Source organism: Lepus europaeus, chromosome 4 (genome assembly GCF_033115175.1).
Source record: "Lepus europaeus isolate LE1 chromosome 4, mLepTim1.pri, whole genome shotgun sequence".
NCBI lineage: Eukaryota > Metazoa > Chordata > Mammalia > Lagomorpha > Leporidae > Lepus > Lepus europaeus.
In genome coordinates, this window is record NC_084830.1 from 64292346 (window position 1) to 64355709 (window position 63364).

Below are 63364 nucleotides of genomic sequence, written 5' to 3' on the forward strand. Positions count from 1 at the left end.
AAATTACTTCTGATTTCACAAAAGAAGTAGGATTCTTAGTGTCATCTTCTTGCAATAATACCCTAGTGCTTTCTTTTGTTGGGGTTTTTCATTCTTTCTCTATACAGATTTACTTCAAAACCCTTTTTACTACCTTTTGCATTTCCCTTATCATTCTCTCAACTGATTAATAACTTTCTTGAGAGAATATATAGTATATAGCAAAAGCAAAGACTGAAACCAGACTGCCTGGATTCAAACAGCAGTGCCACAATTTCATTAGTCCATGACCTTGAATAAGTTCCTTAGTTTCTCTTTTTACTAAGATCTGTTTTCAACTATCTTTATACACATACAATTATCTGCCCTCCTACCCCAACTCCCACCTCTCTTGCTCCTCTTTCTCCTATTTCCATTCTTACTTTTTACTAAGAACTTAGTTTCTCCTTATCTCAGTTTCTTCTAAAATGAGGATAACAATAATGCCTGTATATGGAGAAAACTAGAAAAACTGACCCCATGCTTTACTTCTGCACTACTCAATTTATATTGCAGCTTTTCCCATCATGAAGCAGAGTCTATTCCCCATCCCTGGAACTGGGCTAGTGCCCAGATTTGCTTTGTCTAGCAGAATATTGAGGAAGCGATAGTGGACAATGTGACCCTGGGCTTCACAAAGCTTTGTGTGTTTCCACTGTTCCTCCTGGCAACCCTGATGTAGGCAAAGGCATTAGCCTAGACTAGCCTTGTGTAAAAGAGTGACCACATGTAAAAGAGCAAAGAAGTCCTACCAGAGGCCATCCCACATCTATACCCATGTTTCCCATTAACGATGCAGTTGACAGCAGATAGGTGAGTAAGCCAAACTAATGTCTTTTGGACTCTGCCCACATCATCAGAAAAAAAAAGTCCAGAAAAAAAAAAAAGTGTGACTTGTGAAAAATAATAAATGGCTATTGCTATCACTTTTTAATGTTCCTAAGTTTTAGAGTGAAAAAAAATAAAGCTTTAGAGTGGTTTTTTATCAAACATTATTGTGGCATTAAATAACTACATGTTATTTCACAGAGTTGAGGCTTAGATGACTTAATATATGACAAATGTTTGGAGAAAAGGTTGGCATTTAGTAAATGCTTTTTAAATGTTTGCTTTCATTATTTTTAGTAGTAGTAATAATAGAATAGAAATGGGATTTAAATTTAAAATATGGCCCCAAATAGAAGCGTAAAAGTGACCACAGAAAATATGAAAATGGATGGGAGCCCTAAGAAAGTATTTAGGGTCTGGGATTGTGGCACAACAGGTTAAACTGCTCCTTGTAATGCCAGCATCCCATATCAGAGCACCTGCTCTGTCTCCAATCCAGCATCCTGCTAATGTGTCCAGGCAGGCAGCAGAAAGTGGCCAAGTACTTGGGAACTTGCCACCAATATGCACAGTTAGGATAGAGTTCCTGGCTCCTGCTTCAGCCTGTCCTACATTTGGCTGTTGTGGACATTTGAGGAGTGAACTAGCAGGAGACCTCTCTATCTCTATCTCTGTCTCTCTCTTCCTCTGTCACTCTGCCCTTCAAATAAATAAAATAAATTTTGAAGATAGATTTATTTATTTATTTATTTTAAAAGCAGAACTATACAGAGAGAGAATCTTTCATATGCTGATTCACCCCTTAAATGGCTGCAATGGCTGGGGCTAAGCCAAGCCAAAGCTAGAAGCCTGGAGCCTCCTTTGATCTTCTATGAAGTGCAGGATGACCTGGGTCATCCTCTGCTGTCTTTCCAGGTGCACTAGCAAGTAGCTGGATCAGAAGCCAAGGAGAAGGGCCTGGAACCAGTCTCCATATGGGGTCTCTCAACATAAAAGAAAATATTGCAGTCACAAAACAAGAGCAGGATGTGGTATAAAAACAGGAACAGAAAACAAAAGCTCTTGGAAATTAAAAACATAGATAAGAATTTTGAATTCAGAAAAAGAATTGGGAAAAAAGAGAATCATTCACATGTCATAACAGAAAAGAGAGGTATGGGTAATCAAAGGGAAAGCATGAGAAAGTTAGAAAATCATCTAGGAGGGAGGTCTATTATCCAATTAGTGGAAGATCCAGGGGAGGAGAGGAAGAAATTATCAAAGAAAGCTTGCCATAATTGCAGGACATAAATATCTAGATGAAACCACACTGAATGAAGTAAAACCCATAGGCTGGTTTATCACTGTGAATCACAGCCGCTGGGAACCACCACCCCAGGACCTCTGTTTATCTTTGTCATGGTTCTATCTATACTTACATTTCTCTGCTGACACAAGGCTGCTGGGGTCTGCAGGTGGGAATTTTTGCCGCAGAGAATACAAGGGCTATATGCAATTAAAAAAATGGGGGAGTAAAAGAAAAAAAAAGAATATTATAGATAGATGATCCTAATAGGTTTTGCTGAGAATGGTCACATTTAAGATATTGTAACTAAGACCAGAGTTAGACTTCACAACACCAATATCAGGATCAAGAAGACATGGAGAATGCCTTCAAAAAGCAATGTTATTTTCAACAGAGGATTCTATACTCAACCACAGTAGACATTAAGTATAAGACTAAAATCAGGATACTGGACAAGTTCTCCAAATACTAATCATTGTTCAACTTTGAGTAATGGAGAACTAGGAATCGTGGACAACTTTCCAAATGGACAACTGAAAAATTAAGTGAAACAAAAATAAAATCTGAACACTAGAAGTTAGCAAGAAAATGGGGAATTAACAGAACAAAACCAGAGAGAGACAAGAACCCAAAGACGGAAGCTTAACACTTCAATGACTCTGAGGTTGAGCTGAGCTTTTTGTGATTCATGGGTCTGTAATAGTGCAAAAGTCAAATCCTGGGCCCAGAGTGGTGTTTAGCCTAGCAGTTAAGAGGGTCACATCCCACTTCAGAGTATCTGGGTTCAATTCATGGCTCTGTTCCCAGGCTCCAGCATCCTACCGATGCAGACCCTGAGAGGCAGTGCTGATAGCCAGAGCAACTGAGTTCCTTTCACAGACATGGGAGATTTCAACTGCATCCCTAACTCCCACCTCCAGCCATTGCAGGCATTAGGGAAGTGATGCAGCAGATAGGAGCTTCTCTTTGTCAGTTTGTCTTTCTGTCTCTCTCCCCCTCTGTCCTATACCTCTCAAATAAATAATAATAATAAAATACTTATTTATTCCATCTACTTGAAATGCTGAGCAATAGAAAGAGAGAGAAAGAGAGAGAGAGAGAGAGATTTAATATCTGTTGATTCACTCCCCAAATGTCTGCAACAGGGCAGGGACCTCCATCCTGGTCTCCTATGTGAGTGGCAGGAGCCCAAGCACTTGAGCCATTACCCTCTGTCTATGGGGATGCATTAGCAGGAAACTGGATCAAAAGCAGAGTAGCTAGGACCTGAACTTGACACTCTGATATAGGATGCATACATCTCAAACAGCAGGTTACTCCACTATAACACTTGCCCCAAATACAATTGTTTTAAAAGCTTGAGTCCCACCAGAAATGAGCTCTAATTTATCACTCTGCTTAAAACTAAGACACCAAAAACTGTACTTAAATCCTAAGCAATAACTGGGAGTAAACTAATATTTACATCGATTTTAGCCTGGTTTTCATTATCTGGTTAGTCCAGAAAATCTGGGGCTTTAGCTCTGATTAAGATGGTCTCAGACTGGGACAATTTCTAGTTATCTGAACAAAAAATACAAAGTCCTGTCTGGAGGAAAACGTCTCTAATCCTTGACTTCCAATTATTCTTACAAATAAGGAATGGAAACAATTTCCAGTATGTATTGTAATATAACCTCTACCAGGTACACAGGAAATAAGAATTAAGGAGTGAAAGTGAGTATATTGAAAGTATGTCAGGGCCGGCTCCATGGCTCACTTGGTTAACCCTCCATCCTGCAGCGCCGGCATCCCATATGGGCACCGGGTTCTAGTCCCGGTTGCTCCTCTTCCAGTCCAGCTCTCTGCTGTGGCCCAGGAGGGCAGTGGAGGATGGCTCAAGTGCTTGGGCCCTGCACCTGCGTGGGAGACCAGGAAGAAGCACCTGGCTCCTGGCTTCAGATTGGCGCAGCGCTGGCCATAGCAGCCATTTGGGGAGTGACCAACAGAAAGAAGACCTTTCTCTCTGTCTCTCACTATCTATATCTCTACCTGTCAAATAAATTAAAAAAAAAAAAGTATGTCATTGCAAAAATTAAAAGAAAAATAAGAATGGAAGGAGGAGGGATGATGGGAGAGATGGAAGGTAGGGTGGGAAGTATCATTATGTTCTTCAAACTGTTTACATGAAATTCATGAAATTTGTCCCCGTTATGAAAATAAATTTAAAAGAAAAGCAAGCAGAAACAAATGTATTTAAAAATATACCCCAAAATATTTGATATATTATTTTTGTCATAAATAAAAGACTATAAAATATGTATGCTTAGCTTATTTAATAAAATGAAGACCAAGTATTATAAACTAAATAGTGACACAGCAGGTTTGAAGAAGAATCAATTATAAAAATCAAGAAGAGAGCCAGTGCCGTGGCTTGCTAGGCTAATCCTCCGCCTGCGGCGCCAGCACTTCAGGTTCTAGTCCTGGTTGGGGCGCCAGTTCTCTCCCGGTTGCTTCTCTTCCAGTCCAACTCTCTGCTGTGGCCCGGGAAGGCAGTGGAGGATGGCCCAAGTGCTTTGGCCCTGCACTCGCATGGGAGACCAGGAGAAGCACCTGGCTCCTGGCTTTGGATCGGAGCAGTGCGCCGGCCATAGCGGCCATTTGGGTGGTGAACCAACGGAAGGAAGACCTTTCTCTCTGCCTCTCTCTCACACTATAACACTGCCTGTCAAAAAAAAAAAAAAAAAAAGGAGAAGAAGAAGAAGAGAAAAAAATGACTAGGCAGATATGTGGGACAGGGAAAAAAGCCTTTTCTCCTTCCCGTGAAGAAATCAGACCGTCCTGTTGCCCATGGTAGCAGGACTCACTACCTTGCCAGTGAAAAGGAGGAAAGGGAAGATCTTTGCCTGGGGAGGTATGAAAAGTCCTTGTAATTTAGGAATTCAAAAGTGGAGGAACAAAAGGAGAAAGATGAGGGTCCAAACTGCAACTGGAGAATTAGTCTCCCCAAACAATCCCCCAGTAGATTTCAGTCTCAGATCCCATGCATCTTGTGTTATGATTTGGGAGACTCAGTCCAGTCTTTTTTTGAAGCACAAAATACCTGTCCGGTAGAAGAGCAATGGACATGAGATTTCACATATATAAAAGAAACAAAGTATCCAGTTTTTCTAATATAATAAACAGCCCCTTGTGTGGTCTTTCTTACTTTTATTCTAATTAATCACTCATACTAATTGAGTTTTATGAAGTTGCATCCAAGATAATTGTACTTTCAATTTAACCTCATCATATTGAGTCTTCTGAACCAATTTGCCTTAAAAAGTAATGGTGTCACCCAACCAAAATTATTCTGATTTGGGACTTGGCAATAGCGTCACCAGAATCAACCTCAAATTCTGAGTCACTGTTGAATCCTTTGCTTCCTCTCTCAGCCCAGTGTATTTCCCCTGATCTTGGGGCCAACGTCATAGATCAGCATTTTTACCTAAGTGTGAAGCAAGCTTGGGATTCTGTAGAAATGTCTTTGGAACTTCAGCTCCTCTTGTCACTGAGCTCAGAAGATAGTGGTTCAAAGCCTCTCCCTTTCTACCCCAAGCTGGGAGAGCCCAGGTGGGACAGCCTATGTTTCAATTGGGAATTGCTTTCTAGTTTACGTGGGCTGCTGAGATCAGCTTGCCCTCAAAACAGACACTCTCACAGAGCCAGTCCTGGACTTACCTGTCTGGGACCCTACACATATGACCTAGAAGAAATCAAAACCTCAGGAGAGAGAGGCACTGCAAAGTAACAAGACAGACACCTACCTGACAAACTCTCTAGGGCAGAGCCCTCTCGCCATGGAGACACAGGATTAGAGACTGAGACCTATGGTGGTGAGGACTTCCAGAATCCTGCTGCCTGCTCTTCCCCAGACACATGCTGATTGGAAGCCCTGGGCTGTGACCACCAGGTCATAGGAGGACTGAATTTTCACCCTGGTAATTTTTATTTGTTCTTCCTCTTTCAGAGAAATTTAAGACTTCCCCCTTATAAGTCTATTTACCTACTCACTAATGAGATAAACATATAAAAATATATTTTATAGGCTTTTGCAAAAATAAAAAAGAACAGAAAAAACATAAGCTCAAAAAATTTTCTGTGGAATTTCTCATTTTGTTAGACATAGTTAAAAATGAATTAATAGAGCAGAAGAAAGAAGAAAATAAACAGTAGGAACTAGTGAAAGAGAAATGGAAGGAAAATATGGAGACAGGGTAAGGCATAATGAAAAACAGATATCTCAGAAGGAGAAGATAGAGAGCATGGCAGAAACAATATTTTAAGAAATAATAGGGGCTGGCGCTGTGGCGTAGTGAGTAAAGCTACCGCCTGCTGTGCTGACATCCCATATAGGTGCTAGTTCCAGTCCTGGCTGCTCCACTTCTGATCCAGCTCTTTGCAATGGCCTGGGAATGCAGTAGAAGATGGGCCTTTGCACCTGAATGGGAGACCTGGAAGAAGCTCCAGGCTTCTGGCTACAGATTGGCCCAACTCCGGCTGTGGCAGCCAATTGGGGTGTCAACCCGTGGATGGAAGACCTCTTTCTCTCTCTCTCTCTCTCTCTCTCTGCCTCTACTTCTCTCTCTGTGTACTCTGACTTTCAAATAAATAAATCTTTAAAAAAAAGAGAGAGAGAATAGCTGAGATTTTTCTCAAACTGATACAAGACATCCAAATACAGGTTCAAAAAGCCCCATGATTTTAAAGTAGAATAAATAAAAATAAATTCACACCTAGACACACCATAGTAAAACTTTATAATAACCAATGACAATAGGAAATATCCAAATAGTAGCCATAGTAAAAATGACAGTTTTTAAAGCAGCAACATATTCCATGACCCAGCAATGCTACATATATTAATAAAAAGTTTTACAGTATATGGATAGGCTCAACAAGTGAATCTTTAATACAGAACTAAAACCCTTTGTGAGATAGACCATTGCACTGTTGGATAGTTCTAAATGATAGAAACTACTTCCTTTGGCTAACTTAAAATCTCACAACTCTTGTTTCCAATGGTGTGCTAGTAAATGATACATTTTATCACTTGCTGATTTCCGTGGTGAAATTAATCTCACCAGCGCTGGCTTCAAGCAACCAATGGGACATCACTTAATGCAGATTTCAGAAGAGATTCGCATAATCACTTCTCTCCAATCAATGAGAGCCATCTCAAACACATTATTGGTTGTATTCCTGATTATCTTGTCAAGCTCAGGTATCCATGATTCTTTACTCATTTTCCCCATGTGGCTGGTTATCTGTGAATATTCATTAATATATTAGATATTTACTAAGGGCCTATTAATTACCAATAAATTTCCTAGGTCCTAAGGATATCAAGAAACCTACCCCCAAAAAATCTGAAGCTTATGTTCTAGTGGGGAGAAAAACAATAAATAAAAAAGTAAATATGAAATTTATAAAACATTGATAAATGTTATGGAGAAAAAAATGAGGGATAAGGTATAGGGGGAGGTCATACGCCATCTTTCTACTTTGCTCTCGTTCTTTGCCAAATGCAATTGAGAAATTCAAGAAAATATCTTGTATAAAAAATTTTGACCTTATGCACTGATTACAAGCACCATGAAGAGGTATTATTATAAAGCACTGATTGTAAATTTCATGTTCAAAATAACTGAGCCCATTTTTAAAAATTGAGGAGGTCCATAAATATGAAAATTTTTAGCCTAGTTGCAAGACTGGAAACCAAACAATGTTGACTCTAGTGCTACAGACAAGGCCTGTGCTTCCAATCCCTGAAACCCCCATCACACCTTCTGCATTCACTGTCCATTGCCCGCTTGACCCCTGTATGCATCTGATTTGCAATCCTGCCCAAAATTAATTCATGGTTAGTTTTTTCACAATTCCAACTCTTTAAGTCCAAATTGTTTTATCAGCGTTTTTAAAAGTCAAACTCACCACAAAAAATTAAAAACAAAACTAAAACTCTAAGAGTAATTTCCAAGAAACATTTTGAGGAATGGCAGCATGAGTATAAAATAGGTATATAAACCCACAAAGTAATCAATTTCAAGGGAAACTACCCGCAGAAAGTAAAATTTTGAGTGCCTTATAACATTAATGATAGTTTATATTAGTAATTTATATATATTATACAAATATTATTCAAATTCACTATGTAGCCATCCCAACATAATATGAACTTTAGAGCACAATTTCTTCTTGTGATCACTCTACCCTTCCAGTTGGTATTACTGAAATGCAATGAAATGTGAGTAATACTGCCTAGTTTGAAAGTACTTAATACAAGTTAGGAATTATAAAGGAGTAAGAATAGACTAATACAAATCAATGCAAATATTTATTCATCAAGGAATATAGTGTGAAACTTACCATATTATTATTCATCCAATTCAGGTAAAACATTTTTAAATTCGTAATTCTGAAATACAAATAAACTGCAAAATCAACAGCAAAACCAACACTAGAATAGTTTGTAAAACACATTTTAAGGACTCAATTTTTGCAACATAATCTTCCATCTGCCAAGACATTTATAAATTCTACTCCTAATGCTGCCTAGAAAACACTATTAATCTTCATAAATACTACTATAAATAAATAACTCCTGTAAACCAAGTAAAGCAAATAAAAACAAGTGATTCTGGAATACTTTCTTGAACCTGTCTCCTTAACTTGAAATAGCTTGTCCATGAGAAAGAATACAAGAATAACATAAATAAAGCTATTGTTCCAGTAAATACAAAAATGTTTTTAACTTAATGGTAGTATTTAAAGGAAAATATTTAAATAAATGTTTATATAAGCAGTTATCATACTTAACTAAAGTATTTTCCTCTTCACAATCCTATTTCATTATAACAGTTTGATTGACATTAAATCCATCTGCAGGCCACCCATTTTTAAAAAGAAATTTTGTTTCATCTTTACAGTGTTGTCCTCTCTAGTCTGTATGAGATTTCTGTATTGAACACCCTAGGATAGGAACTGTCCTTAGAGTTAAAGCTACATTTTAAACATAGTCATATATGCTAGATAAAACTGCTAGATATCAGATATGCATGCTGTAATCTTAATAGCAAATGTGTTTAAATATATTCCTAAATTGAATGTGTGTAAAATTTCTGAGGAGTGAGGTATTTCACTGAATCTAAATTTAGTGAAATATTTCAATGAGTCTAAATTCTAGTTATAAGCTGATGATCATAGAATGAATAAAAACACCTATTATGTAAGGTAATATTGGTTATACCCCTACTGATGGCCATGATGTTCAGGGATGGAGCTAAACTTCAAGAAAAGAGCCACAAACAGTTCCTGTCCTCAAAAAACTGAAATTCAATCATGTGAGCTGTGCAAAGCAGAAGTATCCAACCATTCAGAGTACAGACTTACATCTGACACCTCAAGTGAGGCAGGTGTTGTGCTCGGCACAAAAGATTCCAGAAGAATAGAGAAGTCCATGTCTTCAAGGAACTCATCTTGTGGGAGTAAAATTTTCAAAGCAGTTACAATTTAGATGATAAGAACTGTGAGAATGAAGACTGACTCCTTACAAGTTACGTTAGACAGAAGTTACGTTAGAAGAAGGACCAGAAATCTGAGCTTATCCTGAAGGTTGCATTTGGAAAGGTCACTAAGCTGAAAGGACAGAACGTGAAGAGACTGCAAAGCTTGAAAATCTGAGAGAATGCCTAGTGGAACCCCTAGTGATCTAAGAGTGATGGGAGAGTATCTGTTAATCGCAAAGAACCCTGCATTTCAGGCAGAAGTATCCATGCCCTTAGGAAAGAGAAGACTATTGAAAAACTGCAAAAAGAGAGTGATCATTTTCTCAAAGGTACGTGTTAAGGAAGTTTTGTAATCAAGGAAAGACAGAAAAAGAAACTAAACAAAGGCAGCAGGAATGGATGATTGCGGGCAGTAAATAACAAGCTGTTGGTATCAATATGTTATAGTGATTCCCACCCCACCCCCAGGTTTATAGTCAAGGTGATAAGTGAGTAAAATACATTTTCAGAAAGAATATAATAAGGAGGAAGAATGGAGTAGAAAAATCAGAGTGTGCTTGTGTGTGTTGATTTTGATCTCCTCAAAAGATTCAGGTAGATGTGTGCCATAGTCTGTTAGATTTTAGGGTTACAAATTGAGGTCATGGATGACTAGACTGGAAATACAACATGCGGGCAATAGTTATAAAGCTGTGGTTAAAACCACTGGTGCGGATGAGAAGACCTAGGAAGTGCATCCTACGAAAATAGTGCTGAGAGTAGAAGCTGGAGAATAGAAATATTACCATAGACGGGCAGAGGAAGAGAATACAAAGAATGAGAGAGGAAAATTACATCTCTAAAGTGAGAATCAGTAAAATGATGTCGGGAAATACAGAAGGAGGAGATCGTAAGCAAGAGTGTCAAGTGCTTTGGAACTGTCATGTAGACTAAGTGTTGAAATGTGCCCAGGGTATTTTTGCAAGATTGAATCCAAACCAAGTGATGAATCATAGGGTATTGGTTAAAAAAAATTATAGGTCTTTATACGTAAGGTAGATGCTATAAGATAATAAAACTAGATTTCTATGTTTGGTATGGAGAAAATATTTACCTCTAGAGACACAAAATATAAAGCAAGTAGAATTTTTCATGCGAAATTTCTCTTGTATGCCTTTCTATACAACTAAATTTTCAAAAACTATCATTGAAAACAAATGAACCTACTCATATATTAAATTGGTAAAATAATCACTGAAGGAAAGATTGATTGTTAGTTCACTTTAGCATACAGCACTTTGAAGCTTTAAATATTCTCAGGATTCATGGAACAGAATAGCTATAGTAATCATTAAAGCTTCTCTTAAAAGTCATGTTGTTTGATGTTAGTATCTGTTGTGATGTTCTGTAACAACTTTATATATAAGTACCTATTGCTAAAAAATATGTCATTTAAGTTCATGATGTTAAGAGGCAATATTTCCAGTGAAAGAAAAAAGTGATAAAATTATAACTTTAAGGAAAATAACTGAAAATATATAAATTATTAAAATGCAATTGGAGGGGTTAGTGCTGTGGTGTAGCAGGTAAAGCTGCCGCCTGCAGTGCTAGTATCCCATATGGACACTGGTTCAAGTCACAGCTGCTCCACTTTTGATCCAGATCTCTGCTATGGCCTAGGAAATCAGTGGAAGATGACCCAAGTCCTTGGGCCCCTGCACCCATGTGGGATACCCAGAAGAAGCTCCTGACTCCTGGCTTCAGATTGGCCCAGCTTTGGTCATTGTGGCTATTTGGGGAATGAACCAGCGGATGAATGACCTCTCTCTCTCTCTCTCTCTCCCTCTCTCTCTCTCTCTGCCTCTCTTCTCTCTGTGTAACTCTGACTTTCAAATAAATAAAATAAATCTTTTTAAAAAATGTAATTGGAATGATCAATAAAAACTCATAATTTTTTCAATAATGACCACTGAAATGGCCTAGAAGCAATCAGCACACTGTGATCTTTAACATAATAACCCACTAACCAGAGCACCAATATAATGGAAATATGGGGGTCAATTTTGGAAATTTGAATATCTTGGTATTAAATAAAAACTTACTGAAATACAAATGGGGAGATTGTTAACTGAAAACAAAGCATGCTGAGGAACAATATGTTTATAAAGATCTCATTTGGGTTAAAATACATGTGTATCTACATACTTATGTGTGCAGAGAGAAATTTTGCAGTATCATACTAACAGCATGATTGTTATAGTGTCAAAATTAGATGAAGTTTTCCTTTAAAATTTTGCTTGTCTCCAATTATTAAAAGTTTCAATCTAACATGTTCTTTTAAAGATTATTTATTTGAAAGGCAGAGAGAGAGAGAGAATCTTCCAATCACTGGTTTGCTCCCCAAAGGGCTGCAACAGCCAGGGCTGGGCAAGGCCAAAACCAGGAGCCAGAAGCTCCATGCAGCCTCCCATGTGGGTATCAGGGGCCCACATACTTGGGCCATCTTCTGCTGCTTTTTCAAGCACAGTAGTAGGGAGCTGGAATGGAAGAGAAGCAGCCAGGACTCAAATTGGCACTTTAAAATGGGACGCCAGCATTGAAGGCAACAGCTTAATCTGTCTGCACCACAAAGGCAGCCCCAACACATGTTCTGTTTTGGTAACTTAAAAAGGACTATTTAATGGCCAGGTGCTGTGGCACACAGGTGAAAGCCGCCACCTGTGACGCTGGCATCCCGTATCAGAGTGCCGAGTCAAATTTGGTTGCTCTGCTTTCAATTTATTGTAGTAAGCAGGTAAAACCTGTTGAAGGAATCTTACAGACCAATGAAAAACTGAAGTTGTTTACCATTAGATGTCTTTGCCACTTGGCCTTTATTATTATTTATTTCTCATAGCATAAATGGCACTGCCAGGACAAAGCACCGAGGGTTAGGCTGCTGCTGGCACCCCATATAGGTGCCAATTGGAGTCTCAGCTGCTGCACTTCTTTTTTTTTAAGATTTATTTATTTTATTTGAAATTCAGAATTACACAGAGGAGGAGAGAGAGAGGGAGAGATCTTCCACCTATTGGTTCAGTCCCCAGATGGCCACAATGGCTGGGGCTGAGCCAGGAGCCTCTTCTGCATCTCACATGTGGGTGCAGGGTGCTTTCCCATTATCAGGGAGCTGGATTGGAAGTGCAACAGTCAGGTCTCAAACTGGTACCCATATGGGATGCCAGCATGCCAGGCGGGAGCCTTACCCACTGATCTGCAATGCCAGTCCTGTGCTACTTCTGATCCAGCTCCCTGCTAATGCACCTGGGAGGGCATCAAATCCTACACTCACGTAGGAGACTCAGATGGAGCTCCTGGCTTCTGCCCAGCCCAACCCTGGTCATTGTGGCCATTTGGCGAGTGGACAGAGAATGGAAAATCTCTGTCTCTCCCTCTCTCTCTCTCTCTGTAACTCTTCCTTTCAAATAAATAAATAAAGCTTTAAAAAAATTTTTTGTTTGGTGCTTTTGCAACAGAAAAAAAATCTCATTGTGATGACAATATTACATTTTAGAAATAACATTGTTTAGAAATAACATTATTTATATAACTTTGCTTATTATCATGAAAAGCAAAGTTCCAGTTAATAATATTTACTGGTATGATATATTGAGTTAACATATCTAACAATGGGAAAGAATATATTACAAGACAACTGTCAAAGAAGTCTGTTTGCAAGAACAGGTTTGTCATAAAGTATACTTATTTCCTTTTGCAGTTTAATAACCAATAAAGATTTTGCAAGAAGATGGACTAAGGGAATTGAATTAAGTCAGATTCAAGTCCACAAAACAAATACTTATTAAGGGCATCAGGGTCTAAAAGGCTCAAGGAAATTTAAAGTTTTAAAGAAAATAATAGTACAAATCAAGTTTAAAACAGCAACAGCAATAAAACTGAATTTGATAGCTTGATATCAACTGATATTTTCTAGATTCCACCTCTTGAGAAGTTGAGGTCCTTTATTTATTCACTTTTTCACACAAACACTTATGGCTCTTAGAAGTCAATTTTGGTGGCCAGCATTGTGGTATAGGGAATAAAGCTGCCACCTGAGATGCCAGCATGCATATGGATGCCAGTTCAAGTCCCAGCTGCTCCATTTCCTATCCAGCTCCCTGCTAATGCACCTGGGAAAGCAGCAGAGCATGGCCCTACATCCATGTGGGAGACCAGAATGAAGCTCCTGGCTCCTGGCTTCAGCCTGGCCCTGCCCTGGGTGTTGTGACCATTGGGGAGTGAATCAGCAGATGGACGATCCTTTTTTCCTTTTGTCTCTCCTTTTCTCTCTGTAATTCCATTTTTCAAATAAATAAATAAATCTTTTAAAAAAAATGTCAATTTTGTTGTTCTGGTTAGGTTTCGAATCATTGCTTTTGGAATTTACTTTGAAGTCACAGATTTGTGCCTGGTTATTGCTGGAAAACACATGCAAAAAACTCTAGTCTCAATCATCCATAAATAGTCAATACCTCATTACACATAGTAACATTTTTTTAGTTAGATATCAGTTTAGGCCACAAAACCATAAATAAATAAATAAATAATAAGTAAATAAAAGGTAAATATATATTCATACACTAAAAAGCTTTGAGAAACAAGATCATACAGTCTAATATTTATGTAGGGATATATTTGTAGTTGGTAAATGGTCCTAATTTCCCAAAATTTACTTTGAAAAAAATGTTAGAGTATGGATCAATTTCAAATTAAAGTGACCCCACTTTTCTAATCTAGACAAAAGTTTAAAGACCTTCAAGAACAAAAATGATACTGACTATCATTTTGAAAGCAGGCAATTAATAGGAAATATAAAATTTTACATTTCACTGGTAAAACTTTATCTTATTAAGGAAGATCAGAATAGCAAAACTAGTTGCTAAAAATAGAACTCCTACAAGAAATACATCATTAAAAACTTGTTAGCGAAACATGAGGGGAAATTGCTAACATGGAAAACAAAGCAAGGAAATCATAGCACATAGCTGCCATGCAATAGGGCATTTTACTCAAGAAACATGACACTCCACTCCATTATTTAAAGAAGTCATTCTCAGGCCTTCCAAACTCCATGGTTTGGTATTCTGGTCTCTTGAAAATTCCAACTTTTGTGCTCTTGTGTTAACAGTAGTTCCGGATTTTTAGAGTGTCAGTTGACTCATGATTAGCCAGAGCAATGACTGTTATACCCTAGGAACACAGGAAACTATAAGTTCTTTTTAGATTACTATTTATTAACTTTATTACTGTTGCAAATCACTGAATCATCCATGTCATATCTGAGTTAGTGGACACGCTGAGAGTTCAAGGTAATAACAAATATTCTGGGACAAACCTGGCTTCTCTGAAGGAGAGGCAGATGAACTGAATTTACTAATCTAACAATAAATAAGACAGTTCTCCAGATTAAGAAAATATGTCTAAATCTATATTAAATATTAGGATTTTTGACAAATTGACCAGAACCTTAAACATAGCAATGTTTCAGACCATGGATTCTCTGTAAGAAAGGCAAGTCAAGACCTGTGCAATCTGATGTCTCCCTTTTCATTAAGTTGTTCACAGATAGAATCTGCAACTTGAAAGGCATTCTGTTGACTGCAGAGAATTTCAGATTGAAAAAGACACAATCACTGCTATCCAAGAGCTCATAAAAACAACTCAACATCCTCACTTAGTATGTGGATAAGGTAAAGGGAATCTATGCAGAGTAAAATATTTTTTCTACTTTCTACAAATCGTTGCATGAACAAAATTGTTGTAGGTGCAATATTCTGTAAATGATCTTTGTGAAAGCAGTGGTTAAAACCGAATACCTCCAAAATATAGTCTGTAAAAGAAACCTCTGATTGCCAACAACACATGATTTTCTTTTTGTAACAGAAGTTACATTTTTCCTTTCTGAGGGGACCTGGAAAAATACTAAATTTTTCTCTTTGACAAGCCAACACTCACCCAGAAATGTACAAGTCATTGACATAAGAAAAATTGCATTAGAGAGCACACAGTTAGACACTAGATATAGAGCTGAGTATGACTACCTAGAAATATGGGATTTATTTACCTAATATATACTAAACTGGTCTTCTGTATACAAAGAGAATTGAAAATGAATCTTTACATGAATGGAAGGGGAAAGGGAGCGGGAAAGGGGAGGGTTGCGGGCGGGAGGGAAGTTATGGGAGGGGGGAAGCCATTGTAACCCATAAGCTATACTTTGGAAATTTATATTCATTAAATAAAAGTTTAATAAAAAAAAAGAAATATGGGATTTAAGGACTGAACTTAAAGAGAAGAAATGAAAAGAGCTTAAGGAAAAAAATGGTATCTTGGGTTGCTTGGATCCATCCTTTCCACTTTTTTAAAACCTAATTTTACAAAATAAATAAATATGCTCAAGTTTGTCTAATGCATGAAAAGGAAAACTTCTATCATGCTTTAGGACCTTCCAAGCCATTATCCTACTCCTTTTCATAAAGAGTATTGATTTTCATTTTATTTGAGAGAGAGAGAGATAGAGAGAAAACACTGATTCACTTCCAAAATGCTCACAATTGTCAGAATGGCTGAGCCAGGCCAAAGCCAGGAGCCCAGAACACTGAGTCTCCCGTGTTGGCAGTAGTGAACCAAGTACTTGAGCCATCATCTGCTCCGCCTCAGACTATGCATGAGCAGGAAGCTGGGCTGGAAGCGGAGGAACCAGGACTTGAAACTGGCACTCCGAAATGGGATAAAGGCACTCTAAATAGTATCTGAACTGCTACATCAAAAGACCTACCTTGTTGTTTTATCATTACTAAACATCTTTAGAAGGTTGTCTCCTCTTATTTTATTTTACTCTTTCATCCCCTACAAACTAGAATGTTGTTTCTATCTACACTACCCTTCTGTTGTTATAAGGGCTGTGGACAATCTCTAATCACTTTACCAAATGCAATGTACATATCTTTCAGTCCTCATCTTACTCAATATCTTTGTGTCTTCTGGAAATACTAATTAGTTAGTCAATTTGAAATGTAGTCTCCACTGACTTCTGGGACACTGATTTCTGACTCTCTGACTTTGCTTCCTACTCTTGGTTGGTTTTGTTGTCATCATCCTGTAGTTCTCCATCTGTTTTTTAGTGCTTGAATCTCAAGGTTCCTCTTGGCATTAGTTCTCTCTTCTGTCATGCCGATTGGATCATTCCACTCTTTTCCACAACCTGGGCATCACCAGTATGCTGGCATGCACATCCCCAGTAGAGTTCTTTCTGACTGACACTGCCATTTTAATTAGGCCTTTTTATTTACAGTCTTGTGGTGCTCAGAATTGACAGCCTTATCCTCTCTCTGGGCTTTATCACATGAAATTAAGTATATTGTATCTGTGCATTCTAGTAAGTCTTCCAGAAAAAAACAGCTCATATAATGCATAAACAGTCACAGTCTTAGAAAATAATAGAATTCCTAACTACTTTCATGAAGTTAGCAAAACCTGACAAGACCAGCCTACTCTCAGCTGATTGCAATATAAACAATCACTATATCCAGGTTATAAATACAGTTGCAAAACTCTGAGCTAAATATTGGCAACTTGAATTTAGCATTATGCTACATTTATGGTTTATGGTTTATTCAAGAACACAAGAAAAAAACATATGACCATGTAAACAGATGCTCAGTCGTCGTCGTTTGATAAAATTCAAATGTAATTCACAAGCTCAGGCTTGAAGATCAAACAGATCTGATTCCAAACTACAGGTCATCCCCTTATAGCTGTTTTTCACCGGAGAAGTGAAGTAATCTTTTTTGGACTCTTACTTCAGCATAAAATAAGTCTAGACTGCCTTAAATCTCTGGTTCAAATACCATGTCATTTTTTTTCTTCTCATAATATTTTTCATTCTTGAAATTACTCATTTAACATCTGTTTTCCCCATCAGGTTGAAGCCATCTTAAAGACATGCATTGCTATCCTCAATGTATAACTTAACATGTGAAAAGTTTATATGATGAGATGAAGAATTTACGCAGGCCAATGCAAAGTGAAAATAAGGTTCCTCTTGTCCAAAAGTAACTAAGATTTCAAGACTGTGACAGCAAGCATTAAATCAAGTATACACCCTTCTAAGAAAAGGTCCCCGTGCAACAATGCAAATAAAATTGGCTGTGTGTTTTTGAAATATACACCTGGAAAATTAGGTCATAGGAACTTCAGAAATACCCATGAAGTGAACAATAGAATTCAGATCACAGACTATGAAGAGTAGTTATATTGTGTAAAAGTTCAGATAAATAATGAAGAAAATATTCTCTAAGAATACAGTTCAAAATGAACAATTTGAAGATTGTAGAATACTAAAAAAAAAGACATGCTTAAATCAACAGTTTTAAGTTGTCATCATTTTGTTTTTTCCATTGCATCATATTAATCATTCTGAGAAGGCTGTCATCTTTTTAATATTTATTGATTTTAACATAAAATTTGCATACTCTTTTTCACCTTATTGGCTTTTATACATAATTATTGGGTCTATCAGCCAACATAATATTTATTGCTCCATTTGTTTAATCATAAAATACTATCATTAAAAATGTATAGAATGTTTTAACCTTGTCAACTTTATGAAAAATAATGCTGGGGCCAGTGCTGTGGCGCAGAGGGTTAACGCCCTGGCCTGAAATGCCAGCATCCTATATGGGTGCTGGTTCTAGTCCCGGCTGCTGCTCTTCCCATCCAGCTCTCTATGCTATGGCCTGGGATAGCAGTAGAAGATATCCAAGTCCTTGGGCCCCTGCACCCAAGTAGGAGACCCAGAAGAAGCTCCTGCCTCCTGGCTTTGGATCGGCACAGCTCCGGCCATTGCAGCCATCTTGGGAGTGAACCAGCAGATGGAAGACCTCTCTCTGTCTCTCCCTTTCTCTCTAACTCCATCTTTCAAATAAATAAAATAAATCTTTAAAAAAAAAAGAAAAAGAAAAAGAATGCTGAGTTTATTGATACAAGTTTATTTAAGACTTCATTTTGGAATTGTTTTCCAAATTGTACTAATCCTCTAATACACAGAAAAATAATAACTCAATGTTATTAGATTGTGTCCATTTTCCTAAAACCATAAAAAGTCAAAATGCTTTATATTCTCTTAAAAAATCCATCACACTTGGGAGCACAGTCCAGTGAGAACTTACGTCTCCTGGAGCTCTAAACAATTTCATTTACCCTGAAGTTCAGTTACGCACAAGCTCGTATTCTGCTGGGCTTTATGGTGATTGCATCAAAAAGGAAGACAGATTTGTCTTGTGTGAGTCATTGATGAATGCCTTTTTACTCTGTCCCTGAAAAGTTTTTTTTTTTTTTTTTTAAGTGCAGGCTTTGAGCAATTGCCTACCAATGTTGTTGTCAGGGACTTTCAATAAATAAGTCACCAGCTTATTTGGTTAAATATTCATATTTGGTTAAATAATTCATTTTTTAAAGTAACTCCAGCCCCATGTTTCCCTACTCCCTACTCCCCATGCTAAGTCCAGTTAAATAGAAATACTCAGCTTTCCCCTGTCCGTTCTGTCTGCTATTCACACTTGCCCCCTCAATCTCTTACTCTTTCCTCCTGTTTCCCACCTGCCTTCACACACTTTCCCCTTCACACCCAGTCACCCATGCATTCTCACACATACTCGATCTCTCTCAGTCTGTCACTCAGCAATAGTTACTGACTGCCCACCATGCCCTGGACACTGTTCTAAGTGGCAGCCAGCTGGGCTTGGCACAGGGAAGCAAAAGGCCAGGGTGATAGAACATAGCGCAGAAGTACCTGGAGGTGGGGCTTGTGGGGGGTGGGGGGTGTCAGAGCCCAGATCACCAGGACATGGAAGGCCCGGAATACAAAGGAACTGGGGTCAGGGAGTGTCTTCAGATATCTTGCTGCTGTGAAGGTAAGGAAGGGACTGTCAGCAAGAGGAAGAGCTGGAAGATCCCTCGGACAGATTATGTAGTTGCTGGCAGGGTTTATTTTAAAGGTAGTGCTGATTGCATTTGTCTGTGCATTGGATGTGGGAAGTGAGACTAGAAGAGGAATCAGAGACACAAGTGTTGAGCTTGAGGTATTTTATCTTACTCTCCAATCCATTCTAATTGTTTTCTTTCTCCCTCTTTCCTTTGTTCACACTACAAGAATCAGGAATGCTCTTCACCAGCCCCAAGTTCAATCCCTCTCAGGTGTCAATTTAGAAGTCACAAACCCCAAAAACTTTCCCCGTGGTCCCCACACTGGGGAAAAGGCCCACCCACTAGGTGTCTCTCCTCCTGGCATACATGACTGCATTATTCACAAGGGATTCTGACACAGGAATTCCAGTACAGACTCTAGAGCAAGAATTCAGATTTCTGTCCAAAAGGTTAGCTAAGTCAGCTACAGCATGTTTCTTAAGGAAGGCTCAGCCCCTATGTCTGCAAAGCACAGATAAGAAAATGGTCTCTTAGAAAGCTTTGCATGAGATGTGCATATAAAATGCTTAGCACAATTCTGAAACAGAGCAAATGCTGGATAAACGACGGTCATTATTATCATCATCACTGTTGTTACTGGTTTACATTATCCACCTTTAGCTAAACAGCATTTCTGTGGAATATTAGAAACCAAGCCAAAGTAGGAAATATTTAGATAGCTCAGACATAGGAAAAAATTAACATCCTAAGGACATACAGTCAAAACGGATAGTTTATTAGCCAATTCAGATAAACACACATGTGGGAGTCTTACTTATTACAGTTTCCACATATTCCACTTAATTGGGGTTTGATCTTTCAATGACATCACTTACCAGGTTATGTAGACCCACAATGTAATTTTTCCATGAGGTCCCACCTGAGCAGGTGCATGTACAAAAGACAGAACGGAAAGAAACTGATTAGAGAGGTTGGAGGGGTAGAGGGCGTGACCCTCTTAATCATTTTTCACTTCTTCACTTCCTTTTTTTTTTTAACAAGACGACTGCAACGTCCACCACATCCGCAGCAGAAGCTGCGACGCCTCCTCCGTAGCGTCCACTTGGACACTCTGCACATTCGTGACTTCCGTGGACATATTAGCAACTGATGATCTTAGCTCCCAGTCGCCCAGCGTTGCCAAGGCTGTTAGGAGTCAACTGGAAAGTCTTTCACCCCGGATCGCTTTGATTCAGAAGGCCAGCTGGTTTCTCCTGCAGTACTTTGGAAATTCGCGTTCTCTTCTGGTCCTAGCCCAGGTGCATAGGAAGCGCTGAAGGAGGACGCGGGTCCCCAGGAGAGAGAAAACTGTGACCGCTCCCTGGGAATGAACCCAAAGATTGAACCTGCATACCAAGCGCAAACTAGAAACTGAAAGTACACGGCCGGTTGATCCTACGGAAGTTATGGAAAAGGCAAAGCAGCGCAGAGCTGGGCTGTGGTGTGTGCCGCCCCCCCTGGGATGGATGAAACAGCAGGCGCGGCGAGGGTGAGCAACCAGCTGCAGACACTGCCCTACCCGGCACCGACTCGCGGGAACTCCGCGGAAGACCAGAGTCCTGAGAGTGATTATGGGCGGTGAGAGCGTGCTCCTGCTGCAGTTGCGGTCATCATGACTACGCCCGCCTCCCGCAGACCATGTTCCATGGTAAGCGCTCCTCTCCCGGGCGCACAAGTTCGCGCACCGGGCGCACCGGGGCACTCCGGGGCACTCCGGGCGGCGCTGCCTGCCCTCTGCGCCAGTGCACGTCCGGGAATAGCCCGGCCTTGCACTTTGGACAGCTGAGAGCACTGCCTCTCCCTCCGGCAGCCGGCAGCCGCTCCTGAGTATTTTCCTTGAGGTTCCAAACAGCTGGGGCTACCGCGTCTGGCAGGCTGTGAGAAGCAGTCCGGACACCTGCTTTCTGAACCCAGATCAAATATTGCAGGCTCCGCGCCACTCAGCGGTGGCGGCCTGCAGCCAGGTCTCAGAAGTAGTCAACGCTGTCTGTCTAGTTGTCTGTCAGTTCCCAGCCAGCGCTGTCTTCTGCGAACCCCACGCCCAGTCAGCCCTCCTTGAGCTCCTGGACGCGTCGAATTACTCACAGGTGGCCCAGGTTGAGCGAACAGCTGGGCTCTTGCAGCTATGAACCGCCTAGAGAACTGAAAGCAAAGCTCCCACGGGACACGCTTTTAAACCCTAAGGTGGCCGGAAAACCCCGTTTTTCCCCCTTAGCGGGGCTGGGAGTTTCCAACTGGGGCTGTACCTTGCTCTGTTTGCTGGGAACCCAAGTTCTGGAACTGGGCATTGAGAAAGACCAGCTTTTTGTTTTGTTTTTTTTTTTTTTTGTTTGTTTGTTTGTTTTTTTTTCAAGGAGCAAGATGCTTACTAAGATCTAATGTATTTTATGCGCGAATACTCATTTACAATGAATGAAGGTAGAATGCAGGTGGATTTGTTTCCATTTGCAGCTGTGTGTCAAAAAAAAATAATAATGCCAATAGCATTGCAAGAAAAAAAAAAAAAAGAGGGAAAGAGGATGCGAGGGGCGAGGATGTGTCGAGGGAAACCGGAATGTTTTACAGTAGCACTTCTTACGCAAAAGGAGTGGAATAGGGCGTGGGAATAGGGAACCCCCTGCGCTTCCCTTTGATGGTTTGTGCGCATTTCTGGAGTCTCTGTTAGCTTAAGAATCCTTTTCCCGCTCATTAGTTTTTAAGAATGAAAAATTGACATAAGCAGAGTAACAGCTCAGTAGAAAAACAAATGTGGGGAGGACGTGGGGAGGATGTGGCAGAATACACAAGGCAATCAGGGAAGATTTTAAGAGGCGTCCTCCAGGTGTTTAATATAGAATTGGAAATTGAGCAGATTCCTCTCCTAGTAACACCCTTGATACTCTTCCAACCACTGTTTCCTGGATGACTTCAGGTTTTAAGCATTGCATCACCACTTCTCTAGAGAGCTGAAATGAGGAAAGGAAGCTAGGAAGTGCGTTTTTTAACATGGAGCCATTCTTTCGTTAACTGTATCCGTATTAATCAAGCACCACAAGTTGTTATTGGCAAAGAAACACTGAAATTCTAAACTTCCAGTGACAATGATTATACTGAGTGACTTTCTGCATTTGTTCCATGAGATTTCACTAAGTGCTTAACTCCATCAGGAGCATGGGGAGGGATACCTTTTGCACTTTTTCTTTCCTGTTTGTTTTGGGAGTTGAAGTACTGAGAACCTCCTAGGGGGCCCTCAGCCCTACTATCTGCGTTGAGTCATTTCATCATACATGAGGACTGAAAAGCAGAATTGTGGTAAGAATAGAGAACTGAGAAAGATTAGAAAGCCTAAACAGATGTAAAGGACAATTATAAATAGCTTATACCACGGTATAAATTTCTTACAAATGGAAAAGGTTATTTCATGTCATGATCATACTCCTGTGAGATTTTTTTTTCTGATCTCACCATAACCAACTGTAATGAGCAAATATTTAGTGTTTTTTTCTCTAAAATAAAGGCATATGGTGCAGTTTCAGATCTTGACTAGAAAGCACCTTAATGAGATTCATGCAGAAGATTGTATTTTATGTATTCCCCTTGACCACCTGTAGTTATTTGGATAGGAAATGGTGTAGTTCACTGGCTAAACACTGTGCTTCTAGAATGAACCTGACAAACCTGGATTTGAAACCTGGCTCCTACTAGTCACATTCTACAAAGGAAAATATCTTCCTTGTACCTCAGATTCTCCATTTATAAAATGTGAATAACTTATAGTTCTAACTTTTTGAAGTATTTATGGAATTAAATTCCCAGTGCAAATTGGTCCACAAAATGTACATTCAGTAAGCATTTATAGTTCTTAAAGATAGATAAAAGACTGGATGTGATGTACTGCAGAAATCAATTTATTTATGTTCACTTTGACCCCATAACTTAAGCAGCTGAAGATGGATGTTTTATTTGGCTTAAATTAAAAACCAAGAAGAATTTTTAGACAGTGATCATTCTGGTTTAACCAAATTCCCTACTGAAAACAAATTCTCTAGTTTCAATCCCTTCAGGAGATTTAAAAGACAATTCCACAAGCCCATATTTGCTCTGTATTGTTCCTTATGGATCTTTTCTGTAACCTAGTGGTAAGCAGTGGATATTTTTGTATGTAGAATGACAGAAATGCAAACAATATAAAAGTCCTTTTCCCATTGTTAGACAAATGAGATAGTCTTGATATGTTAGTTTAAGAGCTATGGGAGAAAGGACTTCAATTACAGACAAAACTACACATCACTAATGAGGACCCAGATGTGCTTGCAGCATTGTGCCTGAGGCGATTTCAACTGTAAAGAAACCTGTATTTGGACGGCCAGACAGATTTTTAGAATTAAGGAGCCTGGGAGCGGAAAAGGATAATAAGAATTCAGTTAGTCTAAAGTTTCCATCTTAGAAATCAGGTAGATGAAACATAAAGGATGTTCTGTCATTCATGCAGTTGCATAGCTCATTATCATATCAAGATGCAAATTTCAAATCTTCATATTTCAATCCCTCAGCACTTGCCCACCCCTAGTCTGCCCAGGGCTACTTTATTCAACACAACAATGGCAATGGAAGATACTCTTTTCAGACAAGGCAAACTATGTTTTTGAATTGAGAAACTAGTTACAGTGCCCAAAAGGCTGGATTTTCCACCAAACCACCATTGGAAAACATTGACAAAATGACCATCCAATGACTAAGTAGAGTGCTGTGAATTTTGGAAGCACTTATTACCAAAAATTGTGGTGAAGAAGGCAGCTAGTATGCATAGGAAATAAAACAGCTTCACTTATTAAAAAATAAAAGTTGGACCTTTGAAATCAGGTTTATGTGGAATGGTAAACATATATCTTTCATCCTAGTATTTTTTTATTATAATCTCCTTAAAGTTCATTTCAAGTTATAGATCATGTAATTTTCTACTCTCAAAGTATATTTTGGGCCTCTGTAAGATGACAGAGAAAATAAAATGCTTGGTTCTATACAATCTATACAAATGTGATTACAAAGTCAGTACCTAGTAAATAATTAGCAATTGATTGTTGTGTGGGAATCTTTAGGATGATTGAAAATAGAAAAGACAAACCAAATTGAATATTCTAACACAGAAGTGGTTTTCATTCAAAAGACCAATATGATTGCCTGATTTCAAAATGTTACAAATCATTTCTGCTCAAATCTGGGTGCTGCAACAAATCAGGTTAGCATTCTGACCTGGCACCTACTATCTAACTATTAAAAGAGATTAAATTGCAGGGCTCTTTGTAGATATAAAATAAGTCACTATCTCCGTTTTTATGGTAGTCCGCATTTAACCACAGGGGATATGTTCCAAGACCTCCAAGGTCTGTCGCGTATACCTGAAGTCTTGACTACTACTGAACCCTATATACTCATGTACTGGGTTTCTTCTATGCATGTATACATGCATTTAACTTTTCCATCTTAAGTAAGTGCTTACAATGCACTGTGGCCATAACTTTTGTATGTTGAGGTATAAGAGCAAAACTAGAATGAATTTCCTTTTCCTCTTCACAATTTCACAGATAGAAAATTTGTTCCTGGTAAATCTTAGCAACCTTAGCATGTTTTTGTTGTTGTTGTTTGTTGTGTTTGTTTCTTATTAAATAGAGGACTTTTAGCTTTTCACTTAAAGGAAGCACTTATGGCTTCTCTTTGGCATTTGTGAACTGTCAGTATCACTACTTGTGAGCTTGGGGTGCCATTATTAAGTAAAATAAGGATTACATTAACACAAGCACTTCACCAGTGCTGAGGTGATAACTTAGATAGCTGCTAAGTGATTAACAAGCAAATAGTGTTTACAGTATATACAGTGGACCAAAAGGATGATTCACAAGCTGGGTGAGATGGAGTGGGACAGTGAAAATTCTTCATGTTCTTCAGAATGACTGCAATATAAAATTTATGAGTTGCTTATTTTTAGAATTTTCCATTTAATATTTTCAGGTCAGTAATATATAAACTAAAGTCACTGGCATATAGTAGGTACTCAGAAAGGTAAGTAACATAATTATTATTAATCTGAATTAATGCCTGCCTGTCATGCATGCAAGTACTCTATGACAGAGCTGTGAATAGACTCCATGTCTCACTCCTGCATTTTTGTTTCTCCAACAATGTCAAATGTCAGTCGTGTATGAAGGTAAGAACTAGGATTTATGTTTGTTCTCATAACTGCAACCCAGCCAACTTTCTCTATTTGTAAAAATACATGTCACTAACAATATCCAGTTTATTGGTGAGTGCTGCTGATTTTTATATCACAGATAAGTATGTTCTATATGATGTGTTATTGGGAACTTTCTGATATTCTTGTCACAATATTAGTTCCTTGCATCTTGCATTGTTGTTTGTAGTCTTATTAAAGAATGCAAACTTGTGAAATGTCTTTCAACTACAGTTGAAATTTGGGAAACTCACAGGGAATATACTGTCAAAATAAGTCAGAGTTTACAGAAAGATGCAAATAAGGTACAAGATCAGGCCTATGAAGAAATAGGTTCCCATATAACCAGATTTAATATTTCAGGCAATCACTGGTTTTCCATCCGGTGTACCTTTACTGCTTCAGTTAAGGCATTTATAATTTCATTCTTTTTGATTACACAAGTGCCCATAATTGGGAAGGCTTATCAAAAACGGATGTAAGCCATTAGTTAACAAGGGCATTGATTTGTTTACTGAGTTTTTGGAACATGAGAAGCTGGACAGGGCTGTTTTTGAAAGCAATGTCTCTGAACACATAGACAGAAAAGGATAGGAGAGAGGGGTCCCGAAACACTATTTTAAACTCTTAAGAGTTTTGGGATAAAGGTCCATCATTAAAAAAGAATATAATAGCACAATACTATGGAAACAAACCTCCCACACTGTTGCCTCCAGAAAGTAACTGGACATTTGGACTACCATCAGGCTTCACATAAATAGATAATCATGTTCTATACCAATACTTCATAAAATGTCATTAAGTTAAAAGACTTCAATAGTACTTCTACCTATGGATAGCTTTTCTTAGAGGGATGTTCAACATAAATCGAAATGGTATACGTTGTCATTATACCTTAGAGTGTTGACCAGAAGCAAAGTGTCTATGATTTGATCACACCTGTTCTGCAATTCTCAAAGACTAATTTCTAAATAAAAAGCCAAAGAAACCTAACCCCCTAAATGCTATCAACCTTGGTTGCTTATGTAACTCAGAGTTTTAGGATTCTTCTTGAACTACCCAAAAACCAAAATACATATTAAAACTAGAAAATAATGATAAAATCCTTTGAAAAACCACAATCAAAGGTAATACAGCATACCAATTAGCTCATTCTTATTTACTGTTGCATTCAGTTTCTTTTAGGTATATCTTTGGAATTCCTCCTTTGATCCTTGTTCTGTTGCCAGTGACATCATCTAATTGTGATATTGAGAAAATTAAACATGGCAAAGAATATGAGAATGTTCTAATGATCAGCATCAATGAATTGGTATGTGCTTATTTTGTTTTTCTCACATCTTCACTCATTGGGAAAGTTTGAAATATACTTTTGGTATCCAGTTTTATAATCCAATATAACTTTCTTGACAAAAGATGAACTACAGCATAACTTTTAATGATACTATTGTTATTTTAACATCAAATGTTCTTTAAAAGTAATTATTTTCTTCATTATCAAATTTCATATAAACATAATTCAGCATATTGCCTACATTTCCTCACCTTCCATGTAGCACATAAGTCCGTGAAGAAGTATGACTTTAGGAGATAAAAACATAATAACAGGTAACATTTTAAAATTATGGTGACAGACATGTGTTGTTATTGTATCTGAGTAAATATCTATGTGTGTTGTACATATATAATTTTATGTTAATTTTAATGCTATGGACAAAGTTTTTAATTAAAATATATGTTAGACTAGATTTTGATTATGAAAATTTGATCAGAGTCGCCCCTGTTATCATTTTGCATTAGTGTGGTACATTTATCAACAATTGATGAACTAACATTGTTACATTATTATTAAAGTCCATAGTTGACATTAAGGTTCAATATTTGTGCTATGCACAGTTCTGTCAGTTCAGGTAAATGTATAACACCATGCCTCAGTGAGTATGGTATACAAGATAGTTTCACTGCCCTAAAAATCAAAGTCTACTGATTCATCCTTCCATTCATCCCCTTGAACTGCCAGCTGCCACAAATCTGTTAACTGTCTCTGTAGTTCTGCCTTTTCTAGAATGTTTTAGAGTTGGAATAATGCAATATGTAAACTTTTTAGACTGGATTCTTTCACTTGGCAAAGTGTACCAAAGGTTCTTCCAGGACTCTTTGGTTTGACAACTCATTTTCTTATTGCGGAATAATATTCCATTGAATGCATATGCCACATTGTTATCTAATCACTGATTGAATAGTTTCTCTAATTTGCTAGCAATTTCTGTCAGTTATGAATAAAGTTTCTATTAATATTCACATGCAAGGTTTGTGTAGCAATTTCTGTCAATTATGAGTAAAGTTTCTATTAACATTCACATGCAAGGCTTGTGTGGATGTAAGTTTTCACTTCATTTGAGTAAATTCCTAGGAACATAATTGCTGGATCATTGGGTAAAAGTACATTTACCTTTATAAAAAAACTACCAAAGTGTCTCCTAAGTGGCTGGACAATTTTACATTCTTACCATTAATGAATAATATCCTAAAATGTTTTCAGTCTTTGCCAGCATTCGATATTGATATTGTTTTGGATTTGGGCTATTATAAAAGGTAACTTATGGAATCTTATTTTTGTTTTAATTTGTAATTACATAATAACATATGATGCTGAGCATCTTTTCAGATGCTTATTTACATCTGTATATCATCTTTGATGAGATCTATAAACTCACATCTTTACTGACACTTTAACAGTATTGAGGCTTCTATCCATGATCATGGACTATTACACAATTTAGGTCTTTTATTTATTTAATCAAAGCTTTGTGCTTTTCTTCATCTAGATCCTGTACATATTTTGTTAACCTTATTAATTATTTTCTATTCTAGTGCTATTATAAGTGATGTGTTTTTAACTTCAATTTCCAGCTGTTTACTGCTGGTGTACAGGAAAACAGTTGATTTTTACGTACTAATCATTCATTCTACAACTTTACCATAATCATTTATTAGTTCCAGCAGTTCATTGTTGTTGTTGAGTCTTTGGGATTTTCTATATAGATAATCATGTCATCCGCAGGAGTTAAATTTAATTATGGTTTTGTAGCTGCTTCAATACAATGTAACATATTGTTTTAACAGATTCTCCTTTTTGACCAGATTTAGGTCCTAAATAACAAAGGAAAGCCCTCTCAATTATTCATAAAATTGAAGACGTTATCTAATCTGTTCCATTATACCACTATACTGTCACTTCCTCATATTTATATGGAAATGGCATGGCATCTTGGGAAAGATAATGGAAACATAATATAAACAGAGTAGATTTCATAACCATACTTCCCTCCTCGCCTCTCTCCTTCAATCCCCTTCCTTCCTTCTTTTTTTTCCCCCTCAATTTCTGCAAAAACACAATTTCAATCCACTCTGTAGTCATAGGCTACTAAACATAAAATTCAACTAAACATAAAATTCAACAAGTAAAAAGTAGAAACACCAAAGTTGCAAAGGAGTATAACCAAGGGCAAAAATAACAATCAAATCACAAGATGTTCATTTTATTCCTATTTTTTGTATTCTATATTAAATGCTGAATATCAGAGAAAACATGATATTTGTCCTCTTGGGATTGACTTATTTCACTAGCATAAGTTTCTAGTTGCATCCATTTTGTTGCAAAAGATAGGATTTCATTATTTTTTATGGCTAAGTAGTACTCCATAATGTAAAAATACCACATTTTTTTTTATCCATCAATTGATAGATATCTGGGTTGATTCCATATCTTAGTTATCATAAACTGAGCTGCAATAAACAAGGGGGTACAAATAACTCTCTCATATGCTGATTTCATTTCATTTTGGTAAATTCCCAGTAGTGGGATGGCTGAGTCATAAGGAAGATCTATTTTCATATTTCTAATGATCTCCATACTGTCTTCATATGGTTATACTAGTTTATATTCCCATCAACAGTGTGTTAGAGTACCTTTTCTCCCACATCCTTGCCAGTATGTATGTATGTATGTATGTATGTATTGGATGATAGTTATTCTTTTTTTTTTTTTTTTTTTTTTTTTTACGGGCAGAGTTAGATAGTGAGAGAGAGAGAAACAGAGAAAGGTCTTCCTTTTTCCATTGATTCACCCCCCAGGGGGCTGCTATGGCCGGTGTGCTGCGCCGATCCGAAACCAGGAGCCAGGTGCCTCTTCCTGGTCTCCCATGCGGGTGCAGGGCCCAAGGACCTGGGCCATCCTCCACTGCACTCCTGGGCCACAGCAAAGAGCTGGATTGGAAGAGGAGCCACCAGTACTAGAACCTGGTGCCCCAACCAGGACTAGAACCCAGGGTGCCGGCACCTCAGGAGGAAGATTAGCCTAGTGAGCCGCGGCGCCAGCCAGGATGATAGTTATTCTAACTGAGGTGAAGTGAAACCTTGTTATAGTTTTTATTTGCATTTCCCTGATGGCTAGTGATCTTGAGCACTTTTTTCATGTGTCTGTTGGCCATTTGTGTTTCATACTTTGAAAAATGCTTGTTCATATCCTTTACCCATTTTTTAACTGAATTTTTGTTTGTTTTGTTGTTGTTGAGTTTCTTGAGCTCTTTATAGATCCTGGATATTAATACTTTAGCAATTGCATAGTTTGCAAGTATTTTCTCCCATTTTGTTGATTGTTTTTTCCCTTCTTTGAGAGTTTCCTATGCAGTGCAGAAGCATCTTAGCTTGATGTAATCCCCTTTGTCTATTTTGGCTTTGATTGCCTGTGCTTCTGAGGTCTTTTTCCAAGATGTCTTTGCCTATGCCAATGTCTCACAGAGTTTCCACACTGTTTTCCTCTAGTAGTTTGATGGTATTAAGTCATAGATTTAGATCCTTGGTCCATTGTGAGTTGATTATTATATCAAGTATAAGGTAGGAGTCTTGTTTCATAGTTCTGCACATGTAGATCCAATTTTTCCAACACAATTTGTTGAAGAGATTATCTTTTCTCCAAGGATTGATTTTAGTTCCTTTGTCAAAGACTAGTTGGTTGTAGTTTCATGGATTAATTTCTGGGGTTTTCATTGTGTTCCATTGATGTACATGTCTATTTTTGTGCCAGTACCAGGCTGTTTTAATTATAACTACCCTTTCTTGAAGTCTGGTATTGTGATGCCTCCAGCTTTGTTTTTGTTGTTTAAGATTGCTTTAACTATTCATGGTCTCTTGTGTTTCCACATAAGTTTTAGCATTGCTTTTTCTAGGTCTTCGAAGAATGTCCCTGGTATTGCAGTGAATCTGTAAAATGCTTTGGGTACAATGGAAATTCAGATGTTAATTCTTCCAACCCAAGATCATGGATGATTTCTATTTTTTGTGTTTTCTTGTATTTCTTTCTTTAATGCTTTCTAATTTTCATTGTAGAGATCTTCCACATCTTTGGTTAAATTTATTCCAAGGTATTTAAATTTGGGGGTAGCTATTAGAAATGGTATTGCTCTTTACAAGTTCTTTCTCAGTCATAGCATTGTTTGTTTTGCATTGTAGGATACAAGATAACAGTCAAGTCCTCACAGGAGGCCTATCTCATGAGTGCCATGCCTATCATTAAAAGAGTTTGGGTGTTTTCTTAGGCACTGGGAAATCACTGAAGAATTTAATGTTGTGTAGGCAGGAAGGGATAGCCATTGAATGATATTGCCATAAGAATACAAACCTCTGTCCTTTATATTCATGACTGTACCCTGATGGGTTAGAACTCTCAATAAGTCTTTGATGAATTGAAGAATGAAATGACACTATCACATTTTTAATCATCCACAATTTTCTGTAAACCATGTAGATAATTTGTGGAATACGTCTGAAAGCAAGGAAACATTTGAAAACAACTTCAGTAATTTAGGTGAAAATTGTTGCTAGGCATGGGCCCAGACTCATGAATTGAGAGTGCTTTGGAAGGCTTACTGAAACACAGATTGTGTGCCTCACCACCAGAGCTTCCTATTTTGAGGAATTTCAGTTACCTCACTGCATAACCCATGGATTTCCCCCTGCCTTAAATGGAAAGAATTCATAAAATATTAAAGTAGTATCCTGATTTTCACTTCATATCTGAATTCTATTACATCAGGTCTAAAAAGTCATATACTTCATTCTGGTTCTTTGCTACTTTGGGTTTCTTTGCTTTCCAGTATTTGTCTCAGTGATACTTACAAAACAGAGATAATGTAAAACAAAAAAAAAAATTGCCTGAACCATAAATTCAACTAATAATTTTTTGATGTTACAACTTTTATTTTAGAACTTATGGTTAAAAATTTATTATAAGGATAAAGAAATCTTCTGGAGTATGAAAGATATATTTTCAGCAATTCCCTTGAGATCAATTTTTAGTGAAACAGCACTGCAGCATAGTGTAAATGACACTAGTGAAAGTCGGCACTGTTAATTTTATTACTAGCAGGTGCTGTGATCTTGAAAATCTCATTTAATCTGTTTGAGACTATTCAATCCTGTATAAAAAGTATAAGTCAAATATTTTAATTTATAAATTTGAATGCTAAATGTTTTGAATCATAGTAGGAATATCTTTCCTTTTTCCTTTCCTTTTCCTTTCCCTTTCCATATTTCCTTTATTTCCTGCCTGCCTTAATTATTTCCTTCCTTTAACAAACATTTACTGATCTCTCAATACATGCAACACTCCATGTCAAGTGTTAAGTAGGAGGAGGAGAACAGGGAGAAGTCAAAGAATTCATAATCAAGACTGGTAAGAATTTATTCAAAAGTTGTTATCCTATATAGCTATAAGGAAGCTATATTTGGAAAAGAAACAATCCCTTTCCCCTTGAATATTGTTGCCACCGTCATCTAATATCATTTGGCCACAGTTGTATGGAATTTTTGGACTTTCTGATATAATTCCATTGAACTAAATGGAATCTATACTAAACTAAATTTTGGGCCAGTACCACACTGTCTTTATTATGCTTTGGAATAAGTTTTGAAATCAGGATGTTTGAATACTTCTATTTTGTCCTTTCATTTCAATATTGTTTTGGATATTTCAGGCATCTCGCAATTCCAAATGAATTTTAGAATCACCTTCCTATTTCTACAAAGAAGTCAGCAGGGATTCTGAAGGGGATTGTATTGTATCTATAAATCAATGGACAGAGTCTCATCTTATTAATAATGCTTAAAAATGTTTCTAATTCATGAGCATGATATTTTTCATTTATTCACACATTTTTAAAGTATTTAAACAATATTTTGTAGTTTTCAGGTCGTAAGTTCTACACTTATTTTGTTAAATTTATGCCTATTTCTCTTTGATAATACTGTAGATGGAATGGTTTCTTTAATTTAACTTTTAAATTACCCATAATCAATAACTGTATTCACTGTAAACTCCTCTAGGTTTATTTCCTATACTGGTGCAAAGGCTTCTAAAGTATATATTTTATGTTTGATTCATCTTTGTGTCTCAGCACAGTATCCCCACACACAGTGGTTTTTTCAAATATTTGATAAATAATGTGAATTATAAATCAACACCATAAGTTAATGAGAAACAAGAATTTGTTTAAAATACACTAGGAAAAGCTTATAATTTCTTTGGAAATTTGTTAGAAATCAAATTTCAGGTACTTTCTGATATCTAATATGAATGAGCTTCAAGTGTCATACATTATTTTAAACATTAAATATTATGGTACAAAAGATACATAAATTTTGCATAAATCTTAATTCATATGACTGAACTATATAGCTGTTAGTTAACAGAACAGAAGCTGTTTCAATATATTTGTACAAATGCTGCTACAAAGGGCTGCTTTCTAAGACTGACCCAATCCAATTACAAGCACATGAAGAGATTTCCTATTTAAGTTCTGAACATATAAGATCTAGTGACTAGGAGTTTATAATCTACTTTTACAACTTCAAATATCTTTAACTCTGACTCTACTGCATTCTAGGGGCCTTCAGATTCAATGTCTATCTTTGCACTGATGGCTCTCAAATGAAATCTAGAACAATTTACTACAATCATCAATTAGAAATATGTACCCAGATGTACTGTGGCTCATCATACATAGTAGTGAACTAATTAACATAACTGTTAGCCTGTTTTTGCTCCTATATTCTCTGTCTTAGGTAATGACATTGGCATTTATCTGCCTTTCTATCCTGCAATCTGGAATCATCCTTCATGAATTCACTTATTCACTTCATCCATCACCAAATTTAGTATATTCCCTTATCACTGTGTAAGCCATTCACTATTGTCTTCTACTACCAAGTGCTAACTCAAGTACTGACCAAATCTCACTGGGACCATTTCTATAGTCTTCAGTAGGCTCCTGGCTAATCTGTTTACCTCTTGTGTGTACCTCTCCTCTTGACCGTCACTAAGCTATCTTTCTCAATTCAAATTTGATACTTTTCTCTCCTTTTCAAAACTCTTTAATACTCTAAAAGTTCTCTCTCCAAATGCCTATCAGGCTTTGATCTTGCATTTGATTGGTTTACTAACAGAGGTTGTTGAAAAAGGATCAAATTCTAGTCAAATATTGCTTTAAGTATGTCAATGTTTAAATAATTATAATTATTAGAGATTTAATACTGACTTCAATAAAATTCAATTAGTTCTTTATTAAATCAAGATATACGAGAATGTAAAACACAGTACCTGTATATATAATATAGCAGCATGGCTGAACCAGTTACAATTTAACAAGATAATTTGCCTTTTAAGAAATGAGTCTTTCTGTTGTATGAATAACATTGTTAGTTGGGAAAATGTGCCTGTTTAAAGATAGAGATTATTTGAGTGGATTAAAAATAACCACAAGAGTATATCTAATTATATATTGTCTGTAAGAAACCCACAAATATAAAGATGAACATAGTTTAAAAACAGAGGAATCAAGATAGGTATTGTACCACAGACTAAGTTGCTTCTTGGGATGCCTATATGCTATATCAAAGTGTCTGAAATCAAGTCCTGCCTCTGCTCTGCTTCTAATCCAGCTTCTTGCTAATGCACCTGTAAAGCATCAAGTGGTGACTCAAGGACGGGGGAACCCAGATAGTGTTCCTGGCTCTGACTTTGTCCTGACTAACCCTGGCAGTTGCAGGCATCTGAGGAGTGAACAAGTGGATAAAAGATATCTCTCTCTCTCTCTCTCTCCCCTGTTCAAATAAAAACAAATAAATTCTATTTTAAAATTTAAAAAGGAATGTAAAATGATATACTATGTTAACACTAATCAAATTTGGAATACCAATATTTATTTTGGCCAAAGCTATCTTCAGGACAAGGAAGAATATCACAAACAAAGATGCCACTATATAATAATAAAAGGATGAATTCTACTGGAAGAAATAAGAATACTTAATGTGTACATGCCTAACAATAGCATCAAAATTTGTGAGGCAAAAGTGATAAATTGCAGGAAGAAACAAATAAATCCACTATTATATTTGAAAAATGTCAACATTCTTCCACTAGTAATTGACTGATTCAGCAGATAGAAAATCAGTAGCAATATCACTGAAATAAAAAGCACCATAAATCAACTATATCTAATTGACATTTATAAATTATTTCATCCAAACAACAGTACAATACATATTTCATAACCTCATATGGAGTATTCAACAAGATTGAGTACATTCTTGGCTATAAAACACATATTTAAATTTTTTTGAAAGTAGAAATACTACAAAGTATGCTCTCAATTCAAAACATGATTAAACTAGAAATCAATAAAATAAAGATAGGTGGAAAATCCCAAAGTATTTGGAGATTCTACATCACACTTTTAGATAATATGTGGTTCAAAACGAATTCTCAAAGGAATTTTTTAAATATTTTAAACCAAATAAGAATATATATCAGAATTTGTAGGAAAAAGTGACAGTAGAAATTAGGAAAATGAATGCATATGTTAAAAAAGGAAGAAGGATATAAAAGCAATACTCCAAGCTTTCCCCATAGGAAAATACAGAAAATCAACATCAAATTAATCAGAGTATAAGAAATACTGGAAATTAGAGATGAATTTGAAAACAAGAAATTAATTTAAAAATTGATAGAGAGAATGAATAAAACCAACAGCTTATTCTTTGAAAAGATCAACAAAATTAATAAACTTTTAGACATCAGAAATACTAATATCATTAATGAAAGAGGGCCATCATTACTAATTCTGTGGATATTAATGAAAGAGGCCATTGTACCAATTCCAAAGGAATAATGCTATGGTGGTTAATTTTATATTTTATTCCTGGTAGGTATGCTACCCATTTGTTGGGTCAAACATCAATCTAGATATTGCTGTGAAAGTATTCTTTAGATGTTATTAATATTTAAAACCACAGACTATCAGTCTAGTAAGTTATTCTCCATAGTGTAAGCATTTTTCATTTATTATGGATTAAATGTTTGTGTCACCTCAAAATCCATTAGGTGATGCCAACTCCCAATGTGATGGTTTTAGAAGACAAGCCTTTGGGAGATAAATAGGCTAAGATGAGGTCATGAGAGTAGATTAGCACTCTTACAAACGCAGGGAGAGACACAAGAGTTTCCTATCATGTGAGGACCCAGATAGAAGACAGCCAGGAGGAGTGCCCTCACCAGGAACCAAATCAGTCAGCACTTTGAGCTTAGATTTCCCAGCTCCAGAATTATAGTAAATAAATGCATCTTATTTCAGTCACTTAGTCTGTGGTATTTTGCTGTAGAAGCCTAAATAAATATTCATTCAGTTGAGGGCTCTTTCCTGCGGTTCTTCCAAGGAAGAAGGAATTCTGCCTCCAGACTGCCTTCAGACTCAAGATAATAAAATCAACTGGGTCTCCAGGGCACTGATCTTTCCTGTAAATTTTGAACCTGTCAGCCCTACAATTTCCTTAAGAATAATTCCTTAAAATAAATTTATACATACATTCTATTAGTTTTTCTTTATAGAACCTTGACTAATATAAATATGAAACACTCTCCACAAATTTGATAATATAGATAAATCTGACAAACCCTTTGAAAAACAAACTACAAAGTTTCACACAAAGAGAAAATGGTAATTTTGATAGGCATATTTCTATTAAAGAAATTAAATTAGGGGCAGTGTTCAGCCTAGCGGTTAAGACACCCATGTCCCACATCAGAATACTTGGGTTCAAGTTCTAGCTCTACTATAATTTCAGCTTCTTGGTAATGTGTATATGTGTGATAGAAGTGATGGCTCAAGTAGCTGTGTCCCTGCTACCAATGTGAGAGATCTGGATTAAGCTCTCAGCTCCAGCCCTAGCTGGGTTGTTGCAGGCATTTGAGGAGTGAATCAGTGGGTGGGAAATCTTTCTCTCTTTCTCTGTCTCCCTCTCTTTTGTCACTCCCTCTTCCCTTTTAAATAAATAATTATTTTAAAATAGAAAAAATAAGAAATTTAATGAAGAAATAACTTTCCAAAACCCAAAGTTATAGATCCAGATGGTGAGTTGCACCAAACATTTAACCAAGAAATAATACCAGGAAAGGAAATACTTTTTAATTCATTCTTTGAAACCAGCATTACTCTAATACCAAAATAAGACAAAAAGATTACAGGGAGGGCAAGCTCCAGGTGAATCTTACTATGAACATAAATTAAAAAAAAAAAAAAACTTCAACAAAATATTAGCAAATTGAATCTAAAATAATGAAAAGAATTATAGAGCCCAGCGCTGTGGCATAGCAGGTAAAAGCCACTGCCTACAGTGTCGGCATCCCATATGGGCGCTGATTCGAATGCTGGCTGCTCTACTTCCGATCCAGCTCTCCGCTATGGCCTAGGAAAGCAGTAAAAGATGGCTCAAATCCTTGGGCCCCTGCTCCCGTGTAAGAGACCTGGAAGAAGTTCCTGGCTCCTGCCTTCGGATTGGCTCAGCTCCAGCCATTGTGGCCCTCTGGGGAGTGAACCAGCAGATGGAAGACACCTCTCTCTGCCTCACCTCTCTCTCTGTAACTGTCAAATAAATTAAAAAAAATCTTGTTTTTAAAGGAAAGAGTTATACATCATTACCAAGTAGGATTAATTCTACGTATGCATGGTTGGTTTGATGTTTGGAAATCAATTAACAAAATTCATTACATTAATAGGCTAAAGAAATATGAGAACATCAATACATCCAGAAAAAGCACTTGACAAAATCCAACAGGTATTAATTACAAAGTATGAATAGAGTTCTCTCTGTCTCTCTCTTTCTCACTGTCTAACTCTGCCTGTCAAAAGAAAAAAAACACAAAAAGAAAACAAAGTATGAATAGAGAGGGAACTCACTCAAACTACAAATGTGCATTTACAAAAAGCCTACAGCTAATATCATACTGCATGGTGAGAAATGAGATGTTTGCCTTAAGACTGGGAAAAAGACTATGATGTACCCTCTCAACATTCCCATTCAACATCAATCTGGAAGTCCTAGCTAAGACAACAAGAAAAGAAAAAATAGAATAAATAAAATTGCCTCTGTTTGTACATGACATGATTGTCTTCACAGAAAATTTAAATGAATCAAAAACAGAATTCATGTAACTAATAAGCAATTATAGCAAAATTGAAGGATACGAAGTTAATATAGAAAAGCCAATTGCTTTCCTATACATCAATAATGAACAGTGGCATTTGGATTTAAAACCACACCATTTACATTAGCAGCAAAATATAAATAAATACTTAAATATGTCACTTCTAACGAAATCTATATAATACTTACATGAGAAAAATAACAAAACTGATAAAATAAAGAACAACTAGATAAGGGGAGAGATGTCTCATGTTTATGAATAGGATCACTCAATAGTGTTAAGATGTCTGTTCTTCCCACTCTGATTTGTAAATTCAGTGTTATTCTAATCAAAATACAGAATTATTTTATAATATCCACAATATGACTCTAAAGTTTATATGGAATTTCAAAAGAGAATGACTAACATAATATTAAAGGCAAAAAACAGAGAGAACTTGACAATATTCAAGTCTAATACTTATTATGATGGTAGAATAATCTAAATAATGTGATATTGGTGGAATAGAGCAACAAATAGAATAGAAAGTTCAAAATAGACCAAAGGCAATATACTGAATTCACTTCTGACAAAGGATCAAAGGCAATTCAATAGAGAAAGGATAGTCTTTTCAGTAAGTGGTGCTGGAACAATTGAACATCCACATACAAAACCACCCAAACAAAAACAGATTCACAAATTGACCCTAAATGGGTCATAGAGCTAAATGCACAATGTAAAACTACAAAGCCAGTAGAAGATAACATTTAAAAAAATCTAGATCATAGATTTGCTTTTTATATACATCAAATAATGTAAAAATTATGAAAGAAAAAAGTGATAAATTGGACCTCATTAAATTAAAACTGCCATCCATTTAGGAGACCTGAATTGAGTTCCCTGCTCCTAGCTTTGACCTGGCCTAGTCTCAGATATTGTGGACATTGGAAAATGAACCTACAGATGAAAGTGTTCTCTCCCAGTGCCCTTAAATCTGTATCTATATATCTCGGTCTCTACCTCTATGCCTTACACATAAAAATAAATAAGAAACATAAATATTAAGAAATGCTCAAGATCATATGCCACTAGGCAGCTGCAAATTAAAAATAATGAGTTAGCCCTACATAACTACCAGAATGGCTTTATTGCTTTTACTATTTTCTATGCTGTAACAGAAGGTAAAAATATAGGCCAAAAACTATGGCTATGTATGATAGTCCTACTTTCTCTACATGGTATGTGGAAAGAAACTCATTCTCTATAATCTGAATAAATATACCTTCTTTGACAACTTAGAAGACTGGAGATAGTTCTATTAATCTAGCAGTGGACTAGAGCTAGTTTAACTGGAAAAAAGTTAAATTGTATGATCTTTTGGATAGTCTTACCCTACTGAAGCATACTGTACTTTTTTTTTATCATACTTGTTTTTACAGTGAAGACTATTATGGTCTCATTGCAACAAAGAAATAACATGACATAGATTCTAATCTACAAAACAGGCTTTAACACAATTCATTAGGTAGTCAAACAATAGTACCTAATGATATATGTATTATTGTTACTCATGATTTAAAATGTTTTGCTGGGATTAGATGGCACATGGAAGCATTTTAAAATCAGCTAAAATTGGGACTGCAAACCTAACAAAAATACAAAATAGAGAATCAAATTAAAGATACTTCCATATGCAAAAAAAGTCATTGAAAAGTGGCAGTCAGAAAATGAGGAAAGCATTCCAAAACTTCACATGACCATCAGCATCCCCTAAAATTCAGTCCTCCAAAAGTCATATATGAGATAACACAGTGGCTTGAGTGGTGGTGTCCCAAAGTATATTTACACCTGGACCCTGGGACTCTCACCTCACTGGGATATAGCATCTTTGGAAATGTAACTAAGAACCTCCAAATGAGATCATATTAGAATACACGAGTCCTAAACCCAATACCAGGTCTCCTTAGAAATGAAGAACAGACAAGAGACACTGAAGAAAAGGCCATGTGAAGACAGAGGTAGAGGTTGGATTTATACAGTTAGAATCCAGGGGACACTAAGGTTTATCAGCAGCTACTAAAAGCTGGGAGAGATGCATGGAGCAGCTTCTCCCTCAGAGCCTTCAAAAGGAACCAATCAGTTAAATACTTGATTTCAGATTTATAGCCTTTAAAACTAAGAGAGAAAAAGTTTCTGTTGTTCTAAGCAATCTCACCTGTCAAAATTTGTTACATACGCTATAATACGTGCATGTAGATGATGAAAAAACTGAAAGGTCTCATGAATACTCCACTTTGGAGGGAGGCAGTAGAAATGTCCACTGAGCAAAGGACGGTGAAGTGGGGAAACGATGCCCTGAATGTGATAGTCTCTATCAAAACCAAAACACTTCACTTTCAATTGGGAAGAAATTCAAAAACAAAGTGACCACCCTTCTATGGGAGCCAGATCACCACACCTCATGATGTACTTTAACAAAAAAAGATATCATTAAAAAGAGAGCACAGTGCTGATAAGGAAGAAGATTATGCATATATAGGATCAGGGTGTATAAGGAAAATCTCTATATAAAATGGAATTAATAGAACAAAGGAGGTGTACTATAAGAATATACCAATGATTATCAATAAGTTAGATATTGGTAAAGTGATTTTTTTCTTTTTTTTTAAAGATTTATTTTTATTTATTTGAAAGACAGAGTTACAGAGAGAGATAGAGACAGAGAGAGAGGTCTTCCATCTGCTGGTTCACTCCCCAGATGGCTGCAATGGCCGGAGCTGCGCTGATCCAAAGCCAGGAGCCAGGAGCTTCTTCTGGGTCTCCCACATGGGTACAGGGGCCCATGGACTTGGGCCATCTTCTATTGCTATCTCGGGCCATAGCAGAGAGCTGGATCGGAGGAGGAGCAGCCGGGACTAGAACCGGTGCACATATAGGATGCTGGCACTTCAGGCCAGAGCATTAACTTGCTGCCCCACAGTGCCAGCCCCTAAAGTAATTGATTTTCAAGATTAAAAAAAAGTAATTCAGGATCTTTTTAAGTAAATCTTTATCTTTGTTCTATCTGTGACTACAACACTTGAGCTCACCAGAATCTTTCAATAAATTCATTCTAGTACTTGACTTCTCTTGTTGTCTCATTCGTAAAATACAAATGGGTCTTAGAGTTAAAATCAATATGTAAAGTTCAGGCAAGTAGTAAGGCAATCAGAGAGTAGAGCATATATGCATGGTAATGATGAAATTCACATTTGGCACACTTGTTAATTGCATGTTAGATTGCTACGTGTAAGATACTATATAACCATTACTGCATATTAACCTTAAGATTGATGACTGATTAAAATATACTAAAATGATCTATATGCAGAAGTTGGTAGGTTTGCAATCAGTTTTTCCTGATCTCTAAAATCTCAACTTCCGTTCCTTAATGGTTCAGTTATTAAACATCAGCTAATTATAATCTACCAAGTCAAAGACAGATTATATTCTCTGCTCTCAAAAAACTGAAGTGACTAAGGGGAGAGTTACAATTTTAACAGGATGTTGAATAATGGGTAGGTCTTAAGGAGGCAAAAATGGAAAGGAATACTACATCATTGGAAGAGGCTACTTGAGAATTGTGGCTTATGTACTTTTAGTTGTTGAATATTCTGATTAGTAGTGCATTAAGCCTGTAATTATAGAATGGGTTGAAATGAAAGTAGGAGGGGGGTTGAGGGAGGGCAAAGTGGAGAGAGGAAAGTATGGTTATATTCTTAGAATTGTACCTATGAAATCTGTTCTATTTATATTAATAAAAATTTTTCAAAAAGCTTTAGAATTCTAGATTTTCAAAGGAATTTTGCATGCATTTATGAAATGCCTGTTAGTGATTGTATGCAAGTTGTCAAATAATGAATATGAATAAAAAAAGAAAAAATCTGGGTCCCAGTCCTGTGATTTCAGTTTTGCAGGAGAGCTTTTGTTTTTGACTCTTTAATAAAGAATAATGCTGATAATTACAGGTAAAAAAAAGTTGGGGGAAAACAACTAATTTGACTCAGAGGCTTGGAAGCTACATATAAAAGTCAATGGTCTCCATGGATTGAGCTCAGGTAGAGATATGAGTGTAGAAAATTTAGGTATGATCAAATCTTGGAAGACTCTGCATGCTAACCTGAAGAATGGGAGTCACTGAAGGTTTTCTAGCTTCACAGTGATAGAACTGGGTTTTGGTGGATTGTATGAAATAAAGTGGAGATGATAAGTATTCAGAAAGTATTTCAACATTCATAGTTTAAAATAGGTGTTGCTGACTGTGGAATGTTACTTTTGAGAAAACACAGTAAACTTTACAGATGGCAACTGATGTCCTCTGAGAGTTTAGGAGTGTATGATTAGTGATACCATCATTTAATCAACAAATTTTTATTATGTGAAATAACAATGGAAAACTTGAAGACTGATAAAATATAGCCTTCTACCAGGAACAAGTAAATATAAAGCAGTTAATAGTAAGTAAATGGAGGAAGTTCTTCAAAAGTTTCCCAAAGGAGTGGTGAGAATCAAAGGCCCCAAGAGTCTAGGAAGGAAAAGGATTTCTAAGTTGGAGCAATGAGATGAACATTAATGCTTCAATATGATCACAAGGTCTGTCTTTGTGAAGAAAGAAGGCCTCTTCAGAATTCCCATTTTTATAGGTGACTACTATTGTCAAGACTTGTTTTTCCCCCCAAAAAACCTTTTACTTAATGAATACGAACTTCATACATTTCATAAGTACAACTTTAGGAATATAGTGACTCTTCCCATCATACCAGCCCTCCAACCCACACTCCCACCCACTCTCCTCCCTCTCCCATTCCCAGTCCCATTCTCTACTAAGATCCATTTTCAATTAACTTTATACACAGAAGACCAACTAACTCTATACTAAGAGTTCAACAATTTGTATGAAAAAAAAAAAAAAAAAAACTAGTCCTCAATAGTCAAGGGCTATTCAAAGTCATTGCATTTTGAAGTTCGTTTCTTCTTTTTTTATAAACTTAATTAAAGAAGCACCAAAGAATGATACATCTTTTGTGAGCACTTAGACATAATTATAATACAACTCTGAGGACAGAGGTCCTGCCTGGGAAGTTAGTACACAGTGATTCCTGTTGTTAATTTAAGAATTAACACTCTTATGTTACTTACTTTACTCATACCTGTCCAGTCTTCTATTAATTCAGCTCATTCATTTTGGAGGACTTAGAATAGTGAAATGTCTAGAACTTTCATGTTTTAATAACTATTTTGTGAAAGTAGATTGGTAATTTTTTTATTGGTTGCATCAGCGTTAGCTATGGTAATCCGATTTTCTTAGCTTGTGCATAAAAAAGTTGAATCTCAGATAACTAATCAAGGCAGCATAGACCACATAATAATATTTGTGTTTCAGTTGTTTTTCTATTAATGACAATTATTTAGTCAGGTTATTAATTCAAAAACTATTTTGTATTGAGGAGTTTAATGCTATTGATAGATAATAAAGGTTTTTTGTGAACTGTGCAAGACTACAGATGTTTTAATATGCAAATAAGTAATTTATTGTCTACCTGTTTATGTCATGAACCCGTGGAGCCTATGTCAACATTGAGCCTGTATTTGCCACTTGCAAATCACCCCGTGGAACCTAGGGACTACACTGAATATGATGTGTGAAAACCACTGCTCTGGGCCGACGCCACACCTCACTTGGCTAATCCTCCACCTGTGGTGCTGGCACCCTGGGTTCTAGTCCCGGTTGGGGTGCCGGATTCTGTCCCGGTTGCTCCTCTTCCAGTCCAGCTCTCTGCTGTGGCCCGGGAGGGCAGTGGAGGCCATTTGAAGGGTGAACCAATGGAAAAGGAAGACCTTTCTCTCTGTCTCTAACTCTGCCTGTCAAAACAAAACAAAACAAAACAAAACAAAACACTGCTCTGGCCCAATGTATTAATTTTACATATAAGGAAATTCAAGGAAAGGCTGCATCAAAGGCAGTACAATGTTATAGGAACAACACTGGGCTGAAAATGAAAATGTCTGGGTCAGAATCCCAGATGTGTCACTTTGCCTATGTAACTTTGGATAAGTCAATTAACTAATTTCAAACCTCACTTTTATAATTCATAAAAGCAGAATTCTGGCTTGCATAATCTCTGAGGTCAATTCTTGCCACAAACTTATTTAACGCCAGTAGTGAAAACCAAAATTCTAGTTCAGTGTTCTTTCCATTATACTGATGTAATATTGCAATGTATTTAAAGGCCCAGAAAATAGATGTCTGAATGAGTCTCATATTACTGCTACTCTACCAGAGAGGATTATGCATACTTTAGTGATCCTCAGCATTGTACCAAGTATAAGTGGATATGCTGCCAGCTTTTTAGTAATTACACAGTAGTTGCATTTGACATGAACATTATTATCTAGGGAAATCAGCCAATTGTTGAATCATGTGATTCCTGGCATACCATTTATCTTCATCCTTACATAACCACACCCTGATTAACACAAATTAATAAAATGTTAACATGGACAAGGTGTGTCAGAAAGGCATCTCATGAATAGAAAATACACATTCATCTCCAGAAAAAGAAATCTAATGTATAGACAACTTTATTCAAGATAAAGAACAAGTTTAACAATTAAGATTTATTCATTACCCTTTCATGAGAACCTCCATTATTCTGTATTCAACACTACTGGTATTCCTAATGAATTTATCAATTCTTTGATTTTTCTGAAGTTGAGCCTCATCAAAGAAATGTTATAATGGTATTTTCACAAATAGAAACTCACAATCCCAAGTTTTCTTTTCTAGCCCTTTTACATTTAAAAAAAAATGTTTAGAGGCATGTTCATAATGATATTTTGAAGCAGATATTTGGAATTATAGTCATTTAAGTATTATTTTCAGATTAGCATTTTTTCTTTTGTTCCTGGTGTTTTCTATGGTAGCTTATATCAACAATTTTTTCAAAGATTTATTTATTTAATTAAAAGTCAGAGTTACACAGAGAGAGAAGGAGATTCAGAGAGAGAGAGATATCTTCCATCCACTGGTTCACTTCCCAATTGGCCACAATGGCTGGAGCTGAGCCTAAGTGAAGCCGGGAGCCAGGATCTTCTTCCAGGTCTCCCACGTGGGTTCAGGGGCCCAAGCACTTGGGCCATCTTCTACTGCTTTCCCAGGTCACAGCAGAGAGCTGGATTGGAAGTAGAACAGCTGGGACATGGACCGGCACCCATATGGGATGCCAGCACTGCCAGTGGCAGCTTTACCCGCTATGCCAGAGCACCAGCCCCATCAACAAATTTTTAAGATTTTTAAAAAATTTATTTGAAAGGCAGAGAGGCAGAGAGGGAGAGAGAGAGAGAGATCACACTCCCATCTGTTGGTTCCTTCCCCACATGGCCTCAACAGCTAGGTCTGGGTCAGGACAAATCCAGAAATTATGAATTCCATCCTGGTCTCCCACATGGGTGGCAAGGATCCAAGTACTTGGGCTATCTTCCACTGCCTTCCCAGTCACATTAGCCTGAAGCCAGATCAGAAGCAGAGTAGCAGGGACTCAAACCAGAACTCTGATAGGAAATGCTGGTATTGTAATCAGTGGCTTAACCTGCTGGGCCAAAATGCTGGCCCTGCTTACCAATAATACTAATTATTAAAACATTGAACTTTGTATTCTGATTGTTTTATGTACTATGGAAACAGGCAATATAAAACATGTTATTTATGAGTTAAGTAAGCAGCACAATGACATTATATTAAAAAACTTCATTTGTTTTTGTTCTTTTTTTTTTTTTTAATTTTTATTTTTGACAGGCAGAGTGGACAGTGAGAGAGAGAGAGAGAGACAAAGAGAAAGGTCTTCCTTTGCCGTTGGTTCACCCTCCAATGGCTGCCACGGCCAGCGCATCGCGCTGATCCGAAGCCAGGAGCCAGGTGCTTCTCCTGGTCTCCCAAGCGGGTGCAGGGCCCAAGCACTTGGGCCATCCTCCACTGCCTTCCCGGGCCATAGCAGAGAGCTGGCCTGGAAGAGGGGCAACGGGGATAGAATCTGGCTCCCCAACCGGGACTAGAACTGGGTGTGCCGGCGCCGCAAGGCAGAGGATTAGCCTGTTAAGCCACGGTGCCGACCTAGATACAGGGTTTGATAAGGATCTGCTTAGTCTTTGCAAACACTTGATCTCTAGTACCCTTTCAAAAGATGTGCTTTGAGAATGACTTACTATAAGTAAAGAAATCCAAAATATTAGGCAGAATAAACACAGTTGAGCTCACAAATATCTGTATGTGTTTTTTTCTTATTTTCCCTACTCTCTGGTAGAAAATATAGAATGGTTTGTAAGTCAAGAGTTGATTATAGCTCATTTCATACTGGGTATTTCAAACTGAAGACTACCTGTTCACTATTGCCATTTGGAGCCAATACCTTCATTCATATGAACTTTCCCCAGTTGTATATTGCTAGTGAGGCAGAATTCTTACAAATAGCCTTTCCTTGGAGTCTTCTGTCTTTGCTTCCTGTTGTCACAAAATTCATAACTACCTGCCATTTAATTTGCTACCTAAGCAAAATGCATTTGCATCATACTCAGACATGCATTATGAGTGTGTCTCAATCATTTGCTAATCATCATAAAGCAGGGTTGAGATCATGCTATATCCCTACTGAACAACTGCATTAGTTATGACTTATTATCTGTTGCATGCAGAATTAATTTTTATATGTGTATTTGGGAAGCATAATCTGTTCTCTGTCTGCATTGCTAACCTAATTACTACTTTGAATTGTCCTTGCACTCCCAACACCACAACCAAACTGAATTACTTACTATTTCACAAACTCCATGTTTTGTACCAAGTACCTTTGCTCCATGTTTTCTCATTTCTGGAATTTCTTACTTCTATTTTCTTTCTCCTCAAATATTTGCATATCCAAATTTAGGTACCATTTCAGATCAAGTTCAGATTCTACTTTGTTCCAGTAAGACCAGCCAAAAGTAACAATTCTTTTTGTAGCAATTAACTATTCTAAGGTAGATGTTACTTTATATTTTATACATGAAATCTGAGTATGCATTTACAACCAACTAATGTTTCAAAGTAGACACATGAGTAATCAAAAAATTATTACAAGCTATATTATGTGAACAGGTTTCAAGGTTTAGAAAAGAATATGATGGCCTAGATTTTGGGGTAAAACTGACATTCTTCTATCAAACTCTGTTGATTGAAACTTTTGAATCAAGCTTATATTACTTACATGGTAAACTCAGTGTAGTAGAAAAGAATGGGCAATTTAATTGAGTAAGCCTTGAGGTTGGTAATGGTAATGGTTGTTAGGTATTGTTTGTTCTGTAAATCATTCTAGAAATGGGAGTTCCTGGGGTAGGAAATGTGACAGATTTTTGTTTTTAACAGGAGGCAGAATTTCTTCCTTTGGGGAGCTGCAAATAAATGCTCTAAATATCTCAGTTAAGACAGGATGAGAGCTGCTCTAAATGTTGTGGATGAACTCCTCCTGAATAATAAATAATAAAAAAATAAATCTTCAAACTAGAATAGTAAGATAGATATGATTATATATGACTTCCGAGACTTAGGTCATAAAAGGCACAAAGACTCCTTTCTCTTGTCTTGCATGCTTGGGAGAAAGCCATGTGCCACCTTGTAAAGACACTCTTTTATTTAATTTTCATTTATTTATGTGAAAGGCAGAGTTATAGAGAGAGGGGGAAAGGTAGAGAGAAAGAGAGAGATCAGGCCAGCGCCCTGGCTCAACAGGCTAATCCTCCGCCTGCGGCGCTGGCACACCGGGTTCTAGTCCCAGTCGGGGCGCCGGATTCTGTCCCCGTTGCCCCTCTTCCAGGCCAGCTCTCTGCTATGGCCAGGGAGTGCAGTGGAGGATGGCCCAAGTGCTTGGGCCCTGCACCCGCTTGGGAGACCAGGAGAAGCACCTGGCTCCTGCCTTCAGATCAGTGCTGTGCACAGGCCGCAGTGCGCCGGCCGCGGCGGCCATTGGAGGGTGAACCAACGGCAAAGGAAGACCTTTCTCTCTGTCTCTCTCTCTCACTGTCCACTCTGCCTGTCAAAAAAAAAAAAAAAAAGAGAGAGAGAAAGAGAAAGAGATCTCTTCATCTGCTGGTTCACTCTCCAAATGTCTGTAACAGCTGTCCAACCAAAGCAAGTGGCCTATAACTCCATCCAGATCTCCCATGTAGGTGGAGGGACTTAAAGATCTGAGCCATCATCTGGTTCCTTCCAGGTGTCTTAACATGATGTTGCATTAGAAGCAGAGGTGGAACTGGATACCAGGCACTCTGATATAGGATATGGGTGTCCCAGGCAGTGGCTTAACCTGCTGTGCCACTATGCTCACCACTTTTACAGTCATTCGTTACTCAATAATAAATAATGAACACCTCTACCAGAAACTTATTCTCCTCATGGGGAAAGTCAAGAGAGTACAAGGAGCCAAACTCAGATAAGCAAGGACATTTCAAGCCTCTGCTTATGTTCAGTCTGCTAACATCTACTAACTAAAGTCTCCTAGACAAAATTAACATCAGCAGGCAGAGGAGCATACTTTTCTGGAATAGCATTCCTGCATTTTGGGTGTAATGACCACCCAATGTTATCCAGTCCTAATCCCAGAAAATTGATAAGGTAGAAGAGTCTTTGTATGTATGATTAAATTAAGGATTTTTGGGCCGTGGTAGGGTTCTCCTGAATCATCCAGGTGAGCTGTACATGGCATTAGCAGAGTTCTTCTAAGAGAGAGGCAGGGGGCCAGAGCTGTGGCATAGTAGGCTAAGCTCTTTCTACAGCGCCGGTATCCCATGTGGGTGCCCTTTCGAGTCCCGGCTGCTCTTCTTCTGATCCAGCTCTCTGTTTACGGCCTTGGAAAGCAGTGGAAGATGGCCAAAGTGCTTAGGCCCTTGCACACACATGGGAGACCTGGAAGAAGCTTCTGGCTCCTGGCTTCAGATTGGCCCAGCTCCAGCCATTTTCAGCCAATCGGGGAGTGAACCAGCAGATGGAAGACCTTTCTGTCTCTCCCTGTCTGTAATTCAAATAAACAAATAAAATCTTTAAAAAAATATGAGAGGCAGAAGAAACTTAACATGCACATAAAGAAGACACTGTAAACATGGAAGCAGGAGACTGGAGCCATGCAGCCACAAGCCCAGGAACACAGGAATTCTGGCAACTCCCAGAATGCAAAAGAGGCAAACCCCCAGAACCTTCAGCTGATGGCTTGATTCTGGACTTCTGACATGATAAATGCAGATAACACATTTCTACTATTTTGTGCTACCAAGTTTTTAGTAGTTTGCTATAGCAGCTCTGGGAAATTAATATATCCTCCTATATATTGGGTGGCAGTTCTGAATATTGACTGAATAATACTGTAACCTACCTTAGCATCCCATAGAAAAGATCAGAAAATCAAATAGCAAACACAATACATTGATCTAACTTGAACTTGAAATGTTTGCAGTATGACTCAGATGGTTGGACTACAAAGTTTGTTTCCAAAGACATGCTTTTTTCAAAGATAAGAAGTAATATAATGTGCCCAAGGGATGCTGGGCCCATCATTTATAGCAAATGACACAAGAAACCAGGACTGTGTTTTCTTATCTTTGTTTCTACATAGGGTTTGGCAGAGGACGTTGCACATTGGCCCTTAGTAAGTATTGAATGGTTAAATGAATGATTATGTTTTCAGACACTACTTCCTGCAGGTAAAAAAAAGACAGTATTTTAAGGTGAGAACAACCCTAGAGGTCATTTACATTTTTCACTGGCGATGAGTAATACATACTTTTCTGAGAGGCAAATGAAGATTAGAAGCTCATGACTAAATCCTGCCATTGCTCCACTTTTTATCCTGTTCCTTTGTTTACAACATATAAACTAAGTTTGCCCAATGTCCTTCTAGGAGCTTTGATCGCTTGGAATCGCTAGTTTGCTGGACAGAGCTAGTCTAACAATGTGCATAATCTGAATCCTTAGGAAGTTTTTCCTATTTGTCACCTAAATGTTTCAGTAAAGCCCACTTTCAAATACTATATTACTGAGCAATGAAAAATGAGCATGCAGTAGTCTTTCCTTATACTCCTATGTTTACAATATCCTCACATTCAGTCTCACTGTATTAAGTAAATTTCTACCTAACTCATACCAGGCAAAATGAGACAAAATCAACTTTTTGAAGGCCATTCTTATGCATGGATTTAAATATTTTTGTGCTAAATTAAACTTATCTTTTAGTTGCATTTTCCATGAAAATAAAAATGATTGTTAAAGATGTCCTAGAATAAATCTTAACTTTAACTCTCATTGTGAAGGTTGCATTCCTTAACTCTCAATGTCACTTTCTAAGGAAAATTATCTTCCTTGTTTGATGGTGGCAGGACATTGGATGGAATACATATATCTCAATTTCAGGATTTAAATGTTTACAGTACTTTGCCTACATAGTAGCTATAACATTTAAAACTGGTATTTTTATCACTCTATATAAACCAGATTCTCTTAGTGAAGTCTGGGATTAAATTATGGAGTCTGGGACGTGCTCTCATTTTATGAGGGATTGTATATATATACTCATTTATTCTTCAAAATTAGAAAACCATTCTTTATGGTAATCAGCAGAAAAGTTATCTACCTTGAAATACACATTTGAACACCAGATATTATAAGATTGCTATTTTTATAATTAGAAAAGTCCTCAGTTTTAACCATATTATTTTATATTATTTATTACAGGACAAAATGATAGAAATTGGTAGCAATTGCCTGAATAATGAATCTAACTTTTTTAAAAAACATTCATGTGATGATAATAAGGTAATAATAATTATTTGGATTTTGTCATTCAAGCTTGATTTTATCGAAACTTCTATTTTTGCCTCTGTCAGATATTTATATTAAAAATCTTTTGGTTCTTACAAGATAATTCTCATTGATCTACTAAATTTCACTATGGGTAGTCTTCTTTAATACTTTTATTTTACAAATAGCCCTATCCTTATTAGATAATTTTGTATGCTTTATCATTGTGTTTTTCACCTTGAAAACACTAGAACTGCTTTCAGTGACACACACCTTATTTGCAAATTTCTTATGTAGGAGAAGACTTATTAAGATGATTGCTTGCATATCTGCAAATGTGAGTCATGGGTATAATTTAGTTGTAGTCATTTTGAACTTTTTTTCTTCCAATGCTTACTTCTTTTTTAATCTTTTAAAAAAATTTATTTGAAAGGGAGAGTTGCAGAGAGAGAGAGAGAGAGAGAGAGGGAGAGATAAAGAGAGAGAGAGAGAGAGATCTCCCATCCACTGGTCCATTCCCCAAATGGCTACAATGGCAATAGCTAAGCCAATCGGAAGCCAGGAGCCTGGAGTTTCTTCTGGGTCTCCACATGGGTGCAGGAGTCCAAATCTTTGGGGCACCTTTTGCTGCTTTCCCAGGCACATTAGCAGGGAGCTGGATCATCGGAAGTGGAGCACCCGGAACTTGAACCTGCACCCACGTAGGATGCCAGCACCACAGTCGGCAACTTTACTCACCATGCTACAGCACCAGCCGCAATATTTACTTATTTTAAGCCACTACTATGTCTAGTCAGTACATTATTACAATACCTCCAAAAGTTTGTATCATTTCTACAGAAAAAACTGCACTATTTGATATGTTCCTTGAAACTCAACAATAGCTGAATTAATTTCCTGGTATCCCATAGCACAACCATATTATTTTACTTCTTACTTTAAGTGCCTGAAAAGCTTATGCTTTCGATGACAATGACCCTTTTCATTTTTCTTAGTACCACTCATTTATTCATAGTTCATTGATTTCAAATACAATAAGAAAAACCACACATACCTTTCATCATTATTACTTCCAAAAGCCTTCTTCTTTGGTTATCCTGTTTAAAAGTGAATAATCTTCTAATACATGTTAATCCATAAATGATAAGGTCACATTTACATAATAAAGAAAAGAGGCTTTAAGAGTGAGATAATCATTAAACCAAGTTCTAATCACTTCATTCCGTCAACTAGGAACTACACAGTTTCAGTCTTGCTTGTCAGTCACGTGGTTAACTGGAATAGAAAGCTGGGGTGGAGGTGGGGCACTACCTAGTAATACAGCTCTGGCTTTAGGTTTCTTAAGAAAGCTTATCATTTCTCAATATTTTATTTGAACCACAGACCTTGTAAATTTTTCTTATAATAGGAAGCTGATTTTCTAGAACGTGCTGCTCGCAAGTTGGATCAGTTTCATGATATGAGTATCAATGAGGATTTCCAAAACCACTTAGAAAGAGTATCGAAGGGCACATTAACACTGGTGAACTGCACTGGTAAGGTAAGATAAGGGATGTTTACTTTGAACAAAAACATAAACCTCTTTTTTGCTAGTATTATTTTTTTTTTGAAAAGATTTATTTTATTTATTTGAAAGGCAGAAAATGGGACTCAAACTGGCAGCGCCCAATGGGATACTGGTGCTGCTGGCCTTGGCTTAACCTGCTAAGCCACAACACTGGATAGGATTCTGTCATTATCTACGATCATATTCATTAACATAGAATTTTAAGTACTTATTGTCTTTTAAAGTTGAGACACGCTTACTCAAGTCTAGAAAAAGAAAGTCACAACTTGGAAAATACTTATCCAAGGTACTAGGATGAATTCACCTATCCAACGTTAGGGTGAATTAATGGTAAAAAACAAACAGTTCATTGCCATTACTTCCAAGAATGTAAAGGCGATAAATTCGGTGTGGGATGATAATTTTCTAATCCTAAAACTTATTAATAAGTTTTTTTTAAAAAAAGATGTATTTATTTATTTGAAAGAGTTTCAGAGAGAGAAAGGAGAGAGTGCTCTTCCATCTGATGGTTCACTTTCCAGATGGTCACAATAGCTGGGGCTGTGCCAGGCCAAAGCCAGGAGCCAGGAACTTCATCCAGGTCTCCCACATGGGTGCAGGGGCCCAGACACTTGAGCCATCTTCCACTGCTTTTTGCAGGCCATCAGCAGAGAACCAGACTGGAAGTAGACCAGCCAGGACACACAATGGCATCCATATGGGATGCTGGTGTAGCAGGCGGCAGCTTTATCTGCTTTGCCACACGCCAACCCCAAAAACTTAATAGTTTTAATACATGTATGTATAACATTTATATGAACTCCTATGCAATAAAACAGGAAATTGAATGTATTTAACAAAAATCTTTGTGTGAAAAAGCTAGAGATATATGCCTCATAATTTTTACCTTTTTCTTCACTGATTTTGATACATAAAGGGCTATTTTTTCCTACTTTTCTACTAGCAATTTTGAACTAAAAAGAAAGTTTAGAGGACATTATTTGGAGTCTAGGTCTCAGTTTCATCAGCAAAACAGAGAAAACACATCATCTACATTATAGGATTTGAGAAGATTAAATGTAATAGTTCACATTAAGTGCTTAGTATTAAAAGGTTTTCAATGTTTAATGGTTATTACTGTTATTATTTTCTTCTTTAGGATTTTTGCCACCTGCTTTCAAAACAAAGGTTTCTTAAGGTTTAAAACATTTTTTGAAAACATTTTTATAATTTCTTTTCCGGTTTTGTTTCACTGGTACTAATTTCCCATAGACAGCAAAATGGTAAGGTTATCTTTGAACCATTCTGATAGTGATGACAATCAAGACTATATAACTTGGACAACTTTTTTTTATCATTGCTTTATCTATTTGATGGAACTTAGTTAGCTCTTGATGTCTTGGGTTTGCAAGCTTATTTCTAATTTTGTGCCTTGACTTTTACTGGGTCCCTGAAAGGAGTTTATAGTTTTCTTTCCTATAAATCTGATATATGCTATTCAATACATCACTCAAGGTCCAGCTCAAGATTCCTAAAGGGTTCATAGTTTAGTCTAAAGGCCCTTAATTCTGACTTAAAATAATTTCAAAGTGTTGTCTAATGCAGGAATAACAGATAATTTCATGTTGCTTATACATCCAATCAAGTAGCAGTAACTGTTGGGAATAGTATGCTGAGTATAAGCCTCAGTCTGAGCTCACCTGAAAAGAGTGCAGAAAACACAAGTGGTATCATGTTTTGGCTTAGGAAGGGATAAAGGACATAGATATGCTCTATGTTTGAAGTCCTTCTCTCATGTGCTGAGCTTTGCATAGATCACCATATTCCAAAATCAACTAATTATAAAGAAGGGAAATACATCATTTAAATCTTGAAACTATATTACAACATTATCTAACTTGATAGCATTCACCTACTTGTTGGAATAAAAAGGTAATATATTAAGGATAGCTACATGAATTTCCTTTATTAGTTAGACATGCTGTAAGATTTTTGCTGTTATTTATTTAATTTTGCTTCTGGGGAGTAAAGCTCAATAAAACAAATGGCCACGATTTATCAATTTAATATTAAGTTTATTTTCATGTTAATTTAAATTCAAATTTTGCTTTTGTCAATATACCCTTCTATTCTTTACAGTAATTAACAGTAATAGGCATACCTGAAAAATTATGGTTCCAGGGTATTCAAATTGATCTCTCGTTTCATGTATTTTCACTGATAGTTTATATCTAAATGAAATTATTATTCTGCTATCTAACAATAATTAAAGTACATTTCAAATAGATGAGTTAAAGTAATGTGAAAATTAGCAATTATAATCAATGAGAGGAACAATAATTAATAATTAATATTCGCTATCATAAATATGACTATTTTTCAGGTTAAAGAAAGAATACTACCTTCCCTGGGTAAAGCCCAATTAGCAAAAAGTTAGTGAAAGCAATTGCATAGTTTCCTTTATGTTCATCAGCTTTCTACACAACTGAATTCCACAATGTTTCTGAATGAAGTCTTTTTCTGATTGGTTTTGAAAACATTCATTAGTAAGAGGAGATGGAAGACTCCTCTTAAAAACTGAATTCCTTTAAAATACATTTTTTAAATTTCACAATTTTAAAACAGAAACAGCTAGGGGAACTAGCAGAGCATTATATTTTAAGAAACAATAACACTAAAATATCAATAGATAATAGGGAAAGACATGAACAATATATATGGGAGAAAATAAACTAGAAAAAAAGTACATGGCAGGAAAAAATCTGTTAATTTGGAAATAAAAATAGACAATGAGGACCTATACTATGCCCATTATTAGTATAAATTGTAAAATATATATTTTTTAATGTCCTATTTTATATATATTTATACATCTACTTTTTGTTATTAGTATAGAATACTATGCACCAAAGTGGAAAATATTTATGAGTATAAAAGGTAGAATATTTAAGAGAATGTGATTAAATGTAATAACGACATGAGTATTAACTAGAGTGGGACATGGAAAATGAGTATCCCTTTTTCATGTGATGGATCAGTTTCTTTACATTTCTGTTATTATCATGTTATTTGGTCAATAGATAGAAGCATGAACATTTATTTCATCCTCTTAGAGAAGCAGGGTGAATCTGCACATCCTACTACTCAGGAAACCTCAGGTATTCCAGGTGAAATGGGAGACTTGAAACAAATGAAATAAATACATGAGCTTAAGGCAATGTAAATTCACCAAAGGCTTTTGACTGAGAATTCGGAAAGTTTAGAAAAGGGCACTAACAACTATGTTTCCAAGACTGCAGAGGTAAAATAAAATTTCTTTTATTTTTGTCTTTTTTAACAAATACTCATTTTTGGTCTCTGAGAAAGTCATGGCATTTTCATATCTCTATGCACTTCTGTCCCTTGGCATTCATGGGACAATTGGTTTCAGGGTCTTCTAGGGGACCAAAATTCACAGATGTTCAATTCCCTTATCTAAAATGGCATGATATTTTCCTATAGTCTATGCAATCCTCTCATAGACTTTAAATCATCTTTAGGTTACTTATACTACCTACTATAATGCAAGCATTATGTAAATAAGGAATAGTAATAATTAAAAAATTCTGTACATGTTCAGTACTGATGCAATTTTCTCTTGAATATTTTCATCTGTGGTTGATTGAAACCATGGATTTGGAAATAATGGGTACAGAGGGCCAATTTTATTTAAATCTATTAAGTCAAGTAAATTTCAACTTTTATTTTTTTAAACTCTAGAACCCTTATTAGAAAGGATGTAAAATATTCCTTCATATTTACCCTTGAAATCTGTTGTTTAATCTTTTGAAATGTATTATTTAAAAGGTATGTGCTAGTGTTAGTAAATTACAAGTATAAACAAAAGATCTGAATCTGTGCCTAAATGAAAATAAAACAGTTGAGCGTGAAGACCCACTCATTGCAGTTAATTGACTTGTGAGCTTGGCAACTTCTTATCCTCTTTGCAATTCAGTTCCCTTCAGCTGTAAAATGAGATGAAATCAAGTTCATAGGGTTGTTAGTAGATAAAATGCAATGACATATGTAAAGCACAGAATACAATATCTTACCTAGAAAAAGTCAATAACTGTTATTATCTAAATGAATTACTTCAGCTTGTACTAATTCCTTTTTTTTGAAAAAAAAATTAATTTGAATGGTTGAGTTTCAGACAGAGAGAGGGAGAGACAGAAAGGTCTTTCATTCACTGGTGCATTCCTCAAATGGCTTCAACAGCTGGAGCTGGGCCGATCTGAAGCCAGGAGCCAGGAGCTTCTTCTAGGTCTTCTACATGGGTGCAAGGGCCTATGTACTTGGACATATATGCACTTGGGCATATTTCAATGCTTTCCCAGGCCATTAGCAGGGAGCTGGATCAGAAGAGGAGCAGCCAAGACTCAAACCGGTGCCTGTATGGGATGCTGGCGCTGCAGGCATAGGCTTAACCTACTACGCCACAGCACCAGCCCCATAATCCCACTTCTTGAGGTCAGCTGGCTCAGAGGAATATAAAAGTCTATGCAGAGCTAGTCTCTTAATATGTCTACTCCATGTAAGGTAACTGTTTTCCCACGTTCTATAGGCTGTATAGTTAGCCCTTTTCAAGATTCCCATCAGGTGCCAACAACTAGCTTATGAACCACACATGTATCATCCTCTGGTGAAGACCAGATTATTAGGGTGGATTCTAAGATATAAACTCAAGCAGGTATATCCATATTAATCATCTTTGCAAACACAATCTGAATATTTTGTTAATTATTCCTTCAACTAAAAATGCAGTTTCCCATATTTAAAAAACTCAATTCAGTATTCTACAAGTATCTTTCTTATGAAAATTTAAATAGGTATTATATCCATGGTTGGAATGTGAAAAAGGCAGCCAGTTGATTTAGCTTTTGGATGAATCACATAGCTTAAATCACACCCACCTTGAATTTCCTACATGTTAATACTTCAAATTAAAAATCATGCAAGATTTTAAAAAATGTCATGCAAGGTTATCCTTTTTTCATCACATCAAGATTTCAGTATACCATAACATGATGGAAATTAAAGACTGCATATTTTAAAACATGTATTTTTATAAAAATGTGAAATTAAAACTTTTAAAATACATTTCTCTAGGAAGAAAAGAAACCTTTAAAGGATCAGAAAAAGAATGGCCGGTGTTTCCTAAAGAAACTACTACAAAAGATAAAAACTTGTTGGAATAAAATTTTGAGGGGCATTAAAGAAAACTGAAGAACATGGAGTGGCAATATAGAAACATATAAACTGTAGTTGCATCCTCCAAGAATCTATCTACTTATGCAATTTTGGGGAGGGCAATGTGCCTCCTAGAAGTTACTGAATGTATCCTGGAAAAAAATGGATTACAGCAATTGAGAAATTCATATAACATGACTAGAAGATGGACATAGCAATAGAAACTGAATGAACGTTTTAGTCGAAGTATTTCATATGCATGCTGACATATCTCAATCATATTATTTCTGTGCTGATTTTATAAGACAATCTGTATAAGGTATCAGTTGCAATAATACTTTTTTAAGCTGTTAAATTTTTCAGGAGAAGACATCAAAATTATGAAGTGTATAAAAGTTATAAGGATTCAAAATTAACATTGTTTTATTCTCAAAGTAACTTTATGCTGTGCATCAGTGTATTAAGAGTGGATGCTGTCATCTTCGTGCTGGAGGTGTTCCAGGGTTAATAGTGATACATGGATAGTGTTCATGAGAACAAGAGAGTCATATACCTTTAAGAAGCAGCAGCATAAAGAAGTCCAAGACACTTCAGAGACATAACAAGAGATGTAATCAAACATGGATGTACAAGTATTTTCAATAAATATCAGATATTTTAAAATGAAAACAAAGGATGACTTCTAACAAAAATAGAAATTCACCTCATCCAAGGATACTAAACGTTAGCATTGAGTTACTTTTGGCATTTCTGTATAATAAAATTTGTCTAAATGAGTTTTGTCTAATGAGTTTGGAAAGTACGTTTTTAAGAGAATAATATATGCTGACTTTTAACTAATGGAATGTGTATATTTAATTTTGACAATATCTGTATATAAAATATTTTCATACCATAATTACAAATACTTTTGATAACATTTCTCTATTGATAATAAATGAGCTATGTATTAATACTGTCATATTCACTGAATGAAGCATTATAGGATTTTTTTTTTTTTTAGTTTTTTATAGGTTCAATATAGTTCATAGATACAGTCCTGAGAATACAGTGACATTCTCCCTCCCTAAATGTGGGGAAATTAGTTACATGAAGCAATTCAAAGATGGTGCCCAAAGGAAGTAAGGTAGGCGGAATCCAAAGTTGTTTACCACTAAAACTAATTGGCTATGCAACATCAAGGGGGGTAACAAAACTAAGTGTATAGACATATGGTTGGTCCTATAGAAATGGCCCCATAAAATGACCGTTTAAGTGATTGGTTGGTCCTTAACCCTGCCCCAATGACTCTGCAGTTTTGTGCTATAAAAGGTTCTGTTACGCACAAAGTAAATGAGTCCTTGCTACTAGACTTGGCTCCCCGCTGCGTCTGATTGTCTCCGGGATCGGGAGGCTGGGGAACGGGCAAGCGGCGCACTCACCTTTCCTCGGACCCAGTCCATCCTGTACGGGTGGACTAAGACCCAGCACCTAAACAGGATTTTTAATATTGTACCACTCTTTGTTCTCCCACATTCAGTGCATACATGACCTGTAATACCTTATAATGGAGAATCAGCATGGAATCATGATTTCAAAAATACACAAGACTAGGAACATATTTTCTATGGTACATTCTAGTCTTTTATTAGAAATTTTACATGTGCCAGACCTTGTTTAGAAAAGCCTAGTATCTTTGTTCACATACAAAAAAGAAACAAACAAACAAAAAAAACTATTCTAGCAGGCCAAAGTCCTAAAACAGTTGCCAGTTTGCATTTTTGCAAACTTGCCTCCTTCATGATCTTTCACAGCCTCATTACCATCTAGTTAATGTGCTGCATCTAGTTATGTATTACAGCGACATCCTCAATGTGGGCTGTTAACACCTTCCTGGTCCTTCTCACTTTTCCCAACCCATATGGAGTTTCATCCTCATGGGTACAGTCATGTAGAATTGTATAGACCCTCCTATAACACTCACTGAACTGCCTCATTCATGGAGCTTTGAGTCAAGTATTTTTTTCCTTTTGGTTAATCACTGTTATTCCAAAAAGGGAGTTGACTAACACTTTTTTTTTTTTTAATTTGAAAGCTAGAGAGACACAGAGAGAAATTAATTAGACCAATAGAGAGATCTCCCATGTCCTGGTTCAGCCCCCAAATACTCATAATATCTAGGGCTAGACCAGGCTGAAGCAAGGAACCCAGAATTCAATTCACATCTTCCAGGTGGGTGCCAGGGACCCAATTACTTGAGCCACCACCTACTGATTCTCAGGGTACCCATTAGCAGAAAGTTGGACTCCAGAATTCACTGGGACTCAGACCCAAGCACTCTGATATCACCTGTGGGCTTTCCAACTGGCAGCCTAACCACTGTGTCAAACACCTGCCCATGCCTAAGTGGTTTATTTATTTTTTTGCATGTACTTCATAAATATAACATTAGAAACATTGTAATTTTTCCCACCATACTTGCTCTCCCACCCACTCTTCCCCTCTTTCCTCTTCCCTTTTTTTTCTTTTTTTTTTTATTAAACTTTTATTTAATGAATATAAATTTCCAAAGTACAGCTTATGGGTTACAATGGCTTCCCCCTCCCAAAACTTCCCTCCCACCCACAACCCTCCCCTTTCCCGCTCCCTCTCCCCTTCCAATCACATCACGATTCATTTTCAATTCTCTTTATATACAGAAGATCAGTTTAGTATATATTAGGTAACGATTTCAACAGTTTGCCCCCATATAGCAACACAAAGTAAAAAAAAATACTGTTGGAGTACTAGTTATAGAATTAAATAAGAGTGTACAGCACATTAAAGACAGATCCTACATAATAATTTTTTTAAAAAATTAATTAATTTTCTATGCCATTTCCAATTTAACACCAGGGGTTTTTTTTGTTTTTGTTTTTTTGTTTTTGTTTTTGTTTTTTTTTTTTTTTTACTCTAAAAGGCAGAGTTACAGAGAGGCTGAGGCAGAGAGAGGGAGAGAGGTCTTTCATCGACTGGTTCACTCTCCAGATGGCTGCAGCGGCCAGAGCTGCACTGATCTGAAGCCAGAAGCCAGGAGCTGCTTCTGGGTCTCCCAAGTGGGTGCAGGGGCCAAAGGACTTAGGCCAACTTACACTGCTTTCCCAGGCCATAACAGAGAGCTGGATCAGAAGTGGAGCAGCCAGGACTCGCTTGAACCAGCGCCCGTTTGGGATGCAAGCACTGAAGGCAGTGGTTTCACCCACTAAGCCACAGCACCAGCACCCTTGCCCCCACTCTTGTTTTTTACCATGATCTATTTTCTCTTAATTTTATATACAGAGGATTAACTCAGAAAAACAAAAAAACAAAACTGTTCCTCAACAGTCCAAAGGCTGGTCAAAGTTATTGCATCTTGAAGCTAATTTCACTTTTTTTTTTCCTTCCTTCTCCCCTCTTTTGTTTTAGAAGCTTAATTATTTTTAAAGAAGAACCCAAGAATGATATATCTTTTACGAGCTCTTAGGCATAACTATAACTTATGAGACATAAGAATATCCTCCACTTAATACACTAAAAGGAAATAATTCTTTGGGAAAACTTTTTACTACTAAGTTTCATAATACAACGTTTTGGGGACAGTGGGCCTGCATGGGAACTTAATGCACAGTGACTCTTGTTGTTTATTTAACAATTAACACTCTAATGTATGACATCAGTGATTACCCAAGGCTCTTGACATGAGCTGCCTAGGCTACGGAAGCCTTTTGGATCCACAACTTGGCAAAGCCATCAGCAAAGTGGAAGTTCTCTCATCCTTTCAGAGAAAAGTACATCTTTGTTGGCTGATTCTTTCCATTGGGGTCTCACCTACAGAGATCATTTATGTAGAACATTTTTTTGCCACAGTGTCCTAGCTTTCCATGCCTGAAATGCTCCCCTGGGCTTTTCAGCCAGACCAGAATGTCTAAGGTGCTGATTCTGAGGTCAGAGTGCTACTTAACCTTAACCTGGACATTCTATGAGTCTGCTGTGTACTGCTTCCCACGTTGGAGCATCTCCTTTTTAATTCTGTTTATTATTATTACCAAACACTTACTCCTATATGATCACTTTAACACTTGATCCTATCCATATGATCATTTTAACACTTACAATGCTATTTTTACCTCCAAGCTTAAGGGGATTTGGGGTCCCACTGCAAGTTTTTAATGTGTACCCTTAGAAATAAGCCCATAAGAATGTATGCAGAACTATACTGCTTTACAGTTACAGACTTCATACATTTCACAATTACAACTTTAGGATCATGATAATTCTTCCCACCATGCCCACCCTCCCATTCATACTTCCACCCCCACTTCCTTTTCCCCTTCTTATTCTCGCTCTTATTTTTTACTAAGATCTATTTTCAATTAGCCTAATCAAGTTTTCTTTCTTCAGATGGACTTTTCTAAGTAGGCTATGTTTCATTTCACAATAAATTATGGTTAACAATGTGGTATTAGTCTCCCCTGTGAACTGGTATTGATGATAAATGATTAGCTAGTGAAATGAGGAAATTTACATTTCTAAAGGTGAACTCTTCAAACTTCCTCAAAACTGCTTCCTTGAAATCTGCTTATAACAGTTCCTAACAGTGTTAAATTGTTCCCCCTAAGATTGTGGCAAAATAGGGATCACACTTGTAAATATTTCTTAAAAGAGTTATTTAAATTCTCTACCATTTTAAAAAAAATTATGTTAGATTTGAAATTTAGAGAAAATTGACACTCATGGGTGATTATTCAATATATATTGTGTGCCAAAAATGCTTGGGAGAAGTTACCCACAGAGTTGTTATTGTGTTTCTTTTATCTTTGTTTTCTAGCCATTACAAAGCAAGGTAGGTGTGAGGTGAGTTGGTTAATATGGATACAACCTATGTGCATGTAGAAATTTTTGAAATTTCATATCTTAAATTCTTACTTTATGTTCTGCATAGCACCATCAGCCAAGATTTTGTAAAAATTACTTTCTGAGGTTTATATTATAAAAACAATAGATGTGCTGAATTTTCATTTTTAAACGACTCATTACTCCATCATCAGAACATCTGGGTACATATTTCTCAGGGATCTCTTTACTGATATACTGATTCAGAATGTTGGCACTAGATTAATAGTAACAGTTACTGATAGTTCTCTGTATTTCTGCATGTTTATGCCAACCACATTTCAAATTTGTCAATTTGAAGCCTATCACAAACATAAACAAATATTACGCCCATCATTCCCTGCCATGTCTACATCTGAAAGGGTTCTGCATTACCCATTACCCGTGACTTCTGTGCAGTGGTCCTATTCTTTATCAAATGAATTTATGCCTCTAACCCAATTAATGGGAAGAGACAATAGGGCAATTGCACTA

The 63364-nt window shown here is 36.8% G+C and overlaps 1 protein-coding gene and 1 long non-coding RNA gene across 3 annotated transcripts; one reads left to right on the forward strand and one right to left on the reverse strand.

Moving 5' to 3' along the window:
• Nucleotides 1-6966: 6966 nt before the first annotated feature.
• LOC133758370 (uncharacterized) lies at nucleotides 6967-20664 on the reverse strand. The gene is made up of 3 exons (XR_009865793.1): nucleotides 20478-20664; nucleotides 8519-8567; nucleotides 6967-7416 (listed from the first exon to the last, which is right to left on the reverse strand). It is a non-coding gene; the product is annotated as an uncharacterized LOC133758370 (long non-coding RNA).
• On the forward strand, nucleotides 20655-58814 carry IL7 (interleukin 7). Of its 2 annotated transcripts, XM_062189532.1 has the most exons (6): nucleotides 20655-21289; nucleotides 27025-27161; nucleotides 50045-50077; nucleotides 51160-51240; nucleotides 52634-52765; nucleotides 57920-58814. In XM_062189532.1, exons 1-6 carry the CDS (start codon nucleotides 21280-21282, stop codon nucleotides 58034-58036), a joined length of 510 nt encoding a protein of 169 aa, XP_062045516.1. In that variant the 5' UTR covers nucleotides 20655-21279; the 3' UTR covers nucleotides 58037-58814. The 2 variants fall into 2 exon arrangements, with proteins under 2 accessions (XP_062045516.1, XP_062045517.1); XM_062189533.1 differs by lacking the exon at nucleotides 50045-50077.
• The last annotated feature ends 4550 nt before the right edge of the window (nucleotides 58815-63364 follow it).

Coding starts and splice junctions, on each gene's coding strand:
- IL7 (XM_062189532.1), top strand. Junction 51,241..52,633: donor ATTCATGTGATGATAATAAG/GTAATAATAATT, acceptor TTCTTATAATAG/GAAGCTGATTTTCTAGAACG. Junction 52,766..57,919: donor TGGTGAACTGCACTGGTAAG/GTAAGATAAGGG, acceptor ACATTTCTCTAG/GAAGAAAAGAAACCTTTAAA.